This window comes from Schistocerca nitens, chromosome 6, assembly GCF_023898315.1.
Source record: "Schistocerca nitens isolate TAMUIC-IGC-003100 chromosome 6, iqSchNite1.1, whole genome shotgun sequence".
NCBI classification, from domain to species: Eukaryota; Metazoa; Arthropoda; class Insecta; order Orthoptera; family Acrididae; genus Schistocerca; species Schistocerca nitens.
The window spans coordinates 673,507,148-673,579,236 of NC_064619.1; positions in this window are offsets into that span (position 1 = coordinate 673,507,148).

The window sequence follows — 72,089 nt, forward strand, 5'->3', positions numbered from 1 at the left end:
CTTACTCTGGCCAGTTCACCTGAGCGATACGCCATTATTTGTTGACCTTAAGACTTTCACAGTACTCCTTCCGGGAGCTCCTCGAGTTTGCCGTTGGAATTCGCCTGTTGACGAGGCATTTGGCTACCTTAAGAGAGTCATAGTTACTCCTGCCACTTGCTCCCCATTTTACCACAGTCGCATCTACAAGCTTACTCTGGCCAGTTCACCAGAAGCGATACGCCATTATTTGTTGACCTTAAGACTTTCACAGTACTCCTGCCGGGAGCTCCTCGGGTTTGCCGATGTAATTCGCCTTTTGACGAGTTATTTGGCAACCCTAAGAGAGTCATAGTTACTCCTGCCACTTGCTCCCCATTTTACCACAGTCGCATCTACAAGCTTACTCTGGCCAGTTCACCAGGAGCGATACGCCATTATTTGTTGACCTTAAGGCTTTCACAGTACTCCTTCCGGGAGCTCCTCGAGTTTGCCGTTGGAATTCGCCTGTTGACGAGGCATTTGGCTACCTTAAGAGAGTCATAGTTACTCCTGCCACTTGCTCCTCGTTTTACCACAGTCGCATCTACAAGCTTACTCTGGCCAGTTCACCAGAAGCGATACGCCATTATTTGTTGACCTTAAGACTTTCACAGTACTCCTGCCGGGAGCTCCTCGAGTTTGCCGTTCGAATTCGCCTGTTGACGAGGCATTTGGCTACCTTAAGAGAGTCATAGTTACTCCTGCCACTTGCTCCTCGTTTTACCACAGTCGCATCTACAAGCTTACTCTGGCCAGTTCACCAGAGCGATACGCCATTATTTGTTGACCTTAAGACTTTCACAGTACTCCTGCTGGGAGCTCCTCGAGTTTGCCGTTGGAATTCGCCTGTTGACGAGGCATTTGGCTACCTTAAGAGAGTCATAGTTACTCCTGCCACTTGCTCCTCGTTTTACCACAGTCGCATCTACAAGCTTACTCTGGCTAGTTCACCAGAAGCGATACGCCATTATTTGTTGATCTTAAGACTTTCACAGTACTCCTTCCGGGAGCTCCTCGAGTTTGCCGATGTAATTCGCCTTTTGACGAGTTATTTGGCAACCCTAAGAGAGTCATAGTTACTCCTGCCACTTGCTCCCCATTTTACCACAGTCGCATCTACAAGCTTACTCTGGCCAGTTCACCAGGAGCGATACGCCATTATTTGTTGACCTTAAGGCTTTCACAGTACTCCTTCCGGGAGCTCCTCGAGTTTGCCGTTGGAATTCGCCTGTTGACGAGGCATTTGGCTACCTTAAGAGAGTCATAGTTACTCCTGCCACTTGCTCCTCGTTTTACCACAGTCGCATCTACAAGCTTACTCTGGCCAGTTCACCAGAAGCGATACGCCATTATTTGTTGACCTTAAGACTTTCACAGTACTCCTGCCGGGAGCTCCTCGAGTTTGCCGTTCGAATTCGCCTGTTGACGAGGCATTTGGCTACCTTAAGAGAGTCATAGTTACTCCTGCCACTTGCTCCTCGTTTTACCACAGTCGCATCTACAAGCTTACTCTGGCCAGTTCACCAGAGCGATACGCCATTATTTGTTGACCTTAAGACTTTCACAGTACTCCTTCCGGGAGCTCCTCGAGTTTGCCGATGTAATTCGCCTTTTGACGAGTTATTTGGCAACCCTAAGAGAGTCATAGTTACTCCTGCCACTTGCTCCCCATTTTACCACAGTCGCATCTACAAGCTTACTCTGGCCAGTTCACCAGAAGCGATACGCCATTATTTGTTGACCTTAAGACTTTCACAGTACTCCTGCCGGGAGCTCCTCGAGTTTGCCGTTGGAATTCGCCTGTTGACGAGGCATTTGGCTACCTTAAGAGAGTCATAGTTACTCCTGCCACTTGCTCCTCGTTTTACCACAGTCGCATCTACAAGCTTACTCTGGCCAGTTCACCAGAAGCGATACGCCATTATTTGTTGACCTTAAGACTTTCACAGTAGTCCTGCCGGGAGCTCCTCGAGTTTGCCGTTCGAATTCGCTTGTTGACGAGGCATTTGCCTACCTTAAGAGAGTCATAGTTACTCCTGCCACTTGCTCCTCGTTTTACCACAGTCGCATCTACAAGCTTACTCTGGCCAGTTCACCAGAGCGATACGCCATTATTTGTTGACCTTAAGACTTTCACAGTACTCCTGCTGGGAGCTCCTCGAGTTTGCCGTTGGAATTCGCCTGTTGACGAGTCATTTGGCAACCTTAAGGGAGTCATAGTTACTCCTGCCACTTGCTCCCCATTTTACCACAGTCACATCTACAAGCTTACTCTGGCTAGTTCAGCAGAAGCGATACGCCATTATTTGTTGACCTTAAGACTTTCACAGTACTCCTGCTGGGAGCTCCTCGAGTTTGCCGTTGGAATTCGCCTGTTGACGAGGCATTTGGCTACCTTAAGAGAGTCATAGTTACTCCTGCCACTTGCTCCTCGCTTTACCACAGTCGCATCTACAAGCTTACTCTGGCTAGTTCACCAGAAGCGATACGCCATTATTTGTTGTCCTTAAGACTTTCACAGTACTCCTGCCGGGAGCTCCTCGAGTTTGCCGTTGGAATTCACCTGTTGACGAGCCATTTGGCTACCTTAAGAGAGTCATAGTTACTCCTGCCACTTGCTCCTCGTTTTACCACAGTCGCATCTACAAGCTTACTCTGGCCAGTTCACCAGAAGCGATACGCCATTATTTGTTGACCTTAAGACTTTCACAGTACTCCTGCCGGTAGCTCCTCGAGTTTGCCGTTGGAATTCGCCTGTTGACGAGGCATTTGGCTACCTTAAGAGAGTCATAATTACTCCTGCCACTTGCTCCTCGTTTTACCACAGTCGCATCTACAAGCTTACTCTGGCCAGTTCACCTGAGCGATACGCCATTATTTGTTGACCTTAAGACTTTCACAGTACTCCTTCCGGGAGCTCCTCGAGTTTGCCGTTGGAATTCGCCTGTTGACGAGGCATTTGGCTACCTTAAGAGAGTCATAGTTACTCCTGCCACTTGCTCCCCATTTTACCACAGTCGCATCTACAAGCTTACTCTGGCCAGTTCACCAGAAGCGATACGCTATTATTTGTTGACCTTAAGACTTTCACAGTACTCCTGCCGGGAGCTCCTCGGGTTTGCCGATGTAATTCGCCTTTTGACGAGTTATTTGGCAACCCTAAGAGAGTCATAGTTACTCCTGCCACTTGCTCCCCATTTTACCACAGTCGCATCTACAAGCTTACTCTGGCCAGTTCACCAGGAGCGATACGCCATTATTTGTTGACCTTAAGGCTTTCACAGTACTCCTTCCGGGAGCTCCTCGAGTTTGCCGTTGGAATTCGCCTGTTGACGAGGCATTTGGCTACCTTAAGAGAGTCATAGTTACTCCTGCCACTTGCTCCTCGTTTTACCACAGTCGCATCTACAAGCTTACTCTGGCCAGTTCACCAGAAGCGATACGCCATTATTTGTTGACCTTAAGACTTTCACAGTACTCCTGCCGGGAGCTCCTCGAGTTTGCCGTTCGAATTCGCCTGTTGACGAGGCATTTGGCTACCTTAAGAGAGTCATAGTTACTCCTGCCACTTGCTCCTCGTTTTACCACAGTCGCATCTACAAGCTTACTCTGGCCAGTTCACCAGAGCGATACGCCATTATTTGTTGACCTTAAGACTTTCACAGTACTCCTTCCGGGAGCTCCTCGAGTTTGCCGATGTAATTCGCCTTTTGACGAGTTATTTGGCAACCCTAAGAGAGTCATAGTTACTCCTGCCACTTGCTCCCCATTTTACCACAGTCGCATCTACAAGCTTACTCTGGCCAGTTCACCAGAAGCGATACGCCATTATTTGTTGACCTTAAGACTTTCACAGTACTCCTGCCGGGAGCTCCTCGAGTTTGCCGTTGGAATTCGCCTGTTGACGAGGCATTTGGCTACCTTAAGAGAGTCATAGTTACTCCTGCCACTTGCTCCTCGTTTTACCACAGTCGCATCTACAAGCTTACTCTGGCCAGTTCACCAGAAGCGATACGCCATTATTTGTTGACCTTAAGACTTTCACAGTAGTCCTGCCGGGAGCTCCTCGAGTTTGCCGTTCGAATTCGCTTGTTGACGAGGCATTTGGCTACCTTAAGAGAGTCATAGTTACTCCTGCCACTTGCTCCTCGTTTTACCACAGTCGCATCTACAAGCTTACTCTGGCCAGTTCACCAGAGCGATACGCCATTATTTGTTGACCTTAAGACTTTCACAGTACTCCTGCTGGGAGCTCCTCGAGTTTGCCGTTGGAATTCGCCTGTTGACGAGGCATTTGGCTACCTTAAGAGAGTCATAGTTACTCCTGCCACTTGCTCCTCGTTTTACCACAGTCGCATCTACAAGCTTACTCTGGCTAGTTCACCAGAAGCGATACGCCATTATTTGTTGATCTTAAGACTTTCACAGTACTCCTTCCGGGAGCTCCTCGAGTTTGCCGATGTAATTCGCCTTTTGACGAGTTATTTGGCAACCCTAAGAGAGTCATAGTTACTCCTGCCACTTGCTCCCCATTTTACCACAGTCGCATCTACAAGCTTACTCTGGCCAGTTCACCAGAAGCGATACGCCATTATTTGTTGACCTTAAGACTTTCACAGTACTCCTGCCGGGAGCTCCTCGAGTTTGCCGTTGGAATTCGCCTGTTGACGAGGCATTTGGCTACCTTAAGAGAGTCATAGTTACTCCTGCCACTTGCTCCTAGTTTTACCACAGTCGCATCTACAAGCTTACTCTGGCTAGTTCACCAGAAGCGATACGCCATTATTTGTTGATCTTAAGACTTTCACAGTACTCCTGCCGGGAGCTCCTCGAGTTTGCCGTTCGAATTCGCCTGTTGACGAGGCATTTGGCTACCTTAAGAGAGTCATAGTTACTCCTGCCAATTGCTCCTCGTTTTACCACAGTCGCATCTACAAGCTTACTCTGGCTAGTTCACCAGAAGCGATACGCCATTATTTGTTGATCTTAAGACTTTCACAGTACTCCTTCCGGGAGCTCCTCGGGTTTGCCGATGTAATTCGCCTTTTGACGAGTTATTTGGCAACCCTAAGAGAGTCATAGTTACTCCTGCCACTTGCTCCCCATTTTACCACAGTCGCATCTACAAGCTTACTCTGGCCAGTTCACCAGAAGCGATACGCCATTATTTGTTGACCTTAAGACTTTCACAGTACTCCTGCCGGGAGCTCCTCGGGTTTGCCGATGTAATTCGCCTTTTGACGAGTTATTTGGCAACCCTAAGAGAGTCATAGTTACTCCTGCCACTTGCTCCCCATTTTACCACAGTCGCATCTACAAGCTTACTCTGGCCAGTTCACCAGGAGCGATACGCCATTATTTGTTGACCTTAAGGCTTTCACAGTACTCCTTCCGGAAGCTCCTCGAGTTTGCCGTTGGAATTCGCCTGTTGACGAGGCATTTGGCTACCTTAAGAGAGTCATAGTTACTCCTGCCACTTGCTCCTCGTTTTACCACAGTCGCATCTACAAGCTTACTCTGGCCAGTTCACCAGAAGCGATACGCCATTATTTGTTGACCTTAAGACTTTCACAGTACTCCTGCTGGGAGCTCCTCGAGTTTGCCGTTGGAATTCGCCTGTTGACGAGGCATTTGGCTACCTTAAGAGAGTCATAGTTACTCCTGCCACTTGCTCCTCGTTTTACCACAGTCACATCTACAAGCTTACTCTGGCTAGTTCACCAGAAGCGATACGCCATTATTTGTTGATCTTAAGACTTTCACAGTACTCCTTCCGGGAGCTCCTCGAGTTTGCCGTTGGAATTCGACTGTTGACGAGTCATTTGGCAACCTTAAGGGAGTCATAGTTACTCCTGCCACTTGCTCCCCATTTTACCACAGTCACATCTACAAGCTTACTCTGGCTAGTTCACCAGAAGCGATACGCCATTATTTGTTGACCTTAAGACTTTCACAGTACTCCTGCTGGGAGCTCCTCGAGTTTGCCGTTGGAATTCGCCTGTTGACGAGGCATTTGGCTACCTTAAGAGAGTCATAGCTACTCCTGCCACTTGCTCCTCGTTTTACCACAGTCGCATCTACAAGCTTACTCTGGCTAGTTCACCAGAAGCGATACGCCAATATTTGTGGATCTTAAGACTTTCACAGTACTCCTGCCGGGAACCCTCGAGTTTGCCGTTGGAATTCGCCTGTTGACGAGGCATTTGGCTTCCTTAAGAGAGTCATAGTTACTCCTGCCACTTGCTCCTCGTTTTACCACACTCGCATCTACAAGCTTACTCTGGCTAGTTCACCAGAAGCGATACGCCATTATTTGTTGATCTTAAGACTTTCACAGTACTCCTTCCGGGAGCTCCTCGAGTTTGCCGTTGGAATTCGCCTGTTGACGAGTCATTTGGCAACCTTAAGGGAGTCATAGTTACTCCTGCCACTTGCTCCCCATTTTACCACAGTCACATCTACAAGCTTACTCTGGCTAGTTCAGCAGAAGCGATACGCCATTATTTGTTGACCTTAAGACTTTCACAGTACTCCTGCTGGGAGCTCCTCGAGTTTGCCGTTGGAATTCGCCTGTTGACGAGGCATTTGGCTACCTTAAGAGAGTCATAGTTACTCCTGCCACTTGCTCCTCGCTTTACCACAGTCGCATCTACAAGCTTACTCTGGCTAGTTCACCAGAAGCGATACGCCATTATTTGTTGTCCTTAAGACTTTCACAGTACTCCTGCCGGGAGCTCCTCGAGTTTGCCGTTGGAATTCACCTGTTGACGAGCCATTTGGCTACCTTAAGAGAGTCATAGTTACTCCTGCCACTTGCTCCTCGTTTTACCACAGTCGCATCTACAAGCTTACTCTGGCCAGTTCACCAGAAGCGATACGCCATTATTTGTTGACCTTAAGACTTTCACAGTACTCCTGCCGGTAGCTCCTCGAGTTTGCCGTTGGAATTCGCCTGTTGACGAGGCATTTGGCTACCTTAAGAGAGTCATAATTACTCCTGCCACTTGCTCCTCGTTTTACCACAGTCGCATCTACAAGCTTACTCTGGCCAGTTCACCTGAGCGATACGCCATTATTTGTTGACCTTAAGACTTTCACAGTACTCCTTCCGGGAGCTCCTCGAGTTTGCCGTTGGAATTCGCCTGTTGACGAGGCATTTGGCTACCTTAAGAGAGTCATAGTTACTCCTGCCACTTGCTCCCCATTTTACCACAGTCGCATCTACAAGCTTACTCTGGCCAGTTCACCAGAAGCGATACGCCATTATTTGTTGACCTTAAGACTTTCACAGTACTCCTGCCGGGAGCTCCTCGGGTTTGCCGATGTAATTCGCCTTTTGACGAGTTATTTGGCAACCCTAAGAGAGTCATAGTTACTCCTGCCACTTGCTCCCCATTTTACCACAGTCGCATCTACAAGCTTACTCTGGCCAGTTCACCAGGAGCGATACGCCATTATTTGTTGACCTTAAGACTTTCACAGTACTCCTTCCGGGAGCTCCTCGAGTTTGCCGTTGGAATTCGCCTGTTGACGAGGCATTTGGCTACCTTAAGAGAGTCATAGTTACTCCTGCCACTTGCTCCTCGTTTTACCACAGTCGCATCTACAAGCTTACTCTGGCCAGTTCACCAGAAGCGATACGCCATTATTTGTTGACCTTAAGACTTTCACAGTACTCCTGCCGGGAGCTCCTCGAGTTTGCCGTTCGAATTCGCCTGTTGACGAGGCATTTGGCTACCTTAAGAGAGTCATAGTTACTCCTGCCACTTGCTCCTCGTTTTACCACAGTCGCATCTACAAGCTTACTCTGGCCAGTTCACCAGAGCGATACGCCATTATTTGTTGACCTTAAGACTTTCACAGTACTCCTTCCGGGAGCTCCTCGAGTTTGCCGATGTAATTCGCCTTTTGACGAGTTATTTGGCAACCCTAAGAGAGTCATAGTTACTCCTGCCACTTGCTCCCCATTTTACCACAGTCGCATCTACAAGCTTACTCTGGCCAGTTCACCAGAAGCGATACGCCATTATTTGTTGACCTTAAGACTTTCACAGTACTCCTGCCGGGAGCTCCTCGAGTTTGCCGTTGGAATTCGCCTGTTGACGAGGCATTTGGCTACCTTAAGAGAGTCATAGTTACTCCTGCCACTTGCTCCTCGTTTTACCACAGTCGCATCTACAAGCTTACTCTGGCCAGTTCACCAGAAGCGATACGCCATTATTTGTTGACCTTAAGACTTTCACAGTAGTCCTGCCGGGAGCTCCTCGAGTTTGCCGTTCGAATTCGCTTGTTGACGAGGCATTTGCCTACCTTAAGAGAGTCATAGTTACTCCTGCCACTTGCTCCTCGTTTTACCACAGTCGCATCTACAAGCTTACTCTGGCCAGTTCACCAGAGCGATACGCCATTATTTGTTGACCTTAAGACTTTCACAGTACTCCTGCTGGGAGCTCCTCGAGTTTGCCGTTGGAATTCGCCTGTTGACGAGGCATTTGGCTACCTTAAGAGAGTCATAGTTACTCCTGCCACTTGCTCCTCGTTTTACCACAGTCGCATCTACAAGCTTACTCTGGCTAGTTCACCAGAAGCGATACGCCATTATTTGTTGATCTTAAGACTTTCACAGTACTCCTTCCGGGAGCTCCTCGAGTTTGCCGATGTAATTCGCCTTTTGACGAGTTATTTGGCAACCCTAAGAGAGTCATAGTTACTCCTGCCACTTGCTCCCCATTTTACCACAGTCGCATCTACAAGCTTACTCTGGCCAGTTCACCAGGAGCGATACGCCATTATTTGTTGACCTTAAGGCTTTCACAGTACTCCTTCCGGGAGCTCCTCGAGTTTGCCGTTGGAATTCGCCTGTTGACGAGGCATTTGGCTACCTTAAGAGAGTCATAGTTACTCCTGCCACTTGCTCCTCGTTTTACCACAGTCGCATCTACAAGCTTACTCTGGCCAGTTCACCAGAAGCGATACGCCATTATTTGTTGACCTTAAGACTTTCACAGTACTCCTGCCGGGAGCTCCTCGAGTTTGCCGTTCGAATTCGCCTGTTGACGAGGCATTTGGCTACCTTAAGAGAGTCATAGTTACTCCTGCCACTTGCTCCTCGTTTTACCACAGTCGCATCTACAAGCTTACTCTGGCCAGTTCACCAGAGCGATACGCCATTATTTGTTGACCTTAAGACTTTCACAGTACTCCTTCCGGGAGCTCCTCGAGTTTGCCGATGTAATTCGCCTTTTGACGAGTTATTTGGCAACCCTAAGAGAGTCATAGTTACTCCTGCCACTTGCTCCCCATTTTACCACAGTCGCATCTACAAGCTTACTCTGGCCAGTTCACCAGAAGCGATACGCCATTATTTGTTGACCTTAAGACTTTCACAGTACTCCTGCCGGGAGCTCCTCGAGTTTGCCGTTGGAATTCGCCTGTTGACGAGGCATTTGGCTACCTTAAGAGAGTCATAGTTACTCCTGCCACTTGCTCCTCGTTTTACCACAGTCGCATCTACAAGCTTACTCTGGCCAGTTCACCAGAAGCGATACGCCATTATTTGTTGACCTTAAGACTTTCACAGTAGTCCTGCCGGGAGCTCCTCGAGTTTGCCGTTCGAATTCGCTTGTTGACGAGGCATTTGCCTACCTTAAGAGAGTCATAGTTACTCCTGCCACTTGCTCCTCGTTTTACCACAGTCGCATCTACAAGCTTACTCTGGCCAGTTCACCAGAGCGATACGCCATTATTTGTTGACCTTAAGACTTTCACAGTACTCCTGCTGGGAGCTCCTCGAGTTTGCCGTTGGAATTCGCCTGTTGACGAGGCATTTGGCTACCTTAAGAGAGTCATAGTTACTCCTGCCACTTGCTCCTCGTTTTACCACAGTCGCATCTACAAGCTTACTCTGGCTAGTTCACCAGAAGCGATACGCCATTATTTGTTGATCTTAAGACTTTCACAGTACTCCTTCCGGGAGCTCCTCGAGTTTGCCGATGTAATTCGCCTTTTGACGAGTTATTTGGCAACCCTAAGAGAGTCATAGTTACTCCTGCCACTTGCTCCCCATTTTACCACAGTCGCATCTACAAGCTTACTCTGGCCAGTTCACCAGAAGCGATACGCCATTATTTGTTGACCTTAAGACTTTCACAGTACTCCTGCCGGGAGCTCCTCGAGTTTGCCGTTGGAATTCGCCTGTTGACGAGGCATTTGGCTACCTTAAGAGAGTCATAGTTACTCCTGCCACTTGCTCCTCGTTTTACCACAGTCGCATCTACAAGCTTACTCTGGCCAGTTCACCAGAAGCGATACGCCATTATTTGTTGACCTTAAGACTTTCACAGTACTCCTGCCGGGAGCTCCTCGGGTTTGCCGATGTAATTCGCCTTTTGACGAGTTATTTGGCAACCCTAAGAGAGTCATAGTTACTCCTGCCACTTGCTCCCCATTTTACCACAGTCGCATCTACAAGCTTACTCTGGCCAGTTCACCAGGAGCGATACGCCATTATTTGTTGACCTTAAGGCTTTCACAGTACTCCTTCCGGGAGCTCCTCGAGTTTGCCGTTGGAATTCGCCTGTTGACGAGGCATTTGGCTACCTTAAGAGAGTCATAGTTACTCCTGCCACTTGCTCCTCGTTTTACCACAGTCGCATCTACAAGCTTACTCTGGCCAGTTCACCAGAAGCGATACGCCATTATTTGTTGACCTTAAGACTTTCACAGTACTCCTGCCGGGAGCTCCTCGAGTTTGCCGTTCGAATTCGCCTGTTGACGAGGCATTTGGCTACCTTAAGAGAGTCATAGTTACTCCTGCCACTTGCTCCTCGTTTTACCACAGTCGCATCTACAAGCTTACTCTGGCCAGTTCACCAGAGCGATACGCCATTATTTGTTGACCTTAAGACTTTCACAGTACTCCTTCCGGGAGCTCCTCGAGTTTGCCGATGTAATTCGCCTTTTGACGAGTTATTTGGCAACCCTAAGAGAGTCATAGTTACTCCTGCCACTTGCTCCCCATTTTACCACAGTCGCATCTACAAGCTTACTCTGGCCAGTTCACCAGAAGCGATACGCCATTATTTGTTGACCTTAAGACTTTCACAGTACTCCTGCCGGGAGCTCCTCGAGTTTGCCGTTGGAATTCGCCTGTTGACGAGGCATTTGGCTACCTTAAGAGAGTCATAGTTACTCCTGCCACTTGCTCCTCGTTTTACCACAGTCGCATCTACAAGCTTACTCTGGCCAGTTCACCAGAAGCGATACGCCATTATTTGTTGACCTTAAGACTTTCACAGTAGTCCTGCCGGGAGCTCCTCGAGTTTGCCGTTCGAATTCGCTTGTTGACGAGGCATTTGCCTACCTTAAGAGAGTCATAGTTACTCCTGCCACTTGCTCCTCGTTTTACCACAGTCGCATCTACAAGCTTACTCTGGCCAGTTCACCAGAGCGATACGCCATTATTTGTTGACCTTAAGACTTTCACAGTACTCCTGCTGGGAGCTCCTCGAGTTTGCCGTTGGAATTCGCCTGTTGACGAGGCATTTGGCTACCTTAAGAGAGTCATAGTTACTCCTGCCACTTGCTCCTCGTTTTACCACAGTCGCATCTACAAGCTTACTCTGGCCAGTTCACCAGAGCGATACGCCATTATTTGTTGACCTTAAGACTTTCACAGTACTCCTTCCGGGAGCTCCTCGAGTTTGCCGATGTAATTCGCCTTTTGACGAGTTATTTGGCAACCCTAAGAGAGTCATAGTTACTCCTGCCACTTGCTCCCCATTTTACCACAGTCGCATCTACAAGCTTACTCTGGCCAGTTCACCAGAAGCGATACGCCATTATTTGTTGACCTTAAGACTTTCACAGTACTCCTGCCGGGAGCTCCTCGAGTTTGCCGTTGGAATTCGCCTGTTGACGAGGCATTTGGCTACCTTAAGAGAGTCATAGTTACTCCTGCCACTTGCTCCTCGTTTTACCACAGTCGCATCTACAAGCTTACTCTGGCCAGTTCACCAGAAGCGATACGCCATTATTTGTTGACCTTAAGACTTTCACAGTAGTCCTGCCGGGAGCTCCTCGAGTTTGCCGTTCGAATTCGCTTGTTGACGAGGCATTTGGCTACCTTAAGAGAGTCATAGTTACTCCTGCCACTTGCTCCTCGTTTTACCACAGTCGCATCTACAAGCTTACTCTGGCCAGTTCACCAGAGCGATACGCCATTATTTGTTGACCTTAAGACTTTCACAGTACTCCTGCTGGGAGCTCCTCGAGTTTGCCGTTGGAATTCGCCTGTTGACGAGGCATTTGGCTACCTTAAGAGAGTCATAGTTACTCCTGCCACTTGCTCCTCGTTTTACCACAGTCGCATCTACAAGCTTACTCTGGCTAGTTCACCAGAAGCGATACGCCATTATTTGTTGATCTTAAGACTTTCACAGTACTCCTTCCGGGAGCTCCTCGAGTTTGCCGATGTAATTCGCCTTTTGACGAGTTATTTGGCAACCCTAAGAGAGTCATAGTTACTCCTGCCACTTGCTCCCCATTTTACCACAGTCGCATCTACAAGCTTACTCTGGCCAGTTCACCAGAAGCGATACGCCATTATTTGTTGACCTTAAGACTTTCACAGTACTCCTGCCGGGAGCTCCTCGAGTTTGCCGTTGGAATTCGCCTGTTGACGAGGCATTTGGCTACCTTAAGAGAGTCATAGTTACTCCTGCCACTTGCTCCTAGTTTTACCACAGTCGCATCTACAAGCTTACTCTGGCTAGTTCACCAGAAGCGATACGCCATTATTTGTTGATCTTAAGACTTTCACAGTACTCCTGCCGGGAGCTCCTCGAGTTTGCCGTTCGAATTCGCCTGTTGACGAGGCATTTGGCTACCTTAAGAGAGTCATAGTTACTCCTGCCAATTGCTCCTCGTTTTACCACAGTCGCATCTACAAGCTTACTCTGGCTAGTTCACCAGAAGCGATACGCCATTATTTGTTGATCTTAAGACTTTCACAGTACTCCTTCCGGGAGCTCCTCGGGTTTGCCGATGTAATTCGCCTTTTGACGAGTTATTTGGCAACCCTAAGAGAGTCATAGTTACTCCTGCCACTTGCTCCCCATTTTACCACAGTCGCATCTACAAGCTTACTCTGGCCAGTTCACCAGAAGCGATACGCCATTATTTGTTGACCTTAAGACTTTCACAGTACTCCTGCCGGGAGCTCCTCGGGTTTGCCGATGTAATTCGCCTTTTGACGAGTTATTTGGCAACCCTAAGAGAGTCATAGTTACTCCTGCCACTTGCTCCCCATTTTACCACAGTCGCATCTACAAGCTTACTCTGGCCAGTTCACCAGGAGCGATACGCCATTATTTGTTGACCTTAAGGCTTTCACAGTACTCCTTCCGGAAGCTCCTCGAGTTTGCCGTTGGAATTCGCCTGTTGACGAGGCATTTGGCTACCTTAAGAGAGTCATAGTTACTCCTGCCACTTGCTCCTCGTTTTACCACAGTCGCATCTACAAGCTTACTCTGGCCAGTTCACCAGAAGCGATACGCCATTATTTGTTGACCTTAAGACTTTCACAGTACTCCTGCTGGGAGCTCCTCGAGTTTGCCGTTGGAATTCGCCTGTTGACGAGGCATTTGGCTACCTTAAGAGAGTCATAGTTACTCCTGCCACTTGCTCCTCGTTTTACCACAGTCACATCTACAAGCTTACTCTGGCTAGTTCACCAGAAGCGATACGCCATTATTTGTTGATCTTAAGACTTTCACAGTACTCCTTCCGGGAGCTCCTCGAGTTTGCCGTTGGAATTCGACTGTTGACGAGTCATTTGGCAACCTTAAGGGAGTCATAGTTACTCCTGCCACTTGCTCCCCATTTTACCACAGTCACATCTACAAGCTTACTCTGGCTAGTTCACCAGAAGCGATACGCCATTATTTGTTGACCTTAAGACTTTCACAGTACTCCTGCTGGGAGCTCCTCGAGTTTGCCGTTGGAATTCGCCTGTTGACGAGGCATTTGGCTACCTTAAGAGAGTCATAGCTACTCCTGCCACTTGCTCCTCGTTTTACCACAGTCGCATCTACAAGCTTACTCTGGCTAGTTCACCAGAAGCGATACGCCAATATTTGTGGATCTTAAGACTTTCACAGTACTCCTGCCGGGAACCCTCGAGTTTGCCGTTGGAATTCGCCTGTTGACGAGGCATTTGGCTTCCTTAAGAGAGTCATAGTTACTCCTGCCACTTGCTCCTCGTTTTACCACACTCGCATCTACAAGCTTACTCTGGCTAGTTCACCAGAAGCGATACGCCATTATTTGTTGATCTTAAGACTTTCACAGTACTCCTTCCGGGAGCTCCTCGAGTTTGCCGTTGGAATTCGCCTGTTGACGAGTCATTTGGCAACCTTAAGGGAGTCATAGTTACTCCTGCCACTTGCTCCCCATTTTACCACAGTCACATCTACAAGCTTACTCTGGCTAGTTCAGCAGAAGCGATACGCCATTATTTGTTGACCTTAAGACTTTCACAGTACTCCTGCTGGGAGCTCCTCGAGTTTGCCGTTGGAATTCGCCTGTTGACGAGGCATTTGGCTACCTTAAGAGAGTCATAGTTACTCCTGCCACTTGCTCCTCGCTTTACCACAGTCGCATCTACAAGCTTACTCTGGCTAGTTCACCAGAAGCGATACGCCATTATTTGTTGTCCTTAAGACTTTCACAGTACTCCTGCCGGGAGCTCCTCGAGTTTGCCGTTGGAATTCACCTGTTGACGAGCCATTTGGCTACCTTAAGAGAGTCATAGTTACTCCTGCCACTTGCTCCTCGTTTTACCACAGTCGCATCTACAAGCTTACTCTGGCCAGTTCACCAGAAGCGATACGCCATTATTTGTTGACCTTAAGACTTTCACAGTACTCCTGCCGGGAGCTCCTCGGGTTTGCCGATGTAATTCGCCTTTTGACGAGTTATTTGGCAACCCTAAGAGAGTCATAGTTACTCCTGCCACTTGCTCCCCATTTTACCACAGTCGCATCTACAAGCTTACTCTGGCCAGTTCACCAGGAGCGATACGCCATTATTTGTTGACCTTAAGGCTTTCACAGTACTCCTTCCGGAAGCTCCTCGAGTTTGCCGTTGGAATTCGCCTGTTGACGAGGCATTTGGCTACCTTAAGAGAGTCATAGTTACTCCTGCCACTTGCTCCTCGTTTTACCACAGTCGCATCTACAAGCTTACTCTGGCCAGTTCACCAGAAGCGATACGCCATTATTTGTTGACCTTAAGACTTTCACAGTACTCCTGCTGGGAGCTCCTCGAGTTTGCCGTTGGAATTCGCCTGTTGACGAGGCATTTGGCTACCTTAAGAGAGTCATAGTTACTCCTGCCACTTGCTCCTCGTTTTACCACAGTCACATCTACAAGCTTACTCTGGCTAGTTCACCAGAAGCGATACGCCATTATTTGTTGATCTTAAGACTTTCACAGTACTCCTTCCGGGAGCTCCTCGAGTTTGCCGTTGGAATTCGACTGTTGACGAGTCATTTGGCAACCTTAAGGGAGTCATAGTTACTCCTGCCACTTGCTCCCCATTTTACCACAGTCACATCTACAAGCTTACTCTGGCTAGTTCACCAGAAGCGATACGCCATTATTTGTTGACCTTAAGACTTTCACAGTACTCCTGCTGGGAGCTCCTCGAGTTTGCCGTTGGAATTCGCCTGTTGACGAGGCATTTGGCTACCTTAAGAGAGTCATAGCTACTCCTGCCACTTGCTCCTCGTTTTACCACAGTCGCATCTACAAGCTTACTCTGGCTAGTTCACCAGAAGCGATACGCCAATATTTGTGGATCTTAAGACTTTCACAGTACTCCTGCCGGGAACCCTCGAGTTTGCCGTTGGAATTCGCCTGTTGACGAGGCATTTGGCTTCCTTAAGAGAGTCATAGTTACTCCTGCCACTTGCTCCTCGTTTTACCACACTCGCATCTACAAGCTTACTCTGGCTAGTTCACCAGAAGCGATACGCCATTATTTGTTGATCTTAAGACTTTCACAGTACTCCTTCCGGGAGCTCCTCGAGTTTGCCGTTGGAATTCGCCTTTTGACGAGTCATTTGGCAACCTTAAGGGAGTCATAGTTACTCCTGCCACTTGCTCCCCATTTTACCACAGTCACATCTACAAGCTTACTCTGGCTAGTTCAGCAGAAGCGATACGCCATTATTTGTTGACCTTAAGACTTTCACAGTACTCCTGCTGGGAGCTCCTCGAGTTTGCCGTTGGAATTCGCCTGTTGACGAGGCATTTGGCTACCTTAAGAGAGTCATAGTTACTCCTGCCACTTGCTCCTAGTTTTACCACAGTCGCATCTACAAGCTTACTCTGGCTAGTTCACCAGAAGCGATACGCCATTATTTGTTGATCTTAAGACTTTCACAGTACTCCTGCCGGGAGCTCCTCGAGTTTGCCGTTCGAATTCGCCTGTTGACGAGGCATTTGGCTACCTTAAGAGAGTCATAGTTACTCCTGCCAATTGCTCCTCGTTTTACCACAGTCGCATCTACAAGCTTACTCTGGCTAGTTCACCAGAAGCGATACGCCATTATTTGTTGATCTTAAGACTTTCACAGTACTCCTTCCGGGAGCTCCTCGGGTTTGCCGATGTAATTCGCCTTTTGACGAGTTATTTGGCAACCCTAAGAGAGTCATAGTTACTCCTGCCACTTGCTCCCCATTTTACCACAGTCGCATCTACAAGCTTACTCTGGCCAGTTCACCAGAAGCGATACGCCATTATTTGTTGACCTTAAGACTTTCACAGTACTCCTGCCGGGAGCTCCTCGGGTTTGCCGATGTAATTCGCCTTTTGACGAGTTATTTGGCAACCCTAAGAGAGTCATAGTTACTCCTGCCACTTGCTCCCCATTTTACCACAGTCGCATCTACAAGCTTACTCTGGCCAGTTCACCAGGAGCGATACGCCATTATTTGTTGACCTTAAGGCTTTCACAGTACTCCTTCCGGAAGCTCCTCGAGTTTGCCGTTGGAATTCGCCTGTTGACGAGGCATTTGGCTACCTTAAGAGAGTCATAGTTACTCCTGCCACTTGCTCCTCGTTTTACCACAGTCGCATCTACAAGCTTACTCTGGCCAGTTCACCAGAAGCGATACGCCATTATTTGTTGACCTTAAGACTTTCACAGTACTCCTGCTGGGAGCTCCTCGAGTTTGCCGTTGGAATTCGCCTGTTGACGAGGCATTTGGCTACCTTAAGAGAGTCATAGTTACTCCTGCCACTTGCTCCTCGTTTTACCACAGTCACATCTACAAGCTTACTCTGGCTAGTTCACCAGAAGCGATACGCCATTATTTGTTGATCTTAAGACTTTCACAGTACTCCTTCCGGGAGCTCCTCGAGTTTGCCGTTGGAATTCGACTGTTGACGAGTCATTTGGCAACCTTAAGGGAGTCATAGTTACTCCTGCCACTTGCTCCCCATTTTACCACAGTCACATCTACAAGCTTACTCTGGCTAGTTCACCAGAAGCGATACGCCATTATTTGTTGACCTTAAGACTTTCACAGTACTCCTGCTGGGAGCTCCTCGAGTTTGCCGTTGGAATTCGCCTGTTGACGAGGCATTTGGCTACCTTAAGAGAGTCATAGCTACTCCTGCCACTTGCTCCTCGTTTTACCACAGTCGCATCTACAAGCTTACTCTGGCTAGTTCACCAGAAGCGATACGCCAATATTTGTGGATCTTAAGACTTTCACAGTACTCCTGCCGGGAACCCTCGAGTTTGCCGTTGGAATTCGCCTGTTGACGAGGCATTTGGCTTCCTTAAGAGAGTCATAGTTACTCCTGCCACTTGCTCCTCGTTTTACCACACTCGCATCTACAAGCTTACTCTGGCTAGTTCACCAGAAGCGATACGCCATTATTTGTTGATCTTAAGACTTTCACAGTACTCCTTCCGGGAGCTCCTCGAGTTTGCCGTTGGAATTCGCCTGTTGACGAGTCATTTGGCAACCTTAAGGGAGTCATAGTTACTCCTGCCACTTGCTCCCCATTTTACCACAGTCACATCTACAAGCTTACTCTGGCTAGTTCAGCAGAAGCGATACGCCATTATTTGTTGACCTTAAGACTTTCACAGTACTCCTGCTGGGAGCTCCTCGAGTTTGCCGTTGGAATTCGCCTGTTGACGAGGCATTTGGCTACCTTAAGAGAGTCATAGTTACTCCTGCCACTTGCTCCTCGCTTTACCACAGTCGCATCTACAAGCTTACTCTGGCTAGTTCACCAGAAGCGATACGCCATTATTTGTTGTCCTTAAGACTTTCACAGTACTCCTGCCGGGAGCTCCTCGAGTTTGCCGTTGGAATTCACCTGTTGACGAGCCATTTGGCTACCTTAAGAGAGTCATAGTTACTCCTGCCACTTGCTCCTCGTTTTACCACAGTCGCATCTACAAGCTTACTCTGGCCAGTTCACCAGAAGCGATACGCCATTATTTGTTGACCTTAAGACTTTCACAGTACTCCTGCCGGTAGCTCCTCGAGTTTGCCGTTGGAATTCGCCTGTTGACGAGGCATTTGGCTACCTTAAGAGAGTCATAATTACTCCTGCCACTTGCTCCTCGTTTTACCACAGTCGCATCTACAAGCTTACTCTGGCCAGTTCACCTGAGCGATACGCCATTATTTGTTGACCTTAAGACTTTCACAGTACTCCTTCCGGGAGCTCCTCGAGTTTGCCGTTGGAATTCGCCTGTTGACGAGGCATTTGGCTACCTTAAGAGAGTCATAGTTACTCCTGCCACTTGCTCCCCATTTTACCACAGTCGCATCTACAAGCTTACTCTGGCCAGTTCACCAGAAGCGATACGCCATTATTTGTTGACCTTAAGACTTTCACAGTACTCCTGCCGGGAGCTCCTCGGGTTTGCCGATGTAATTCGCCTTTTGACGAGTTATTTGGCAACCCTAAGAGAGTCATAGTTACTCCTGCCACTTGCTCCCCATTTTACCACAGTCGCATCTACAAGCTTACTCTGGCCAGTTCACCAGGAGCGATACGCCATTATTTGTTGACCTTAAGGCTTTCACAGTACTCCTTCCGGGAGCTCCTCGAGTTTGCCGTTGGAATTCGCCTGTTGACGAGGCATTTGGCTACCTTAAGAGAGTCATAGTTACTCCTGCCACTTGCTCCTCGTTTTACCACAGTCGCATCTACAAGCTTACTCTGGCCAGTTCACCAGAAGCGATACGCCATTATTTGTTGACCTTAAGACTTTCACAGTACTCCTGCCGGGAGCTCCTCGAGTTTGCCGTTCGAATTCGCCTGTTGACGAGGCATTTGGCTACCTTAAGAGAGTCATAGTTACTCCTGCCACTTGCTCCTCGTTTTACCACAGTCGCATCTACAAGCTTACTCTGGCCAGTTCACCAGAGCGATACGCCATTATTTGTTGACCTTAAGACTTTCACAGTACTCCTTCCGGGAGCTCCTCGAGTTTGCCGATGTAATTCGCCTTTTGACGAGTTATTTGGCAACCCTAAGAGAGTCATAGTTACTCCTGCCACTTGCTCCCCATTTTACCACAGTCGCATCTACAAGCTTACTCTGGCCAGTTCACCAGAAGCGATACGCCATTATTTGTTGACCTTAAGACTTTCACAGTACTCCTGCCGGGAGCTCCTCGAGTTTGCCGTTGGAATTCGCCTGTTGACGAGGCATTTGGCTACCTTAAGAGAGTCATAGTTACTCCTGCCACTTGCTCCTCGTTTTACCACAGTCGCATCTACAAGCTTACTCTGGCCAGTTCACCAGAAGCGATACGCCATTATTTGTTGACCTTAAGACTTTCACAGTAGTCCTGCCGGGAGCTCCTCGAGTTTGCCGTTCGAATTCGCTTGTTGACGAGGCATTTGCCTACCTTAAGAGAGTCATAGTTACTCCTGCCACTTGCTCCTCGTTTTACCACAGTCGCATCTACAAGCTTACTCTGGCCAGTTCACCAGAGCGATACGCCATTATTTGTTGACCTTAAGACTTTCACAGTACTCCTGCTGGGAGCTCCTCGAGTTTGCCGTTGGAATTCGCCTGTTGACGAGGCATTTGGCTACCTTAAGAGAGTCATAGTTACTCCTGCCACTTGCTCCTCGTTTTACCACAGTCGCATCTACAAGCTTACTCTGGCTAGTTCACCAGAAGCGATACGCCATTATTTGTTGATCTTAAGACTTTCACAGTACTCCTTCCGGGAGCTCCTCGAGTTTGCCGATGTAATTCGCCTTTTGACGAGTTATTTGGCAACCCTAAGAGAGTCATAGTTACTCCTGCCACTTGCTCCCCATTTTACCACAGTCGCATCTACAAGCTTACTCTGGCCAGTTCACCAGGAGCGATACGCCATTATTTGTTGACCTTAAGGCTTTCACAGTACTCCTTCCGGGAGCTCCTCGAGTTTGCCGTTGGAATTCGCCTGTTGACGAGGCATTTGGCTACCTTAAGAGAGTCATAGATACTCCTGCCACTTGCTCCTCGTTTTACCACAGTCGCATCTACAAGCTTACTCTGGCCAGTTCACCAGAAGCGATACGCCATTATTTGTTGACCTTAAGACTTTCACAGTACTCCTGCCGGGAGCTCCTCGAGTTTGCCGTTCGAATTCGCCTGTTGACGAGGCATTTGGCTACCTTAAGAGAGTCATAGTTACTCCTGCCACTTGCTCCTCGTTTTACCACAGTCGCATCTACAAGCTTACTCTGGCCAGTTCACCAGAGCGATACGCCATTATTTGTTGACCTTAAGACTTTCACAGTACTCCTTCCGGGAGCTCCTCGAGTTTGCCGATGTAATTCGCCTTTTGACGAGTTATTTGGCAACCCTAAGAGAGTCATAGTTACTCCTGCCACTTGCTCCCCATTTTACCACAGTCGCATCTACAAGCTTACTCTGGCCAGTTCACCAGAAGCGATACGCCATTATTTGTTGACCTTAAGACTTTCACAGTACTCCTGCCGGGAGCTCCTCGAGTTTGCCGTTGGAATTCGCCTGTTGACGAGGCATTTGGCTACCTTAAGAGAGTCATAGTTACTCCTGCCACTTGCTCCTCGTTTTACCACAGTCGCATCTACAAGCTTACTCTGGCCAGTTCACCAGAAGCGATACGCCATTATTTGTTGACCTTAAGACTTTCACAGTAGTCCTGCCGGGAGCTCCTCGAGTTTGCCGTTCGAATTCGCTTGTTGACGAGGCATTTGCCTACCTTAAGAGAGTCATAGTTACTCCTGCCACTTGCTCCTCGTTTTACCACAGTCGCATCTACAAGCTTACTCTGGCCAGTTCACCAGAGCGATACGCCATTATTTGTTGACCTTAAGACTTTCACAGTACTCCTGCTGGGAGCTCCTCGAGTTTGCCGTTGGAATTCGCCTGTTGACGAGGCATTTGGCTACCTTAAGAGAGTCATAGTTACTCCTGCCACTTGCTCCTCGTTTTACCACAGTCGCATCTACAAGCTTACTCTGGCTAGTTCACCAGAAGCGATACGCCATTATTTGTTGATCTTAAGACTTTCACAGTACTCCTTCCGGGAGCTCCTCGAGTTTGCCGATGTAATTCGCCTTTTGACGAGTTATTTGGCAACCCTAAGAGAGTCATAGTTACTCCTGCCACTTGCTCCCCATTTTACCACAGTCGCATCTACAAGCTTACTCTGGCCAGTTCACCAGAAGCGATACGCCATTATTTGTTGACCTTAAGACTTTCACAGTACTCCTGCCGGGAGCTCCTCGAGTTTGCCGTTGGAATTCGCCTGTTGACGAGGCATTTGGCTACCTTAAGAGAGTCATAGTTACTCCTGCCACTTGCTCCTCGTTTTACCACAGTCGCATCTACAAGCTTACTCTGGCCAGTTCACCAGAAGCGATACGCCATTATTTGTTGACCTTAAGACTTTCACAGTACTCCTGCCGGGAGCTCCTCGGGTTTGCCGATGTAATTCGCCTTTTGACGAGTTATTTGGCAACCCTAAGAGAGTCATAGTTACTCCTGCCACTTGCTCCCCATTTTACCACAGTCGCATCTACAAGCTTACTCTGGCCAGTTCACCAGGAGCGATACGCCATTATTTGTTGACCTTAAGGCTTTCACAGTACTCCTTCCGGGAGCTCCTCGAGTTTGCCGTTGGAATTCGCCTGTTGACGAGGCATTTGGCTACCTTAAGAGAGTCATAGTTACTCCTGCCACTTGCTCCTCGTTTTACCACAGTCGCATCTACAAGCTTACTCTGGCCAGTTCACCAGAAGCGATACGCCATTATTTGTTGACCTTAAGACTTTCACAGTACTCCTGCCGGGAGCTCCTCGAGTTTGCCGTTCGAATTCGCCTGTTGACGAGGCATTTGGCTACCTTAAGAGAGTCATAGTTACTCCTGCCACTTGCTCCTCGTTTTACCACAGTCGCATCTACAAGCTTACTCTGGCCAGTTCACCAGAGCGATACGCCATTATTTGTTGACCTTAAGACTTTCACAGTACTCCTTCCGGGAGCTCCTCGAGTTTGCCGATGTAATTCGCCTTTTGACGAGTTATTTGGCAACCCTAAGAGAGTCATAGTTACTCCTGCCACTTGCTCCCCATTTTACCACAGTCGCATCTACAAGCTTACTCTGGCCAGTTCACCAGAAGCGATACGCCATTATTTGTTGACCTTAAGACTTTCACAGTACTCCTGCCGGGAGCTCCTCGAGTTTGCCGTTGGAATTCGCCTGTTGACGAGGCATTTGGCTACCTTAAGAGAGTCATAGTTACTCCTGCCACTTGCTCCTCGTTTTACCACAGTCGCATCTACAAGCTTACTCTGGCCAGTTCACCAGAAGCGATACGCCATTATTTGTTGACCTTAAGACTTTCACAGTAGTCCTGCCGGGAGCTCCTCGAGTTTGCCGTTCGAATTCGCTTGTTGACGAGGCATTTGCCTACCTTAAGAGAGTCATAGTTACTCCTGCCACTTGCTCCTCGTTTTACCACAGTCGCATCTACAAGCTTACTCTGGCCAGTTCACCAGAGCGATACGCCATTATTTGTTGACCTTAAGACTTTCACAGTACTCCTGCTGGGAGCTCCTCGAGTTTGCCGTTGGAATTCGCCTGTTGACGAGGCATTTGGCTACCTTAAGAGAGTCATAGTTACTCCTGCCACTTGCTCCTCGTTTTACCACAGTCGCATCTACAAGCTTACTCTGGCTAGTTCACCAGAAGCGATACGCCATTATTTGTTGATCTTAAGACTTTCACAGTACTCCTTCCGGGAGCTCCTCGAGTTTGCCGATGTAATTCGCCTTTTGACGAGTTATTTGGCAACCCTAAGAGAGTCATAGTTACTCCTGCCACTTGCTCCCCATTTTACCACAGTCGCATCTACAAGCTTACTCTGGCCAGTTCACCAGAAGCGATACGCCATTATTTGTTGACCTTAAGACTTTCACAGTACTCCTGCCGGGAGCTCCTCGAGTTTGCCGTTGGAATTCGCCTGTTGACGAGGCATTTGGCTACCTTAAGAGAGTCATAGTTACTCCTGCCACTTGCTCCTCGTTTTACCACAGTCGCATCTACAAGCTTACTCTGGCCAGTTCACCAGAAGCGATACGCCATTATTTGTTGACCTTAAGACTTTCACAGTACTCCTGCCGGGAGCTCCTCGGGTTTGCCGATGTAATTCGCCTTTTGACGAGTTATTTGGCAACCCTAAGAGAGTCATAGTTACTCCTGCCACTTGCTCCCCATTTTACCACAGTCGCATCTACAAGCTTACTCTGGCCAGTTCACCAGGAGCGATACGCCATTATTTGTTGACCTTAAGGCTTTCACAGTACTCCTTCCGGAAGCTCCTCGAGTTTGCCGTTGGAATTCGCCTGTTGACGAGGCATTTGGCTACCTTAAGAGAGTCATAGTTACTCCTGCCACTTGCTCCTCGTTTTACCACAGTCGCATCTACAAGCTTACTCTGGCCAGTTCACCAGAAGCGATACGCCATTATTTGTTGACCTTAAGACTTTCACAGTACTCCTGCCGGGAGCTCCTCGAGTTTGCCGTTCGAATTCGCCTGTTGACGAGGCTTTTGGCTACCTTAAGAGAGTCATAGTTACTCCTGCCACTTGCTCCTCGTTTTACCACAGTCGCATCTACAAGCTTACTCTGGCCAGTTCACCAGAGCGATACGCCATTATTTGTTGACCTTAAGACTTTCACAGTACTCCTTCCGGGAGCTCCTCGAGTTTGCCGATGTAATTCGCCTTTTGACGAGTTATTTGGCAACCCTAAGAGAGTCATAGTTACTCCTGCCACTTGCTCCCCATTTTACCACAGTCGCATCTACAAGCTTACTCTGGCCAGTTCACCAGAAGCGATACGCCATTATTTGTTGACCTTAAGACTTTCACAGTACTCCTGCCGGGAGCTCCTCGAGTTTGCCGTTGGAATTCGCCTGTTGACGAGGCATTTGGCTACCTTAAGAGAGTCATAGTTACTCCTGCCACTTGCTCCTCGTTTTACCACAGTCGCATCTACAAGCTTACTCTGGCTAGTTCACCAGAAGCGATACGCCATTATTTGTTGATCTTAAGACTTTCACAGTACTCCTGCCGGGAGCTCCTCGAGTTTGCCGTTGGAATTCGCCTGTTGACGAGGCATTTGGCTACCTTAAGAGAGTCATAGTTACTCCTGCCAATTGCTCCTCGTTTTACCACAGTCGCATCTACAAGCTTACTCTGGCTAGTTCACCAGAAGCGATACGCCATTATTTGTTGATCTTAAGACTTTCACAGTACTCCTTCCGGGAGCTCCTCGGGTTTGCCGATGTAACTCGCCTTTTGACGAGTTATTTGGCAACCCTAAGAGAGTCATAGTTACTCCTGCCACTTGCTCCCTATTTTACCACAGTCGCATCTACAAGCTTACTCTGGCCAGTTCACCAGAAGCGATACGCCATTATTTGTTGACCTTAAGACTTTCACAGTACTCCTGCCGGGAGCTCCTCGGGTTTGCCGATGTAATTCGCCTTTTGACGAGTTATTTGGCAACCCTAAGAGAGTCATAGTTACTCCTGCCACTTGCTCCCCATTTTACCACAGTCGCATCTACAAGCTTACTCTGGCCAGTTCACCAGGAGCGATACGCCATTATTTGTTGACCTTAAGGCTTTCACAGTACTCCTTCCGGGAGCTCCTCGAGTTTGCCGTTGGAATTCGCCTGTTGACGAGGCATTTGGCTACCTTAGAGAGTCATAGTTACTCCTGCCACTTGCTCCTCGTTTTACCACAGTCGCATCTACAAGCTTACTCTGGCCAGTTCACCAGAAGCGATACGCCATTATTTGTTGACCTTAAGACTTTCACAGTACTCCTGCCGGGAGCTCCTCGAGTTTGCCGTTCGAATTCGCCTGTTGACGAGGCATTTGGCTACCTTAAGAGAGTCATAGTTACTCCTGCCACTTGCTCCTCGTTTTACCACAGTCGCATCTACAAGCTTACTCTGGCCAGTTCACCAGAGCGATACGCCATTATTTGTTGATCTTAAGACTTTCACAGTACTCCTTCCGGGAGCTCCTCGAGTTTGCCGATGTAATTCGCCTTTTGACGAGTTATTTGGCAACCCTAAGAGAGTCATAGTTACTCCTGCCACTTGCTCCCCATTTTACCACAGTCGCATCTACAAGCTTACTCTGGCCAGTTCACCAGAAGCGATACGCCATTATTTGTTGACCTTAAGACTTTCACAGTACTCCTGCCGGGAGCTCCTCGAGTTTGCCGTTCGAATTCGCCTGTTGACGAGGCATTTGGCTACCTTAAGAGAGTCATAGTTACTCCTGCCACTTGCTCCTCGTTTTACCACAGTCGTATCTACAAGCTTACTCTGGCCAGTTCACCAGAGCGATACGCCATTATTTGTTGACCTTAAGACTTTCACAGTACTCCTTCCGGGAGCTCCTCGAGTTTGCCGATGTAATTCGCCTTTTGACGAGTTATTTGGCAACCCTAAGAGAGTCATAGTTACTCCTGCCACTTGCTCCCCATTTTACCACAGTCGCATCTACAAGCTTACTCTGGCCAGTTCACCAGAAGCGATACGCCATTATTTGTTGACCTTAAGACTTTCACAGTACTCCTGCCGGGAGCTCCTCGAGTTTGCCGTTGGAATTCGCCTGTTGACGAGGCATTTGGCTACCTTAAGAGAGTCATAGTTACTCCTGCCACTTGCTCCTCGTTTTACCACAGTCGCATCTACAAGCTTACTCTGGCCAGTTCACCAGAAGCGATACGCCATTATTTGTTGACCTTAAGACTTTCACAGTAGTCCTGCCGGGAGCTCCTCGAGTTTGCCGTTCGAATTCGCTTGTTGACGAGGCATTTGGCTACCTTAAGAGAGTCATAGTTACTCCTGCCACTTGCTCCTCGTTTTACCACAGTCGCATCTACAAGCTTACTCTGGCCAGTTCACCAGAGCGATACGCCATTATTTGTTGACCTTAAGACTTTCACAGTACTCCTTCCGGGAGCTCCTCGGGTTTGCCGATGTAATTCGCCTTTTGACGAGTCATTTGGCAACCCTAAGAGAGTCATAGTTACTCCTGCCACTTGCTCCCCATTTTACCACAGTCACATCTACAAGCTTACTCTGGCCAGTTCACCAGAAGCGATACGCCATTATTTGTTGACCTTAAGACTTTCACAGTACTCCTTCCGGGAGCTCCTCGAGTTTGCCGTTGGAATTCGCCTGTTGACGAGGCATTTGGCTACCTTAAGAGAGTCATAGTTACTCCTGCCACTTGCTCCTCGTTTTACCACAGTCGCATCTACAAGCTTACTCTGGCCAGTTCACCAGAAGCGATACGCCATTATTTGTTGACCTTAAGACTTTCACAGTACTCCTGCCGGGAGCTCCTCGAGTTTGCCGTTGGAATTCGCCTGTTGACGAGGCATTTGGCTACCTTAAGAGAGTCATAGTTACTCCTGCCACTTGCTCCTCGTTTTACCACAGTCGCATCTACAAGCTTACTCTGGCCAGTTCACCAGAGCAATACGCCATTATTTGTTGACCTTAAGACTTTCACAGTACTCCTTCCGGGAGCTCCTCGAGTTTGCCGATGTAATTCGCCTTTTGACGAGTTATTTGGCAACCCTAAGAGAGTCATAGTTACTCCTGCCACTTGCTCCCCATTTTACCACAGTCGCATCTACAAGCTTACTCTGGCCAGTTCACCAGAAGCGATACGCCATTATTTGTTGACCTTAAGACTTTCACAGTACTCCTGCCGGGAGCTCCTCGAATTTGCCGTTGGAATTCGCCTGTTGACGAGGCATTTGGCTACCTTAAGAGAGTCATAGTTACTCCTGCCACTTGCTCCTCGTTTTACCACAGTCGCATCTACAAGCTTACTCTGGCCAGTTCACCAGAAGCGATACGCCATTATTTGTTGACCTTAAGACTTTCACAGTAGTCCTGCCGGGAGCTCCTCGAGTTTGCCGTTCGAATTCGCTTGTTGACGAGGCATTTGGCTACCTTAAGAGAGTCATAGTTACTCCTGCCACTTGCTCCTCGTTTTACCACAGTCGCATCTACAAGCTTACTCTGGCCAGTTCACCAGAAGCGATACGCCATTATTTGTTGACCTTAAGACTTTCACAGTACTCCTGCCGGGAGCTCCTCGGGTTTGCCGATGTAATTCGCCTTTTGACGAGTTATTTGGCAACCCTAAGAGAGTCATAGTTACTCCTGCCACTTGCTCCCCATTTTACCACAGTCGCATCTACAAGCTTACTCTGGCCAGTTCACCAGGAGCGATACGCCATTATTTGTTGACCTTAAGGCTTTCACAGTACTCCTTCCGGAAGCTCCTCGAGTTTGCCGTTGGAATTCGCCTGTTGACGAGGCATTTGGCTACCTTAAGAGAGTCATAGTTACTCCTGCCACTTGCTCCTCGTTTTACCACAGTCGCATCTACAAGCTTACTCTGGCCAGTTCACCAGAAGCGATACGCCATTATTTGTTGACCTTAAGACTTTCACAGTACTCCTGCCGGGAGCTCCTCGAGTTTGCCGTTCGAATTCGCCTGTTGACGAGGCATTTGGCTACCTTAAGAGAGTCATAGTTACTCCTGCCACTTGCTCCTCGTTTTACCACAGTCGCATCTACAAGCTTACTCTGGCCAGTTCACCAGAGCGATACGCCATTATTTGTTGACCTTAAGACTTTCACAGTACTCCTTCCGGGAGCTCCTCGAGTTTGCCGATGTAATTCGCCTTTTGACGAGTTATTTGGCAACCCTAAGAGAGTCATAGTTACTCCTGCCACTTGCTCCCCATTTTACCACAGTCGCATCTACAAGCTTACTCTGGCCAGTTCACCAGAAGCGATACGCCATTATTTGTTGACCTTAAGACTTTCACAGTACTCCTGCCGGGAGCTCCTCGAGTTTGCCGTTGGAATTCGCCTGTTGACGAGGCATTTGGCTACCTTAAGAGAGTCATAGTTACTCCTGCCACTTGCTCCTCGTTTTACCACAGTCGCATCTACAAGCTTACTCTGGCTAGTTCACCAGAAGCGATACGCCATTATTTGTTGATCTTAAGACTTTCACAGTACTCCTGCCGGGAGCTCCTCGAGTTTGCCGTTGGAATTCGCCTGTTGACGAGGCATTTGGCTACCTTAAGAGAGTCATAGTTACTCCTGCCAATTGCTCCTCGTTTTACCACAGTCGCATCTACAAGCTTACTCTGGCTAGTTCACCAGAAGCGATACGCCATTATTTGTTGATCTTAAGACTTTCACAGTACTCCTTCCGGGAGCTCCTCGGGTTTGCCGATGTAACTCGCCTTTTGACGAGTTATTTGGCAACCCTAAGAGAGTCATAGTTACTCCTGCCACTTGCTCCCCATTTTACCACAGTCGCATCTACAAGCTTACTCTGGCCAGTTCACCAGAAGCGATACGCCATTATTTGTTGACCTTAAGACTTTCACAGTACTCCTGCCGGGAGCTCCTCGGGTTTGCCGATGTAATTCGCCTTTTGACGAGTTATTTGGCAACCCTAAGAGAGTCATAGTTACTCCTGCCACTTGCTCCCCATTTTACCACAGTCGCATCTACAAGCTTACTCTGGCCAGTTCACCAGGAGCGATACGCCATTATTTGTTGACCTTAAGGCTTTCACAGTACTCCTTCCGGGAGCTCCTCGAGTTTGCCGTTGGAATTCGCCTGTTGACGAGGCATTTGGCTACCTTAAGAGAGTCATAGTTACTCCTGCCACTTGCTCCTCGTTTTACCACAGTCGCATCTACAAGCTTACTCTGGCCAGTTCACCAGAGCGATACGCCATTATTTGTTGATCTTAAGACTTTCACAGTACTCCTTCCGGGAGCTCCTCGAGTTTGCCGATGTAATTCGCCTTTTGACGAGTTATTTGGCAACCATAAGAGAGTCATAGTTACTCCTGCCACTTGCTCCCCATTTTACCACAGTCGCATCTACAAGCTTACTCTGGCCAGTTCACCAGAAGCGATACGCCATTATTTGTTGACCTTAAGACTTTCACAGTACTCCTGCCGGGAGCTCCTCGAGTTTGCCGTTCGAATTCGCCTGTTGACGAGGCATTTGGCTACCTTAAGAGAGTCATAGTTACTCCTGCCACTTGCTCCTCGTTTTACCACAGTCGTATCTACAAGCTTACTCTGGCCAGTTCACCAGAGCGATACGCCATTATTTGTTGACCTTAAGACTTTCACAGTACTCCTTCCGGGAGCTCCTCGAGTTTGCCGATGTAATTCGCCTTTTGACGAGTTATTTGGCAACCCTAAGAGAGTCATAGTTACTCCTGCCACTTGCTCCCCATTTTACCACAGTCGCATCTACAAGCTTACTCTGGCCAGTTCACCAGAAGCGATACGCCATTATTTGTTGACCTTAAGACTTTCACAGTACTCCTGCCGGGAGCTCCTCGAGTTTGCCGTTGGAATTCGCCTGTTGACGAGGCATTTGGCTACCTTAAGAGAGTCATAGTTACTCCTGCCACTTGCTCCTCGTTTTACCACAGTCGCATCTACAAGCTTACTCTGGCCAGTTCACCAGAAGCGATACGCCATTATTTGTTGTCCTTAAGACTTTCACAGTACTCCTTCCGGGAGCTCCTCGAGTTTGCCGATGTAATTCGCCTTTTGACGAGTTATTTGGCAACCATAAGAGAGTCATAGTTACTCCTGCCACTTGCTCCCCATTTTACCACAGTCGCATCTACAAGCTTACTCTGGCCAGTTCACCAGAAGCGATACGCCATTATTTGTTGACCTTAAGACTTTCACAGTAGTCCTGCCGGGAGCTCCTCGAGTTTGCCGTTCGAATTCGCTTGTTGACGAGGCATTTGGCTACCTTAAGAGAGTCATAGTTACTCCTGCCACTTGCTCCTCGTTTTACCACAGTCGCATCTACAAGCTTACTCTGGCCAGTTCACCAGAGCGATACGCCATTATTTGTTGACCTTAAGACTTTCACAGTACTCCTTCCGGGAGCTCCTCGGGTTTGCCGATGTAATTCGCCTTTTGACGAGTCATTTGGCAACCCTAAGAGAGTCATAGTTACTCCTGCCACTTGCTCCCCATTTTACCACAGTCACATCTACAAGCTTACTCTGGCCAGTTCACCAGAAGCGATACGCCATTATTTGTTGACCTTAAGACTTTCACAGTACTCCTTCCGGGAGCTCCTCGAGTTTGCCGTTGGAATTCGCCTGTTGACGAGGCATTTGGCTACCTTAAGAGAGTCATAGTTACTCCTGCCACTTGCTCCTCGTTTTACCACAGTCGCATCTACAAGCTTACTCTGGCCAGTTCACCAGAAGCGATACGCCATTATTTGTTGACCTTAAGACTTTCACAGTACTCCTGCCGGGAGCTCCTCGAGTTTGCCGTTGGAATTCGCCTGTTGACGAGGCATTTGGCTACCTTAAGAGAGTCATAGTTACTCCTGCCACTTGCTCCTCGTTTTACCACAGTCGCATCTACAAGCTTACTCTGGCCAGTTCACCAGAGCGATACGCCATTATTTGTTGACCTTAAGACTTTCACAGTACTCCTTCCGGGAGCTCCTCGAGTTTGCCGATGTAATTCGCCTTTTGACGAGTTATTTGGCAACCCTAAGAGAGTCATAGTTACTCCTGCCACTTGCTCCCCATTTTACCACAGTCGCATCTACAAGCTTACTCTGGCCAGTTCACCAGAAGCGATACGCCATTATTTGTTGACCTTAAGACTTTCACAGTACTCCTGCCGGGAGCTCCTCGAATTTGCCGTTGGAATTCGCCTGTTGACGAGGCATTTGGCTACCTTAAGAGAGTCATAGTTACTCCTGCCACTTGCTCCTCGTTTTACCACAGTCGCATCTACAAGCTTACTCTGGCCAGTTCACCAGAAGCGATACGCCATTATTTGTTGACCTTAAGACTTTCACAGTAGTCCTGCCGGGAGCTCCTCGAGTTTGCCGTTCGAATTCGCTTGTTGACGAGGCATTTGGCTACCTTAAGAGAGTCATAGTTACTCCTGCCACTTGCTCCTCGTTTTACCACAGTCGCATCTACAAGCTTACTCTGGCCAGTTCCCCAGAAGCGATACGCCATTATTTGTTGACCTTAAGACTTTCACAGTACTCCTGCCGGGAGCTCCTCGGGTTTGCCGATGTAATTCGCCTTTTGACGAGTTATTTGGCAACCCTAAGAGAGTCATAGTTACTCCTGCCACTTGCTCCCCATTTTACCACAGTCGCATCTACAAGCTTACTCTGGCCAGTTCACCAGGAGCGATACGCCATTATTTGTTGACCTTAAGGCTTTCACAGTACTCCTTCCGGAAGCTCCTCGAGTTTGCCGTTGGAATTCGCCTGTTGACGAGGCATTTGGCTACCTTAAGAGAGTCATAGTTACTCCGGCCACTTGCTCCTCGTTTTACCACAGTCGCATCTACAAGCTTACTCTGGCCAGTTCACCAGAAGCGATACGCCATTATTTGTTGACCTTAAGACTTTCACAGTACTCCTGCCGGGAGCTCCTCGAGTTTGCCGTTCGAATTCGCCTGTTGACGAGGCATTTGGCTACCTTAAGAGAGTCATAGTTACTCCTGCCACTTGCTCCTCGTTTTACCACAGTCGCATCTACAAGCTTACTCTGGCCAGTTCACCAGAGCGATACGCCATTATTTGTTGACCTTAAGACTTTCACAGTACTCCTTCCGGGAGCTCCTCGAGTTTGCCGATGTAATTCGCCTTTTGACGAGTTATTTGGCAACCCTAAGAGAGTCATAGTTACTCCTGCCACTTGCTCCCCATTTTACCACAGTCGCATCTACAAGCTTACTCTGGCCAGTTCACCAGAAGCGATACGCCATTATTTGTTGACCTTAAGACTTTCACAGTACTCCTGCCGGGAGCTCCTCGAGTTTGCCGTTGGAATTCGCCTGTTGACGAGGCATTTGGCTACCTTAAGAGAGTCATAGTTACTCCTGCCACTTGCTCCTCGTTTTACCACAGTCGCATCTACAAGCTTACTCTGGCTAGTTCACCAGAAGCGATACGCCATTATTTGTTGATCTTAAGACTTTCACAGTACTCCTGCCGGGAGCTCCTCGAGTTTGCCGTTGGAATTCGCCTGTTGACGAGGCATTTGGCTACCTTAAGAGAGTCATAGTTACTCCTGCCAATTGCTCCTCGTTTTACCACAGTCGCATCTACAAGCTTACTCTGGCTAGTTCACCAGAAGCGATACGCCATTATTTGTTGATCTTAAGACTTTCACAGTACTCCTTCCGGGAGCTCCTCGGGTTTGCCGATGTAACTCGCCTTTTGACGAGTTATTTGGCAACCCTAAGAGAGTCATAGTTACTCCTGCCACTTGCTCCCCATTTTACCACAGTCGCATCTACAAGCTTACTCTGGCCAGTTCACCAGAAGCGATACGCCATTATTTGTTGACCTTAAGACTTTCACAGTACTCCTGCCGGGAGCTCCTCGGGTTTGCCGATGTAATTCGCCTTTTGACGAGTTATTTGGCAACCCTAAGAGAGTCATAGTTACTCCTGCCACTTGCTCCCCATTTTACCACAGTCGCATCTACAAGCTTACTCTGGCCAGTTCACCAGGAGCGATACGCCATTATTTGTTGACCTTAAGGCTTTCACAGTACTCCTTCCGGGAGCTCCTCGAGTTTGCCGTTGGAATTCGCCTGTTGACGAGGCATTTGGCTACCTTAAGAGAGTCATAGTTACTCCTGCCACTTGCTCCTCGTTTTACCACAGTCGCATCTACAAGCTTACTCTGGCCAGTTCACCAGAGCGATACGCCATTATTTGTTGATCTTAAGACTTTCACAATACTCCTTCCGGGAGCTCCTCGAGTTTGCCGATGTAATTCGCCTTTTGACGAGTTATTTGGCAACCATAAGAGAGTCATAGTTACTCCTGCCACTTGCTCCCCATTTTACCACAGTCGCATCTACAAGCTTACTCTGGCCAGTTCACCAGAAGCGATACGCCATTATTTGTTGACCTTAAGACTTTCACAGTACTCCTGCCGGGAGCTCCTCGAGTTTGCCGTTCGAATTCGCCTGTTGACGAGGCATTTGGCTACCTTAAGAGAGTCATAGTTACTCCTGCCACTTGCTCCTCGTTTTACCACAGTCGTATCTACAAGCTTACTCTGGCCAGTTCACCAGAGCGATACGCCATTATTTGTTGACCTTAAGACTTTCACAGTACTCCTTCCGGGAGCTCCTCGAGTTTGCCGATGTAATTCGCCTTTTGACGAGTTATTTGGCAACCCTAAGAGAGTCATAGTTACTCCTGCCACTTGCTCCCCATTTTACCACAGTCGCATCTACAAGCTTACTCTGGCCAGTTCACCAGAAGCGATACGCCATTATTTGTTGACCTTAAGACTTTCACAGTACTCCTGCCGGGAGCTCCTCGAGTTTGCCGTTGGAATTCGCCTGTTGACGAGGCATTTGGCTACCTTAAGAGAGTCATAGTTACTCCTGCCACTTGCTCCTCGTTTTACCACAGTCGCATCTACAAGCTTACTCTGGCCAGTTCACCAGAAGCGATACGCCATTATTTGTTGACCTTAAGACTTTCACAGTAGTCCTGCCGGGAGCTCCTCGAGTTTGCCGTTCGAATTCGCTTGTTGACGAGGCATTTGGCTACCTTAAGAGAGTCATAGTTACTCCTGCCACTTGCTCCTCGTTTTACCACAGTCGCATCTACAAGCTTACTCTGGCCAGTTCACCAGAGCGATACGCCATTATTTGTTGACCTTAAGACTTTCACAGTACTCCTTCCGGGAGCTCCTCGGGTTTGCCGATGTAATTCGCCTTTTGACGAGTCATTTGGCAACCCTAAGAGAGTCATAGTTACTCCTGCCACTTGCTCCCCATTTTACCACAGTCACATCTACAAGCTTACTCTGGCCAGTTCACCAGAAGCGATACGCCATTATTTGTTGACCTTAAGACTTTCACAGTACTCCTTCCGGGAGCTCCTCGAGTTTGCCGTTGGAATTCGCCTGTTGACGAGGCATTTGGCTATCTTAAGAGAGTCATAGTTACTCCTGCCACTTGCTCCTCGTTTTACCACAGTCGCATCTACAAGCTTACTCTGGCCAGTTCACCAGAAGCGATACGCCATTATTTGTTGACCTTAAGACTTTCACAGTACTCCTGCCGGGAGCTCCTCGAGTTTGCCGTTGGAATTCGCCTGTTGACGAGGCATTTGGCTACCTTAAGAGAGTCATAGTTACTCCTGCCACTTGCTCCTCGTTTTACCACAGTCGCATCTACAAGCTTACTCTGGCCAGTTCACCAGAGCGATACGCCATTATTTGTTGACCTTAAGACTTTCACAGTACTCCTTCCGGGAGCTCCTCGAGTTTGCCGATGTAATTCGCCTTTTGACGAGTTATTTGGCAACCCTAAGAGAGTCATAGTTACTCCTGCCACTTGCTCCCCATTTTACCACAGTCGCATCTACAAGCTTACTCTGGCCAGTTCACCAGAAGCGATACGCCATTATTTGTTGACCTTAAGACTTTCACAGTACTCCTGCCGGGAGCTCCTCGAATTTGCCGTTGGAATTCGCCTGTTGACGAGGCATTTGGCTACCTTAAGAGAGTCATAGTTACTCCTGCCACTTGCTCCTCGTTTTACCACAGTCGCATCTACAAGCTTACTCTGGCCAGTTCACCAGAAGCGATACGCCATTATTTGTTGACCTTAAGACTTTCACAGTACTCCTGCCGGGAGCTCCTCGAGTTTGCCGTTGGAATTCGCCTGTTGACGAGGCATTTGGCTACCTTAAGAGAGTCATAGTTACTCCTGCCACTTGCTCCTCGTTTTACCACAGTCGCATCTACAAGCTTACTCTGGCCAGTTCACCAGGAGCGATACGCCATTATTTGTTGACCTTAAGGCTTTCACAGTACTCCTTCCGGAAGCTCCTCGAGTTTGCCGTTGGAATTCGCCTGTTGACGAGGCATTTGGCTACCTTAAGAGAGTCATAGTTACTCCTGCCACTTGCTCCTCGTTTTACCACAGTCGCATCTACAAGCTTACTCTGGCCAGTTCACCAGAAGCGATACGCCATTATTTGTTGACCTTAAGACTTTCACAGTACTCCTGCCGGGAGCTCCTCGAGTTTGCCGTTCGAATTCGCCTGTTGACGAGGCATTTGGCTACCTTAAGAGAGTCATAGTTACTCCTGCCACTTGCTCCTCGTTTTACCACAGTCGCATCTACAAGCTTACTCTGGCCAGTTCACCAGAGCGATACGCCATTATTTGTTGACCTTAAGACTTTCACAGTACTCCTGCCGGGAGCTCCTCGAGTTTGCCGATGTAATTCGCCTTTTGACGAGTTATTTGGCAACCCTAAGAGAGTCATAGTTACTCCTGCCACTTGCTCCCCATTTTACCACAGTCGCATCTACAAGCTTACTCTGGCCAGTTCACCAGAAGCGATACGCCATTATTTGTTGACCTTAAGACTTTCACAGTACTCCTGCCGGGAGCTCCTCGAGTTTGCCGTTGGAATTCGCCTGTTGACGAGGCATTTGGCTACCTTAAGAGAGTCATAGTTACTCCTGCCACTTGCTCCTCGTTTTACCACAGTCGCATCTACAAGCTTACTCTGGCTAGTTCACCAGAAGCGATACGCCATTATTTGTTGATCTTAAGACTTTCACAGTACTCCTGCCGGGAGCTCCTCGAGTTTGCCGTTGGAATTCGCCTGTTGACGAGGCATTTGGCTACCTTAAGAGAGTCATAGTTACTCCTGCCACTTGCTCCTCGTTTTACCACAGTCGCATCTACAAGCTTACTCTGGCCAGTTCACCAGAGCGATACGCCATTATTTGTTGACCTTAAGACTTTCACAGTACTCCTTCCGGGAGCTCCTCGGGTTTGCCGATGTAATTCGCCTTTTGACGAGTCATTTGGCAACCCTAAGAGAGTCATAGTTACTCCTGCCACTTGCTCCCCATTTTACCACAGTCACATCTACAAGCTTACTCTGGCCAGTTCACCAGAAGCGATACGCCATTATTTGTTGACCTTAAGACTTTCACAGTACTCCTGCTGGGAGCTCCTCGAGTTTGCCGTTGGAATTCGCCTGTTGACGAGGCATTTGGCTACCTTAAGAGAGTCATAGTTACTCCTGCCACTTGCTCCTCGTTTTACCACAGTCGCATCTACAAGCTTACTCTGGCTAGTTCACCAGAAGCGATACGCCATTATTTGTTGATCTTAAGACTTTCACAGTACTCCTTCCGGGAGCTCCTCGAGTTTGCCGATGTAATTCGCCTTTTGACGAGTTATTTGGCAACCCTAAGAGAGTCATAGTTACTCCTGCCACTTGCTCCCCATTTTACCACAGTCGCATCTACAAGCTTACTCTGGCCAGTTCACCAGAAGCGATACGCCATTATTTGTTGACCTTAAGACTTTCACAGTACTCCTGCCGGGAGCTCCTCGAGTTTGCCGTTGGAATTCGCCTGTTGACGAGGCATTTGGCTACCTTAAGAGAGTCATAGTTACTCCTGCCACTTGCTCCTCGTTTTACCACAGTCGCATCTACAAGCTTACTCTGGCCAGTTCACCAGGAGCGATACGCCATTATTTGTTGACCTTAAGGCTTTCACAGTACTCCTTCCGGAAGCTCCTCGAGTTTGCCGTTGGAATTCGCCTGTTGACGAGGCATTTGGCTACCTTAAGAGAGTCATAGTTACTCCTGCCACTTGCTCCTCGTTTTACCACAGTCGCATCTACAAGCTTACTCTGGCCAGTTCACCAGAAGCGATACGCCATTATTTGTTGACCTTAAGACTTTCACAGTACTCCTGCCGGGAGCTCCTCGAGTTTGCCGTTCGAATTCGCCTGTTGACGAGGCATTTGGCTACCTTAAGAGAGTCATAGTTACTCCTGCCACTTGCTCCTCGTTTTACCACAGTCGCATCTACAAGCTTACTCTGGCCAGTTCACCAGAGCGATACGCCATTATTTGTTGACCTTAAGACTTTCACAGTACTCCTGCCGGGAGCTCCTCGAGTTTGCCGATGTAATTCGCCTTTTGACGAGTTATTTGGCAACCCTAAGAGAGTCATAGTTACTCCTGCCACTTGCTCCCCATTTTACCACAGTCGCATCTACAAGCTTACTCTGGCCAGTTCACCAGAAGCGATACGCCATTATTTGTTGACCTTAAGACTTTCACAGTACTCCTGCCGGGAGCTCCTCGAGTTTGCCGTTGGAATTCGCCTGTTGACGAGGCATTTGGCTACCTTAAGAGAGTCATAGTTACTCCTGCCACTTGCTCCTCGTTTTACCACAGTCGCATCTACAAGCTTACTCTGGCTAGTTCACCAGAAGCGATACGCCATTATTTGTTGATCTTAAGACTTTCACAGTACTCCTGCCGGGAGCTCCTCGAGTTTGCCGTTGGAATTCGCCTGTTGACGAGGCATTTGGCTACCTTAAGAGAGTCATAGTTACTCCTGCCACTTGCTCCTCGTTTTACCACAGTCGCATCTACAAGCTTACTCTGGCCAGTTCACCAGAGCGATACGCCATTATTTGTTGACCTTAAGACTTTCACAGTACTCCTTCCGGGAGCTCCTCGGGTTTGCCGATGTAATTCGCCTTTTGACGAGTCATTTGGCAACCCTAAGAGAGTCATAGTTACTCCTGCCACTTGCTCCCCATTTTACCACAGTCACATCTACAAGCTTACTCTGGCCAGTTCACCAGAAGCGATACGCCATTATTTGTTGACCTTAAGACTTTCACAGTACTCCTGCTGGGAGCTCCTCGAGTTTGCCGTTGGAATTCGCCTGTTGACGAGGCATTTGGCTACCTTAAGAGAGTCATAGTTACTCCTGCCACTTGCTCCTCGTTTTACCACAGTCGCATCTACAAGCTTACTCTGGCCAGTTCACCAGAGCGATACGCCATTATTTGTTGACCTTAAGACTTTCACAGTACTCCTTCCGGGAGCTCCTCGGGTTTGCCGATGTAATTCGCCTTTTGACGAGTCATTTGGCAACCCTAAGAGAGTCATAGTTACTCCTGCCACTTGCTCCCCATTTTACCACAGTCACATCTACAAGCTTACTCTGGCCAGTTCACCAGAAGCGATACGCCATTATTTGTTGACCTTAAGACTTTCACAGTACTCCTGCTGGGAGCTCCTCGAGTTTGCCGTTGGAATTCGCCTGTTGACGAGGCATTTGGCTACCTTAAGAGAGTCATAGTTACTCCTGCCACTTGCTCCTCGTTTTACCACAGTCGCATCTACAAGCTTACTCTGGCTAGTTCACCAGAAGCGATACGCCATTATTTGTTGATCTTAAGACTTTCACAGTACTCCTTCCGGGAGCTCCTCGAGTTTGCCGATGTAATTCGCCTTTTGACGAGTTATTTGGCAACCCTAAGAGAGTCATAGTTACTCCTGCCACTTGCTCCCCATTTTACCACAGTCGCATCTACAAGCTTACTCTGGCCAGTTCACCAGAAGCGATACGCCATTATTTGTTGACCTTAAGACTTTCACAGTACTCCTGCCGGGAGCTCCTCGAGTTTGCCGTTGGAATTCGCCTGTTGACGAGGCATTTGGCTACCTTAAGAGAGTCATAGTTACTCCTGCCACTTGCTCCTCGTTTTACCACAGTCGCATCTACAAGCTTACTCTGGCCAGTTCACCAGGAGCGATACGCCATTATTTGTTGACCTTAAGGCTTTCACAGTACTCCTTCCGGAAGCTCCTCGAGTTTGCCGTTGGAATTCGCCTGTTGACGAGGCATTTGGCTACCTTAAGAGAGTCATAGTTACTCCTGCCACTTGCTCCTCGTTTTACCACAGTCGCATCTACAAGCTTACTCTGGCCAGTTCACCAGAAGCGATACGCCATTATTTGTTGACCTTAAGACTTTCACAGTACTCCTGCCGGGAGCTCCTCGAGTTTGCCGTTCGAATTCGCCTGTTGACGAGGCATTTGGCTACCTTAAGAGAGTCATAGTTACTCCTGCCACTTGCTCCTCGTTTTACCACAGTCGCATCTACAAGCTTACTCTGGCCAGTTCACCAGAGCGATACGCCATTATTTGTTGACCTTAAGACTTTCACAGTACTCCTGCCGGGAGCTCCTCGAGTTTGCCGATGTAATTCGCCTTTTGACGAGTTATTTGGCAACCCTAAGAGAGTCATAGTTACTCCTGCCACTTGCTCCCCATTTTACCACAGTCGCATCTACAAGCTTACTCTGGCCAGTTCACCAGAAGCGATACGCCATTATTTGTTGACCTTAAGACTTTCACAGTACTCCTGCCGGGAGCTCCTCGAGTTTGCCGTTGGAATTCGCCTGTTGACGAGGCATTTGGCTACCTTAAGAGAGTCATAGTTACTCCTGCCACTTGCTCCTCGTTTTACCACAGTCGCATCTACAAGCTTACTCTGGCTAGTTCACCAGAAGCGATACGCCATTATTTGTTGATCTTAAGACTTTCACAGTACTCCTGCCGGGAGCTCCTCGAGTTTGCCGTTGGAATTCGCCTGTTGACGAGGCATTTGGCTACCTTAAGAGAGTCATAGTTACTCCTGCCACTTGCTCCTCGTTTTACCACAGTCGCATCTACAAGCTTACTCTGGCCAGTTCACCAGAGCGATACGCCATTATTTGTTGACCTTAAGACTTTCACAGTACTCCTTCCGGGAGCTCCTCGGGTTTGCCGATGTAATTCGCCTTTTGACGAGTCATTTGGCAACCCTAAGAGAGTCATAGTTACTCCTGCCACTTGCTCCCCATTTTACCACAGTCACATCTACAAGCTTACTCTGGCCAGTTCACCAGAAGCGATACGCCATTATTTGTTGACCTTAAGACTTTCACAGTACTCCTGCTGGGAGCTCCTCGAGTTTGCCGTTGGAATTCGCCTGTTGACGAGGCATTTGGCTACCTTAAGAGAGTCATAGTTACTCCTGCCACTTGCTCCTCGTTTTACCACAGTCGCATCTACAAGCTTACTCTGGCTAGTTCACCAGAAGCGATACGCCATTATTTGTTGATCTTAAGACTTTCACAGTACTCCTTCCGGGAGCTCCTCGAGTTTGCCGATGTAATTCGCCTTTTGACGAGTTATTTGGCAACCCTAAGAGAGTCATAGTTACTCCTGCCACTTGCTCCCCATTTTACCACAGTCGCATCTACAAGCTTACTCTGGCCAGTTCACCAGAAGCGATACGCCATTATTTGTTGACCTTAAGACTTTCACAGTACTCCTGCCGGGAGCTCCTCGAGTTTGCCGTTGGAATTCGCCTGTTGACGAGGCATTTGGCTACCTTAAGAGAGTCATAGTTACTCCTGCCACTTGCTCCTCGTTTTACCACAGTCGCATCTACAAGCTTACTCTGGCCAGTTCACCAGGAGCGATACGCCATTATTTGTTGACCTTAAGGCTTTCACAGTACTCCTTCCGGAAGCTCCTCGAGTTTGCCGTTGGAATTCGCCTGTTGACGAGGCATTTGGCTACCTTAAGAGAGTCATAGTTACTCCTGCCACTTGCTCCTCGTTTTACCACAGTCGCATCTACAAGCTTACTCTGGCCAGTTCACCAGAAGCGATACGCCATTATTTGTTGACCTTAAGACTTTCACAGTACTCCTGCCGGGAGCTCCTCGAGTTTGCCGTTCGAATTCGCCTGTTGACGAGGCATTTGGCTACCTTAAGAGAGTCATAGTTACTCCTGCCACTTGCTCCTCGTTTTACCACAGTCGCATCTACAAGCTTACTCTGGCCAGTTCACCAGAGCGATACGCCATTATTTGTTGACCTTAAGACTTTCACAGTACTCCTTCCGGGAGCTCCTCGAGTTTGCCGATGTAATTCGCCTTTTGACGAGTTATTTGGCAACCCTAAGAGAGTCATAGTTACTCCTGCCACTTGCTCCCCATTTTACCACAGTCGCATCTACAAGCTTACTCTGGCCAGTTCACCAGAAGCGATACGCCATTATTTGTTGACCTTAAGACTTTCACAGTACTCCTGCCGGGAGCTCCTCGAGTTTGCCGTTGGAATTCGCCTGTTGACGAGGCATTTGGCTACCTTAAGAGAGTCATAGTTACTCCTGCCACTTGCTCCTCGTTTTACCACAGTCGCATCTACAAGCTTACTCTGGCTAGTTCACCAGAAGCGATACGCCATTATTTGTTGATCTTAAGACTTTCACAGTACTCCTGCCGGGAGCTCCTCGAGTTTGCCGTTGGAATTCGCCTGTTGACGAGGCATTTGGCTACCTTAAGAGAGTCATAGTTACTCCTGCCAATTGCTCCTCGTTTTACCACAGTCGCATCTACAAGCTTACTCTGGCTAGTTCACCAGAAGCGATACGCCATTATTTGTTGATCTTAAGACTTTCACAGTACTCCTTCCGGGAGCTCCTCGGGTTTGCCGATGTAACTCGCCTTTTGACGAGTTATTTGGCAACCCTAAGAGAGTCATAGTTACTCCTGCCACTTGCTCCCCATTTTACCACAGTCGCATCTACAAGCTTACTCTGGCCAGTTCACCAGAAGCGATACGCCATTATTTGTTGACCTTAAGACTTTCACAGTACTCCTGCCGGGAGCTCCTCGGGTTTGCCGATGTAATTCGCCTTTTGACGAGTTATTTGGCAACCCTAAGAGAGTCATAGTTACTCCTGCCACTTGCTCCCCATTTTACCACAGTCGCATCTACAAGCTTACTCTGGCCAGTTCACCAGGAGCGATACGCCATTATTTGTTGACCTTAAGGCTTTCACAGTACTCCTTCCGGGAGCTCCTCGAGTTTGCCGTTGGAATTCGCCTGTTGACGAGGCATTTGGCTACCTTAAGAGAGTCATAGTTACTCCTGCCACTTGCTCCTCGTTTTACCACAGTCGCATCTACAAGCTTACTCTGGCCAGTTCACCAGAAGCGATACGCCATTATTTGTTGACCTTAAGACTTTCACAGTACTCCTGCCGGGAGCTCCTCGAGTTTGCCGTTGGAATTCGCCTGTTGACGAGGCATTTGGCTACCTTAAGAGAGTCATAGTTACTCCTGCCACTTGCTCCTCGTTTTACCACAGTCGCATCTACAAGCTTACTCTGGCTAGTTCACCAGAAGCGATACGCCATTATTTGTTGATCTTAAGACTTTCACAGTACTCCTGCCGGGAGCTCCTCGAGTTTGCCGTTGGAATTCGCCTGTTGACGAGGCATTTGGCTACCTTAAGAGAGTCATAGTTACTCCTGCCAATTGCTCCTCGTTTTACCACAGTCGCATCTACAAGCTTACTCTGGCTAGTTCACCAGAAGCGATACGCCATTATTTGTTGATCTTAAGACTTTCACAGTACTCCTTCCGGGAGCTCCTCGGCTTTGCCGATGTAACTCGCCTTTTGACGAGTTATTTGGCAACCCTAAGAGAGTCATAGTTACTCCTGCCACTTGCTCCCCATTTTACCACAGTCGCATCTACAAGCTTACTCTGGCCAGTTCACCAGAAGCGATACGCCATTATTTGTTGACCTTAAGACTTTCACAGTACTCCTGCCGGGAGCTCCTCGGGTTTGCCGATGTAATTCGCCTTTTGACGAGTTATTTGGCAACCCTAAGAGAGTCATAGTTACTCCTGCCACTTGCTCCCCATTTTACCACAGTCGCATCTACAAGCTTACTCTGGCCAGTTCACCAGGAGCGATACGCCATTATTTGTTGACCTTAAGGCTTTCACAGTACTCCTTCCGGGAGCTCCTCGAGTTTGCCGTTGGAATTCGCCTGTTGACGAGGCATTTGGCTACCTTAAGAGAGTCATAGTTACTCCTGCCACTTGCTCCTCGTTTTACCACAGTCGCATCTACAAGCTTACTCTGGCCAGTTCACCAGAAGCGATACGCCATTATTTGTTGACCTTAAGACTTTCACAGTACTCCTGCCGGGAGCTCCTCGAGTTTGCCGTTCGAATTCGCCTGTTGACGAGGCATTTGGCTACCTTAAGAGAGTCATAGTTACTCCTGCCACTTGCTCCTCGTTTTACCACAGTCGCATCTACAAGCTTACTCTGGCCAGTTCACCAGAGCGATACGCCATTATTTGTTGACCTTAAGACTTTCACAGTACTCCTTCCGGGAGCTCCTCGAGTTTGCCGATGTAATTCGCCTTTTGACGAGTTATTTGGCAACCCTAAGAGAGTCATAGTTACTCCTGCCACTTGCTCCCCATTTTACCACAGTCGCATTACAAGCTTACTCTGGCCAGTTCACCAGAAGCGATACGCCATTATTTGTTGACCTTAAGACTTTCACAGTACTCCTGCCGGGAGCTCCTCGAGTTTGCCGTTGGAATTCGCCTGTTGACGAGGCATTTGGCTACCTTAAGAGAGTCATAGTTACTCCTGCCACTTGCTCCTCGTTTTACCACAGTCGCATCTACAAGCTTACTCTGGCCAGTTCACCAGAAGCGATACGCCATTATTTGTTGACCTTAAGACTTTCACAGTAGTCCTGCCGGGAGCTCCTCGAGTTTGCCGTTCGAATTCGCTTGTTGACGAGGCATTTGGCTACCTTAAGAGAGTCATAGTTACTCCTGCCACTTGCTCCTCGTTTTACCACAGTCGCATCTACAAGCTTACTCTGGCCAGTTCACCAGTGCGATACGCCATTATTTGTTGACCTTAAGACTTTCACAGTACTCCTTCCGGGAGCTCCTCGGGTTTGCCGATGTAATTCGCCTTTTGACGAGTCATTTGGCAACCCTAAGAGAGTCATAGTATCTCCTGCCACTTGCTCCCCATTTTACCACAGTCACATCTACAAGCTTACTCTGGCCAGTTCACCAGAAGCGATACGCCATTATTTGTTGACCTTAAGACTTTCACAGTACTCCTGCTGGGAGCTCCTCGAGTTTGCCGTTGGAATTCGCCTGTTGACGAGGCATTTGGCTACCTTAAGAGAGTCATAGTTACTCCTGCCACTTGCTCCTCGTTTTACCACAGTCGCATCTACAAGCTTACTCTGGCTAGTTCACCAGAAGCGATACGCCATTATTTGTTGATCTTAAGACTTTCACAGTACTCCTTCCGGGAGCTCCTCGAGTTTGCCGATGTAATTCGCCTTTTGACGAGTTATTTGGCAACCCTAAGAGAGTCATAGTTACTCCTGCCACTTGCTCCCCATTTTACCACAGTCGCATCTACAAGCTTACTCTGGCCAGTTCACCAGAAGCGATACGCCATTATTTGTTGACCTTAAGACTTTCACAGTACTCCTGCCGGGAGCTCCTCGAGTTTGCCGTTGGAATTCGCCTGTTGACGAGGCATTTGGCTACCTTAAGAGAGTCATAGTTACTCCTGCCACTTGCTCCTCGTTTTACCACAGTCGCATCTACAAGCTTACTCTGGCTAGTTCACCAGAAGCGATACGCCATTATTTGTTGATCTTAAGACTTTCACAGTACTCCTGCCGGGAGCTCCTCGAGTTTGCCGTTGGAATTCGCCTGTTGACGAGGCATTTGGCTACCTTAAGAGAGTCATAGTTACTCCTGCCAATTGCTCCTCGTTTTACCACAGTCGCATCTACAAGCTTACTCTGGCTAGTTCACCAGAAGCGATACGCCATTATTTGTTGATCTTAAGACTTTCACAGTACTCCTTCCGGGAGCTCCTCGGGTTTGCCGATGTAATTCGCCTTTTGACGAGTTATTTGGCAACCCTAAGAGAGTCATAGTTACTCCTGCCACTTGCTCCCCATTTTACCACAGTCGCATCTACAAGCTTACTCTGGCTAGTTCACCAGAAGCGATACGCCATTATTTGTTGATCTTAAGACTTTCACAGTACTCCTTCCGGGAGCTCCTCGAGTTTGCCGATGTAATTCGCCTTTTGACGAGTTATTTGGCAACCCTAAGAGAGTCATAGTTACTCCTGCCACTTGCTCCCCATTTTACCACAGTCGCATCTACAAGCTTACTCTGGCCAGTTCACCAGAAGCGATACGCCATTATTTGTTGACCTTAAGACTTTCACAGTACTCCTGCCGGGAGCTCCTCGAGTTTGCCGTTGGAATTCGCCTGTTGACGAGGCATTTGGCTACCTTAAGAGAGTCATAGTTACTCCTGCCACTTGCTCCTCGTTTTACCACAGTCGCATCTACAAGCTTACTCTGGCTAGTTCACCAGAAGCGATACGCCATTATTTGTTGATCTTAAGACTTTCACAGTACTCCTGCCGGGAGCTCCTCGAGTTTGCCGTTGGAATTCGCCTGTTGACGAGGCATTTGGCTACCTTAAGAGAGTCATAGTTACTCCTGCCAATTGCTCCTCGTTTTACCACAGTCGCATCTACAAGCTTACTCTGGCTAGTTCACCAGAAGCGATACGCCATTATTTGTTGATCTTAAGACTTTCACAGTACTCCTTCCGGGAGCTCCTCGGGTTTGCCGATGTAATTCGCCTTTTGACGAGTTATTTGGCAACCCTAAGAGAGTCATAGTTACTCCTGCCACTTGCTCCCCATTTTACCACAGTCGCATCTACAAGCTTACTCTGGCCAGTTCACCAGAAGCGATACGCCATTATTTGTTGACCTTAAGACTTTCACAGTACTCCTGCCGGGAGCTCCTCGGGTTTGCCGATGTAATTCGCCTTTTGACGAGTTATTTGGCAACCCTAAGAGAGTCATAGTTACTCCTGCCACTTGCTCCCCATTTTACCACAGTCGCATCTACAAGCTTACTCTGGCCAGTTCACCAGGAGAGATACGCCATTATTTGTTGACCTTAAGGCTTTCACAGTACTCCTTCCGGAAGCTCCTCGAGTTTGCCGTTGGAATTCGCCTGTTGACGAGGCATTTGGCTACCTTAAGAGAGTCATAGTTACTCCTGCCACTTGCTCCTCGTTTTACCACAGTCGCATCTACAAGCTTACTCTGGCCAGTTCACCAGAAGCGATACGCCATTATTTGTTGACCTTAAGACTTTCACAGTACTCCTTCCGGGAGCTCCTCGAGTTTGCCGATGTAATTCGCCTTTTGACGAGTTATTTGGCAACCCTAAGAGAGTCATAGTTACTCCTGCCACTTGCTCCCCATTTTACCACAGTCGCATCTACAAGCTTACTCTGGCCAGTTCACCAGAAGCGATACGCCATTATTTGTTGACCTTAAGACTTTCACAGTACTCCTGCCGGGAGCTCCTCGAGTTTGCCGTTGGAATTCGCCTGTTGACGAGGCATTTGGCTACCTTAAGAGAGTCATAGTTACTCCTGCCACTTGCTCCTCGTTTTACCACAGTCGCATCTACAAGCTTACTCTGGCTAGTTCACCAGAAGCGATACGCCATTATTTGTTGATCTTAAGACTTTCACAGTACTCCTGCCGGGAGCTCCTCGAGTTTGCCGTTGGAATTCGCCTGTTGACGAGGCATTTGGCTACCTTAAGAGAGTCATAGTTACTCCTGCCAATTGCTCCTCGTTTTACCACAGTCGCATCTACAAGCTTACTCTGGCTAGTTCACCAGAAGCGATACGCCATTATTTGTTGATCTTAAGACTTTCACAGTACTCCTTCCGGGAGTTCCTCGGGTTTGCCGATGTAACTCGCCTTTTGACGAGTTATTTGGCAACCCTAAGAGAGTCATAGTTACTCCTGCCACTTGCTCCCCATTTTACCACAGTCGCATCTACAAGCTTACTCTGGCCAGTTCACCAGAAGCGATACGCCATTATTTGTTGACCTTAAGACTTTCACAGTACTCCTGCCGGGAGCTCCTCGGGTTTGCCGATGTAATTCGCCTTTTGACGAGTTATTTGGCAACCCTAAGAGAGTCATAGTTACTCCTGCCACTTGCTCCCCATTTTACCACAGTCGCATCTACAAGCTTACTCTGGCCAGTTCACCAGGAGCGATACGCCATTATTTGTTGACCTTAAGGCTTTCACAGTACTCCTTCCGGGAGCTCCTCGAGTTTGCCGTTGGAATTCGCCTGTTGACGAGGCATTTGGCTACCTTAAGAGAGTCATAGTTACTCCTGCCACTTGCTCCTCGTTTTACCACAGTCGCATCTACAAGCTTACTCTGGCCAGTTCACCAGAAGCGATACGCCATTATTTGTTGACCTTAAGACTTTCACAGTACTCCTGCCGGGAGCTCCTCGAGTTTGCCGTTCGAATTCGCCTGTTGACGAGGCATTTGGCTACCTTAAGAGAGTCATAGTTACTCCTGCCACTTGCTCCTCGTTTTACCACAGTCGCATCTACAAGCTTACTCTGGCCAGTTCACCAGAGCGATACGCCATTATTTGTTGATCTTAAGACTTTCACAGTACTCCTTCCGGGAGCTCCTCGAGTTTGCCGATGTAATTCGCCTTTTGACGAGTTATTTGGCAACCCTAAGAGAGTCATAGTTACTCCTGCCACTTGCTCCCCATTTTACCACAGTCGCATCTACAAGCTTACTCTGGCCAGTTCACCAGAAGCGATACGCCATTATTTGTTGACCTTAAGACTTTCACAGTACTCCTGCCGGGAGCTCCTCGAGTTTGCCGTTGGAATTCGCCTGTTGACGAGGCATTTGGCTACCTTAAGAGAGTCATAGTTACTCCTGCCACTTGCTCCTCGTTTTACCACAGTCGCATCTACAAGCTTACTCTGGCTAGTTCACCAGAAGCGATACGCCATTATTTGTTGATCTTAAGACTTTCACAGTACTCCTGCCGGGAGCTCTTCGAGTTTGCCGTTGGAATTCGCCTGTTGACGAGGCATTTGGCTACCTTAAGAGAGTCATAGTTACTCCTGCCAATTGCTCCTCGTTTTACCACAGTCGCATCTACAAGCTTACTCTGGCTAGTTCACCAGAAGCGATACGCCATTATTTGTTGATCTTAAGACTTTCACAGTACTCCTTCCGGGAGCTCCTCGGGTTTGCCGATGTAATTCGCCTTTTGACGAGTTATTTGGCAACCCTAAGAGAGTCATAGTTACTCCTGCCACTTGCTCCCCATTTTACCACAGTCGCATCTACAAGCTTACTCTGGCCAGTTCACCAGAAGCGATACGCCATTATTTGTTGACCTTAAGACTTTCACAGTACTCCTGCCGGGAGCTCCTCGAGTTTGCCGTTGGAATTCGCCTGTTGACGAGGCATTTGGCTACCTTAAGAGAGTCATAGTTACTCCTGCCACTTGCTCCTCGTTTTACCACAGTCGCATCTACAAGCTTACTCTGGCTAGTTCACCAGAAGCGATACGCCATTATTTGTTGATCTTAAGACTTTCACAGTACTCCTGCCGGGAGCTCCTCGAGTTTGCCGTTGGAATTCGCCTGTTGACGAGGCATTTGGCTACCTTAAGAGAGTCATAGTTACTCCTGCCAATTGCTCCTCGTTTTACCACAGTCGCATCTACAAGCTTACTCTGGCTAGTTCACCAGAAGCGATACGCCATTATTTGTTGATCTTAAGACTTTCACAGTACTCCTTCCGGGAGCTCCTCGGGTTTGCCGATGTAATTCGCCTTTTGACGAGTTATTTGGCAACCCTAAGAGAGTCATAGTTACTCCTGCCACTTGCTCCCCATTTTACCACAGTCGCATCTACAAGCTTACTCTGGCCAGTTCACCAGAAGCGATACGCCATTATTTGTTGACCTTAAGACTTTCACAGTACTCCTGCCGGGAGCTCCTCGAGTTTGCCGTTGGAATTCGCCTGTTGACGAGGCATTTGGCTACCTTAAGAGAGTCATAGTTACTCCTGCCAATTGCTCCTCGTTTTACCACAGTCGCATCTACAAGCTTACTCTGGCTAGTTCACCAGAAGCGATACGCCATTATTTGTTGATCTTAAGACTTTCACAGTACTCCTTCCGGGAGCTCCTCGGGTTTGCCGATGTAATTCGCCTTTTGACGAGTTATTTGGCAACCCTAAGAGAGTCATAGTTACTCCTGCCACTTGCTCCCCATTTTACCACAGTCGCATCTACAAGCTTACTCTGGCTAGTTCACCAGAAGCGATACGCCATTATTTGTTGATCTTAAGACTTTCACAGTACTCCTTCCGGGAGCTCCTCGGGTTTGCCGATGTAATTCGCCTTTTGACGAGTTATTTGGCAACCCTAAGAGAGTCATAGTTACTCCTGCCACTTGCTCCCCATTTTACCACAGTCGCATCTACAAGCTTACTCTGGCCAGTTCACCAGAAGCGATACGCCATTATTTGTTGACCTTAAGACTTTCACAGTACTCCTGCCGGGAGCTCCTCGAGTTTGCCGTTGGAATTCGCCTGTTGACGAGGCATTTGGCTACCTTAAGAGAGTCATAGTTACTCCTGCCAATTGCTCCTCGTTTTACCACAGTCGCATCTACAAGCTTACTCTGGCTAGTTCACCAGAAGCGATACGCCATTATTTGTTGATCTTAAGACTTTCACAGTACTCCTTCCGGGAGCTCCTCGGGTTTGCCGATGTAATTCGCCTTTTGACGAGTTATTTGGCAACCCTAAGAGAGTCATAGTTACTCCTGCCACTTGCTCCCCATTTTACCACAGTCGCATCTACAAGCTTACTCTGGCTAGTTCACCAGAAGCGATACGCCATTATTTGTTGATCTTAAGACTTTCACAGTACTCCTTCCGGGAGCTCCTCGGGTTTGCCGATGTAATTCGCCTTTTGACGAGTTATTTGGCAACCCTAAGAGAGTCATAGTTACTCCTGCCACTTGCTCCCCATTTTACCACAGTCGCATCTACAAGCTTACTCTGGCCAGTTCACCAGAAGCGATACGCCATTATTTGTTGACCTTAAGACTTTCACAGTACTCCTGCCGGGAGCTCCTCGAGTTTGCCGTTGGAATTCGCCTGTTGACGAGGCATTTGGCTACCTTAAGAGAGTCATAGTTACTCCTGCCAATTGCTCCTCGTTTTACCACAGTCGCATCTACAAGCTTACTCTGGCTAGTTCACCAGAAGCGATACGCCATTATTTGTTGATCTTAAGACTTTCACAGTACTCCTTCCGGGAGCTCCTCGGGTTTGCCGATGTAATTCGCCTTTTGACGAGTTATTTGGCAACCCTAAGAGAGTCATAGTTACTCCTGCCACTTGCTCCCCATTTTACCACAGTCGCATCTACAAGCTTACTCTGCCTAGTTCACCAGAAGCGATACGCCATTATTTGTTGATCTTAAGACTTTCACAGTACTCCTTCCGGGAGCTCCTCGGGTTTGCCGATGTAATTCGCCTTTTGACGAGTTATTTGGCAACCCTAAGAGAGTCATAGTTACTCCTGCCACTTGCTCCCCATTTTACCACAGTCGCATCTACAAGCTTACTCTGGCCAGTTCACCAGAAGCGATACGCCATTATTTGTTGACCTTAAGACTTTCACAGTACTCCTGCCGGGAGCTCCTCGGGTTTGCCGATGTAATTCGCCTTTTGACGAGTTATTTGGCAACCCTAAGAGAGTCATAGTTACTCCTGCCACTTGCTCCCCATTTTACCACAGTCGCATCTACAAGCTTACTCTGGCCAGTTCACCAGAAGCGATACGCCATTATTTGTTGACCTTAAGACTTTCACAGTACTCCTGCCGGGAGCTCCTCGAGTTTGCCGTTCGAATTCGCCTGTTGACGAGGCATTTGGCTACCTTAAGAGAGTCATAGTTACTCCTGCCACTTGCTCCTCGTTTTACCACAGTCGCATCTACAAGCTTACTCTGGCCAGTTCACCAGAGCGATACGCCATTATTTGTTGATCTTAAGACTTTCACAGTACTCCTTCCGGGAGCTCCTCGAGTTTGCCGATGTAATTCGCCTTTTGACGAGTTATTTGGCAACCCTAAGAGAGTCATAGTTACTCCTGCCACTTGCTCCCCATTTTACCACAGTCGCATCTACAAGCTTACTCTGGCCAGTTCACCAGAAGCGATACGCCATTATTTGTTGACCTTAAGACTTTCACAGTACTCCTGCCGGGAGCTCCTCGAGTTTGCCGTTGGAATTCGCCTGTTGACGAGGCATTTGGCTACCTTAAGAGAGTCATAGTTACTCCTGCCACTTGCTCCTCGTTTTACCACAGTCGCATCTACAAGCTTACTCTGGCTAGTTCACCAGAAGCGATACGCCATTATTTGTTGATCTTAAGACTTTCACAGTACTCCTGCCGGGAGCTCCTCGAGTTTGCCGTTGGAATTCGCCTGTTGACGAGGCATTTGGCTACCTTAAGAGAGTCATAGTTACTCCTGCCAATTGCTCCTCGTTTTACCACAGTCGCATCTACAAGCTTACTCTGGCTAGTTCACCAGAAGCGATACGCCATTATTTGTTGATCTTAAGACTTTCACAGTACTCCTTCCGGGAGCTCCTCGGGTTTGCCGATGTAATTCGCCTTTTGACGAGTTATTTGGCAACCCTAAGAGAGTCATAGTTACTCCTGCCACTTGCTCCCCATTTTACCACAGTCGCATCTACAAGCTTACTCTGGCCAGTTCACCAGAAGCGATACGCCATTATTTGTTGACCTTAAGACTTTCACAGTACTCCTGCCGGGAGCTCCTCGAGTTTGCCGTTGGAATTCGCCTGTTGACGAGGCATTTGGCTACCTTAAGAGAGTCATAGTTACTCCTGCCACTTGCTCCTCGTTTTACCACAGTCGCATCTACAAGCTTACTCTGGCTAGTTCACCAGAAGCGATACGCCATTATTTGTTGATCTTAAGACTTTCACAGTACTCCTGCCGGGAGCTCCTCGAGTTTGCCGTTGGAATTCGCCTGTTGACGAGGCATTTGGCTACCTTAAGAGAGTCATAGTTACTCCTGCCAATTGCTCCTCGTTTTACCACAGTCGCATCTACAAGCTTACTCTGGCTAGTTCACCAGAAGCGATACGCCATTATTTGTTGATCTTAAGACTTTCACAGTACTCCTTCCGGGAGCTCCTCGGGTTTGCCGATGTAATTCGCCTTTTGACGAGTTATTTGGCAACCCTAAGAGAGTCATAGTTACTCCTGCCACTTGCTCCCCATTTTACCACAGTCGCATCTACAAGCTTACTCTGGCCAGTTCACCAGAAGCGATACGCCATTATTTGTTGACCTTAAGACTTTCACAGTACTCCTGCCGGGAGCTCCTCGGGTTTGCCGATGTAATTCGCCTTTTGACGAGTTATTTGGCAACCCTAAGAGAGTCATAGTTACTCCTGCCACTTGCTCCCCATTTTACCACAGTCGCATCTACAAGCTTACTCTGGCCAGTTCACCAGAAGCGATACGCCATTATTTGTTGACCTTAAGACTTTCACAGTACTCCTGCCGGGAGCTCCTCGAGTTTGCCGTTGGAATTCGCCTGTTGACGAGGCATTTGGCTACCTTAAGAGAGTCATAGTTACTCCTGCCACTTGCTCCTCGTTTTACCACAGTCGCATCTACAAGCTTACTCTGGCTAGTTCACCAGAAGCGATACGCCATTATTTGTTGATCTTAAGACTTTCACAGTACTCCTGCCGGGAGCTCCTCGAGTTTGCCGTTGGAATTCGCCTGTTGACGAGGCATTTGGCTACCTTAAGAGAGTCATAGTTACTCCTGCCAATTGCTCCTCGTTTTACCACAGTCGCATCTACAAGCTTACTCTGGCTAGTTCACCAGAAGCGATACGCCATTATTTGTTGATCTTAAGACTTTCACAGTACTCCTTCCGGGAGCTCCTCGGGTTTGCCGATGTAATTCGCCTTTTGACGAGTTATTTGGCAACCCTAAGAGAGTCATAGTTACTCCTGCCACTTGCTCCCCATTTTACCACAGTCGCATCTACAAGCTTACTCTGGCCAGTTCACCAGAAGCGATACGCCATTATTTGTTGACCTTAAGACTTTCACAGTACTCCTGCCGGGAGCTCCTCGAGTTTGCCGTTGGAATTCGCCTGTTGACGAGGCATTTGGCTACCTTAAGAGAGTCATAGTTACTCCTGCCAATTGCTCCTCGTTTTACCACAGTCGCATCTACAAGCTTACTCTGGCTAGTTCACCAGAAGCGATACGCCATTATTTGTTGATCTTAAGACTTTCACAGTACTCCTTCCGGGAGCTCCTCGGGTTTGCCGATGTAATTCGCCTTTTGACGAGTTATTTGGCAACCCTAAGAGAGTCATAGTTACTCCTGCCACTTGCTCCCCATTTTACCACAGTCGCATCTACAAGCTTACTCTGGCTAGTTCACCAGAAGCGATACGCCATTATTTGTTGATCTTAAGACTTTCACAGTACTCCTTCCGGGAGCTCCTCGGGTTTGCCGATGTAATTCGCCTTTTGACGAGTTATTTGGCAACCCTAAGAGAGTCATAGTTACTCCTGCCACTTGCTCCCCATTTTACCACAGTCGCATCTACAAGCTTACTCTGGCCAGTTCACCAGAAGCGATACGCCATTATTTGTTGACCTTAAGACTTTCACAGTACTCCTGCCGGGAGCTCCTCGAGTTTGCCGTTGGAATTCGCCTGTTGACGAGGCATTTGGCTACCTTAAGAGAGTCATAGTTACTCCTGCCAATTGCTCCTCGTTTTACCACAGTCGCATCTACAAGCTTACTCTGGCTAGTTCACCAGAAGCGATACGCCATTATTTGTTGATCTTAAGACTTTCACAGTACTCCTTCCGGGAGCTCCTCGGGTTTGCCGATGTAATTCGCCTTTTGACGAGTTATTTGGCAACCCTAAGAGAGTCATAGTTACTCCTGCCACTTGCTCCCCATTTTACCACAGTCGCATCTACAAGCTTACTCTGGCTAGTTCACCAGAAGCGATACGCCATTATTTGTTGATCTTAAGACTTTCACAGTACTCCTTCCGGGAGCTCCTCGGGTTTGCCGATGTAATTCGCCTTTTGACGAGTTATTTGGCAACCCTAAGAGAGTCATAGTTACTCCTGCCACTTGCTCCCCATTTTACCACAGTCGCATCTACAAGCTTACTCTGGCCAGTTCACCAGAAGCGATACGCCATTATTTGTTGACCTTAAGACTTTCACAGTACTCCTGCCGGGAGCTCCTCGAGTTTGCCGTTGGAATTCGCCTGTTGACGAGGCATTTGGCTACCTTAAGAGAGTCATAGTTACTCCTGCCAATTGCTCCTCGTTTTACCACAGTCGCATCTACAAGCTTACTCTGGCTAGTTCACCAGAAGCGATACGCCATTATTTGTTGATCTTAAGACTTTCACAGTACTCCTTCCGGGAGCTCCTCGGGTTTGCCGATGTAATTCGCCTTTTGACGAGTTATTTGGCAACCCTAAGAGAGTCATAGTTACTCCTGCCACTTGCTCCCCATTTTACCACAGTCGCATCTACAAGCTTACTCTGCCTAGTTCACCAGAAGCGATACGCCATTATTTGTTGATCTTAAGACTTTCACAGTACTCCTTCCGGGAGCTCCTCGGGTTTGCCGATGTAATTCGCCTTTTGACGAGTTATTTGGCAACCCTAAGAGAGTCATAGTTACTCCTGCCACTTGCTCCCCATTTTACCACAGTCGCATCTACAAGCTTACTCTGGCCAGTTCACCAGAAGCGATACGCCATTATTTGTTGACCTTAAGACTTTCACAGTACTCCTGCCGGGAGCTCCTCGGGTTTGCCGATGTAATTCGCCTTTTGACGAGTTATTTGGCAACCCTAAGAGAGTCATAGTTACTCCTGCCACTTGCTCCCCATTTTACCACAGTCGCATCTACAAGCTTACTCTGGCCAGTTCACCAGAAGCGATACGCCATTATTTGTTGACCTTAAGACTTTCACAGTACTCCTGCCGGGAGCTCCTCGAGTTTGCCGTTCGAATTCGCCTGTTGACGAGGCATTTGGCTACCTTAAGAGAGTCATAGTTACTCCTGCCACTTGCTCCTCGTTTTACCACAGTCGCATCTACAAGCTTACTCTGGCCAGTTCACCAGAGCGATACGCCATTATTTGTTGATCTTAAGACTTTCACAGTACTCCTTCCGGGAGCTCCTCGAGTTTGCCGATGTAATTCGCCTTTTGACGAGTTATTTGGCAACCCTAAGAGAGTCATAGTTACTCCTGCCACTTGCTCCCCATTTTACCACAGTCGCATCTACAAGCTTACTCTGGCCAGTTCACCAGAAGCGATACGCCATTATTTGTTGACCTTAAGACTTTCACAGTACTCCTGCCGGGAGCTCCTCGAGTTTGCCGTTGGAATTCGCCTGTTGACGAGGCATTTGGCTACCTTAAGAGAGTCATAGTTACTCCTGCCACTTGCTCCTCGTTTTACCACAGTCGCATCTACAAGCTTACTCTGGCTAGTTCACCAGAAGCGATACGCCATTATTTGTTGATCTTAAGACTTTCACAGTACTCCTGCCGGGAGCTCCTCGAGTTTGCCGTTGGAATTCGCCTGTTGACGAGGCATTTGGCTACCTTAAGAGAGTCATAGTTACTCCTGCCAATTGCTCCTCGTTTTACCACAGTCGCATCTACAAGCTTACTCTGGCTAGTTCACCAGAAGCGATACGCCATTATTTGTTGATCTTAAGACTTTCACAGTACTCCTTCCGGGAGCTCCTCGGGTTTGCCGATGTAATTCGCCTTTTGACGAGTTATTTGGCAACCCTAAGAGAGTCATAGTTACTCCTGCCACTTGCTCCCCATTTTACCACAGTCGCATCTACAAGCTTACTCTGGCCAGTTCACCAGAAGCGATACGCCATTATTTGTTGACCTTAAGACTTTCACAGTACTCCTGCCGGGAGCTCCTCGAGTTTGCCGTTGGAATTCGCCTGTTGACGAGGCATTTGGCTACCTTAAGAGAGTCATAGTTACTCCTGCCACTTGCTCCTCGTTTTACCACAGTCGCATCTACAAGCTTACTCTGGCTAGTTCACCAGAAGCGATACGCCATTATTTGTTGATCTTAAGACTTTCACAGTACTCCTGCCGGGAGCTCCTCGAGTTTGCCGTTGGAATTCGCCTGTTGACGAGGCATTTGGCTACCTTAAGAGAGTCATAGTTACTCCTGCCAATTGCTCCTCGTTTTACCACAGTCGCATCTACAAGCTTACTCTGGCTAGTTCACCAGAAGCGATACGCCATTATTTGTTGATCTTAAGACTTTCACAGTACTCCTTCCGGGAGCTCCTCGGGTTTGCCGATGTAATTCGCCTTTTGACGAGTTATTTGGCAACCCTAAGAGAGTCATAGTTACTCCTGCCACTTGCTCCCCATTTTACCACAGTCGCATCTACAAGCTTACTCTGGCCAGTTCACCAGAAGCGATACGCCATTATTTGTTGACCTTAAGACTTTCACAGTACTCCTGCCGGGAGCTCCTCGGGTTTGCCGATGTAATTCGCCTTTTGACGAGTTATTTGGCAACCCTAAGAGAGTCATAGTTACTCCTGCCACTTGCTCCCCATTTTACCACAGTCGCATCTACAAGCTTACTCTGGCCAGTTCACCAGGAGCGATACGCCATTATTTGTTGACCTTAAGACTTTCACAGTACTCCTGCCGGGAGCTCCTCGAGTTTGCCGTTCGAATTCGCCTGTTGACGAGGCATTTGGCTACCTTAAGAGAGTCATAGTTACTCCTGCCACTTGCTCCTCGTTTTACCACAGTCGCATCTACAAGCTTACTCTGGCCAGTTCACCAGAGCGATACGCCATTATTTGTTGATCTTAAGACTTTCACAGTACTCCTTCCGGGAGCTCCTCGAGTTTGCCGATGTAATTCGCCTTTTGACGAGTTATTTGGCAACCCTAAGAGAGTCATAGTTACTCCTGCCACTTGCTCCCCATTTTACCACAGTCGCATCTACAAGCTTACTCTGGCCAGTTCACCAGAAGCGATACGCCATTATTTGTTGACCTTAAGACTTTCACAGTACTCCTGCCGGGAGCTCCTCGGGTTTGCCGATGTAATTCGCCTTTTGACGAGTTATTTGGCAACCCTAAGAGAGTCATAGTTACTCCTGCCACTTGCTCCCCATTTTACCACAGTCGCATCTACAAGCTTACTCTGGCCAGTTCACCAGGAGCGATACGCCATTATTTGTTGACCTTAAGGCTTTCACAGTACTCCTTCCGGGAGCTCCTCGAGTTTGCCGTTGGAATTCGCCTGTTGACGAGGCATTTGGCTACCTTAAGAGAGTCATAGTTACTCCTGCCACTTGCTCCTCGTTTTACCACAGTCGCATCTACAAGCTTACTCTGGCCAGTTCACCAGAAGCGATACGCCATTATTTGTTGACCTTAAGACTTTCACAGTACTCCTGCCGGGAGCTCCTCGAGTTTGCCGTTCGAATTCGCCTGTTGACGAGGCATTTGGCTACCTTAAGAGAGTCATAGTTACTCCTGCCACTTGCTCCTCGTTTTACCACAGTCGCATCTACAAGCTTACTCTGGCCAGTTCACCAGAGCGATACGCCATTATTTGTTGATCTTAAGACTTTCACAGTACTCCTTCCGGGAGCTCCTCGAGTTTGCCGATGTAATTCGCCTTTTGACGAGTTATTTGGCAACCCTAAGAGAGTCATAGTTACTCCTGCCACTTGCTCCCCATTTTACCACAGTCGCATCTACAAGCTTACTCTGGCCAGTTCACCAGAAGCGATACGCCATTATTTGTTGACCTTAAGACTTTCACAGTACTCCTGCCGGGAGCTCCTCGAGTTTGCCGTTGGAATTCGCCTGTTGACGAGGCATTTGGCTACCTTAAGAGAGTCATAGTTACTCCTGCCACTTGCTCCTCGTTTTACCACAGTCGCATCTACAAGCTTACTCTGGCTAGTTCACCAGAAGCGATACGCCATTATTTGTTGACCTTAAGACTTTCACAGTACTCCTGCCGGGAGCTCCTCGGGTTTGCCGATGTAATTCGCCTTTTGACGAGTTATTTGGCAACCCTAAGAGAGTCATAGTTACTCCTGCCACTTGCTCCCCATTTTACCACAGTCGCATCTACAAGCTTACTCTGGCCAGTTCACCAGGAGCGATACGCCATTATTTGTTGACCTTAAGACTTTCACAGTACTCCTGCCGGGAGCTCCTCGGGTTTGCCGATGTAATTCGCCTTTTGACGAGTTATTTGGCAACCCTAAGAGAGTCATAGTTACTCCTGCCACTTGCTCCCCACTTTACCACAGTCGCATCTACAAGCTTACTCTGGCCAGTTCACCAGGAGCGATACGCCATTATTTGTTGACCTTAAGGCTTTCACAGTACTCCTTCCGGGAGCTCCTCGAGTTTGCCGTTGGAATTCGCCTGTTGACGAGGCATTTGGCTACCTTAAGAGAGTCATAGTTACTCCTGCCACTTGCTCCTCGTTTTACCACAGTCGCATCTACAAGCTTACTCTGGCCAGTTCACCAGAAGCGATACGCCATTATTTGTTGACCTTAAGACTTTCACAGTACTCCTGCCGGGAGCTCCTCGAGTTTGCCGTTCGAATTCGCCTGTTGACGAGGCATTTGGCTACCTTAAGAGAGTCATAGTTACTCCTGCCACTTGCTCCTCGTTTTACCACAGTCGCATCTACAAGCTTACTCTGGCCAGTTCACCAGAGCGATACGCCATTATTTGTTGATCTTAAGACTTTCACAGTACTCCTTCCGGGAGCTCCTCGAGTTTGCCGATGTAATTCGCCTTTTGACGAGTTATTTGGCAACCCTAAGAGAGTCATAGTTACTCCTGCCACTTGCTCCCCATTTTACCACAGTCGCATCTACAAGCTTACTCTGGCCAGTTCACCAGAAGCGATACGCCATTATTTGTTGACCTTAAGACTTTCACAGTACTCCTGCCGGGAGCTCCTCGGGTTTGCCGATGTAATTCGCCTTTTGACGAGTTATTTGGCAACCCTAAGAGAGTCATAGTTACTCCTGCCACTTGCTCCCCATTTTACCACAGTCGCATCTACAAGCTTACTCTGGCCAGTTCACCAGGAGCGATACGCCATTATTTGTTGACCTTAAGGCTTTCACAGTACTCCTTCCGGGAGCTCCTCGAGTTTGCCGTTGGAATTCGCCTGTTGACGAGGCATTTGGCTACCTTAAGAGAGTCATAGTTACTCCTGCCACTTGCTCCTCGTTTTACCACAGTCGCATCTACAAGCTTACTCTGGCCAGTTCACCAGAAGCGATACGCCATTATTTGTTGACCTTAAGACTTTCACAGTACTCCTGCCGGGAGCTCCTCGAGTTTGCCGTTCGAATTCGCCTGTTGACGAGGCATTTGGCTACCTTAAGAGAGTCATAGTTACTCCTGCCACTTGCTCCTCGTTTTACCACAGTCGCATCTACAAGCTTACTCTGGCCAGTTCACCAGAGCGATACGCCATTATTTGTTGATCTTAAGACTTTCACAGTACTCCTTCCGGGAGCTCCTCGAGTTTGCCGATGTAATTCGCCTTTTGACGAGTTATTTGGCAACCCTAAGAGAGTCATAGTTACTCCTGCCACTTGCTCCCCATTTTACCACAGTCGCATCTACAAGCTTACTCTGGCCAGTTCACCAGAAGCGATACGCCATTATTTGTTGACCTTAAGACTTTCACAGTACTCCTGCCGGGAGCTCCTCGAGTTTGCCGTTGGAATTCGCCTGTTGACGAGGCATTTGGCTACCTTAAGAGAGTCATAGTTACTCCTGCCACTTGCTCCTCGTTTTACCACAGTCGCATCTACAAGCTTACTCTGGCTAGTTCACCAGAAGCGATACGCCATTATTTGTTGATCTTAAGACTTTCACAGTACTCCTGCCGGGAGCTCCTCGAGTTTGCCGTTGGAATTCGCCTGTTGACGAGGCATTTGGCTACCTTAAGAGAGTCATAGTTACTCCTGCCAATTGCTCCTCGTTTTACCACAGTCGCATCTACAAGCTTACTCTGGCTAGTTCACCAGAAGCGATACGCCATTATTTGTTGATCTTAAGACTTTCACAGTACTCCTTCCGGGAGCTCCTCGGGTTTGCCGATGTAATTCGCCTTTTGACGAGTTATTTGGCAACCCTAAGAGAGTCATAGTTACTCCTGCCACTTGCTCCCCATTTTACCACAGTCGCATCTACAAGCTTACTCTGGCCAGTTCACCAGAAGCGATACGCCATTATTTGTTGACCTTAAGACTTTCACAGTACTCCTGCCGGGAGCTCCTCGAGTTTGCCGTTGGAATTCGCCTGTTGACGAGGCATTTGGCTACCTTAAGAGAGTCATAGTTACTCCTGCCACTTGCTCCTCGTTTTACCACAGTCGCATCTACAAGCTTACTCTGGCTAGTTCACCAGAAGCGATACGCCATTATTTGTTGATCTTAAGACTTTCACAGTACTCCTGCCGGGAGCTCCTCGAGTTTGCCGTTGGAATTCGCCTGTTGACGAGGCATTTGGCTACCTTAAGAGAGTCATAGTTACTCCTGCCAATTGCTCCTCGTTTTACCACAGTCGCATCTACAAGCTTACTCTGGCTAGTTCACCAGAAGCGATACGCCATTATTTGTTGACCTTAAGACTTTCACAGTACTCCTGCCGGGAGCTCCTCGGGTTTGCCGATGTAATTCGCCTTTTGACGAGTTATTTGGCAACCCTAAGAGAGTCATAGTTACTCCTGCCACTTGCTCCCCATTTTACCACAGTCGCATCTACAAGCTTACTCTGGCCAGTTCACCAGGAGCGATACGCCATTATTTGTTGACCTTAAGACTTTCACAGTACTCCTGCCGGGAGCTCCTCGGGTTTGCCGATGTAATTCGCCTTTTGACGAGTTATTTGGCAACCCTAAGAGAGTCATAGTTACTCCTGCCACTTGCTCCCCATTTTACCACAGTCGCATCTACAAGCTTACTCTGGCCAGTTCACCAGAAGCGATACGCCATTATTTGTTGACCTTAAGACTTTCACAGTACTCCTGCCGGGAGCTCCTCGAGTTTGCCGTTCGAATTCGCCTGTTGACGAGGCATTTGGCTACCTTAAGAGAGTCATAGTTACTCCTGCCACTTGCTCCTCGTTTTACCACAGTCGCATCTACAAGCTTACTCTGGCCAGTTCACCAGAGCGATACGCCATTATTTGTTGATCTTAAGACTTTCACAGTACTCCTTCCGGGAGCTCCTCGAGTTTGCCGATGTAATTCGCCTTTTGACGAGTTATTTGGCAACCCTAAGAGAGTTATAGTTACTCCTGCCACTTGCTCCCCATTTTACCACAGTCGCATCTACAAGCTTACTCTGGCCAGTTCACCAGAAGCGATACGCCATTATTTGTTGACCTTAAGACTTTCACAGTACTCCTGCCGGGAGCTCCTCGGGTTTGCCGATGTAATTCGCCTTTTGACGAGTTATTTGGCAACCCTAAGAGAGTCATAGTTACTCCTGCCACTTGCTCCCCATTTTACCACAGTCGCATCTACAAGCTTACTCTGGCCAGTTCACCAGGAGCGATACGCCATTATTTGTTGACCTTAAGGCTTTCACAGTACTCCTTCCGGGAGCTCCTCGAGTTTGCCGTTGGAATTCGCCTGTTGACGAGGCATTTGGCTACCTTAAGAGAGTCATAGTTACTCCTGCCACTTGCTCCTCGTTTTACCACAGTCGCATCTACAAGCTTACTCTGGCCAGTTCACCAGAAGCGATACGCCATTATTTGTTGACCTTAAGACTTTCACAGTACTCCTGCCGGGAGCTCCTCGAGTTTGCCGTTCGAATTCGCCTGTTGACGAGGCATTTGGCTACCTTAAGAGAGTCATAGTTACTCCTGCCACTTGCTCCTCGTTTTACCACAGTCGCATCTACAAGCTTACTCTGGCCAGTTCACCAGAGCGATACGCCATTATTTGTTGATCTTAAGACTTTCACAGTACTCCTTCCGGGAGCTCCTCGAGTTTGCCGATGTAATTCGCCTTTTGACGAGTTATTTGGCAACCCTAAGAGAGTCATAGTTACTCCTGCCACTTGCTCCCCATTTTACCACAGTCGCATCTACAAGCTTACTCTGGCCAGTTCACCAGAAGCGATACGCCATTATTTGTTGACCTTAAGACTTTCACAGTACTCCTGCCGGGAGCTCCTCGAGTTTGCCGTTGGAATTCGCCTGTTGACGAGGCATTTGGCTACCTTAAGAGAGTCATAGTTACTCCTGCCACTTGCTCCTCGTTTTACCACAGTCGCATCTACAAGCTTACTCTGGCTAGTTCACCAGAAGCGATACGCCATTATTTGTTGATCTTAAGACTTTCACAGTACTCCTGCCGGGAGCTCCTCGAGTTTGCCGTTGGAATTCGCCTGTTGACGAGGCATTTGGCTACCTTAAGAGAGTCATAGTTACTCCTGCCAATTGCTCCTCGTTTTACCACAGTCGCATCTACAAGCTTACTCTGGCTAGTTCACCAGAAGCGATACGCCATTATTTGTTGATCTTAAGACTTTCACAGTACTCCTTCCGGGAGCTCCTCGGGTTTGCCGATGTAATTCGCCTTTTGACGAGTTATTTGGCAACCCTAAGAGAGTCATAGTTACTCCTGCCACTTGCTCCCCATTTTACCACAGTCGCATCTACAAGCTTACTCTGGCCAGTTCACCAGAAGCGATACGCCATTATTTGTTGACCTTAAGACTTTCACAGTACTCCTGCCGGGAGCTCCTCGAGTTTGCCGTTCGAATTCGCCTGTTGACGAGGCATTTGGCTACCTTAAGAGAGTCATAGTTACTCCTGCCACTTGCTCCTCGTTTTACCACAGTCGCATCTACAAGCTTACTCTGGCCAGTTCACCAGAGCGATACGCCATTATTTGTTGATCTTAAGACTTTCACAGTACTCCTTCCGGGAGCTCCTCGAGTTTGCCGATGTAATTCGCCTTTTGACGAGTTATTTGGCAACCCTAAGAGAGTCATAGTTACTCCTGCCACTTGCTCCCCATTTTACCACAGTCGCATCTACAAGCTTACTCTGGCCAGTTCACCAGAAGCGATACGCCATTATTTGTTGACCTTAAGACTTTCACAGTACTCCTGCCGGGAGCTCCTCGGGTTTGCCGATGTAATTCGCCTTTTGACGAGTTATTTGGCAACCCTAAGAGAGTCATAGTTACTCCTGCCACTTGCTCCCCATTTTACCACAGTCGCATCTACAAGCTTACTCTGGCCAGTTCACCAGGAGCGATACGCCATTATTTGTTGACCTTAAGGCTTTCACAGTACTCCTTCCGGGAGCTCCTCGAGTTTGCCGTTGGAATTCGCCTGTTGACGAGGCATTTGGCTACCTTAAGAGAGTCATAGTTACTCCTGCCACTTGCTCCTCGTTTTACCACAGTCGCATCTACAAGCTTACTCTGGCCAGTTCACCAGAAGCGATACGCCATTATTTGTTGACCTTAAGACTTTCACAGTACTCCTGCCGGGAGCTCCTCGAGTTTGCCGTTCGAATTCGCCTGTTGACGAGGCATTTGGCTACCTTAAGAGAGTCATAGTTACTCCTGCCACTTGCTCCTCGTTTTACCACAGTCGCATCTACAAGCTTACTCTGGCCAGTTCACCAGAGCGATACGCCATTATTTGTTGATCTTAAGACTTTCACAGTACTCCTTCCGGGAGCTCCTCGAGTTTGCCGATGTAATTCGCCTTTTGACGAGTTATTTGGCAACCCTAAGAGAGTCATAGTTACTCCTGCCACTTGCTCCCCATTTTACCACAGTCGCATCTACAAGCTTACTCTGGCCAGTTCACCAGAAGCGATACGCCATTATTTGTTGACCTTAAGACTTTCACAGTACTCCTGCCGGGAGCTCCTCGAGTTTGCCGTTGGAATTCGCCTGTTGACGAGGCATTTGGCTACCTTAAGAGAGTCATAGTTACTCCTGCCACTTGCTCCTCGTTTTACCACAGTCGCATCTACAAGCTTACTCTGGCTAGTTCACCAGAAGCGATACGCCATTATTTGTTGATCTTAAGACTTTCACAGTACTCCTGCCGGGAGCTCCTCGAGTTTGCCGTTGGAATTCGCCTGTTGACGAGGCATTTGGCTACCTTAAGAGAGTCATAGTTACTCCTGCCAATTGCTCCTCGTTTTACCACAGTCGCATCTACAAGCTTACTCTGGCTAGTTCACCAGAAGCGATACGCCATTATTTGTTGATCTTAAGACTTTCACAGTACTCCTTCCGGGAGCTCCTCGGGTTTGCCGATGTAATTCGCCTTTTGACGAGTTATTTGGCAACCCTAAGAGAGTCATAGTTACTCCTGCCACTTGCTCCCCATTTTACCACAGTCGCATCTACAAGCTTACTCTGGCCAGTTCACCAGAAGCGATACGCCATTATTTGTTGACCTTAAGACTTTCACAGTACTCCTGCCGGGAGCTCCTCGAGTTTGCCGTTGGAATTCGCCTGTTGACGAGGCATTTGGCTACCTTAAGAGAGTCATAGTTACTCCTGCCACTTGCTCCTCGTTTTACCACAGTCGCATCTACAAGCTTACTCTGGCTAGTTCACCAGAAGCGATACGCCATTATTTGTTGATCTTAAGACTTTCACAGTACTCCTGCCGGGAGCTCCTCGAGTTTGCCGTTGGAATTCGCCTGTTGACGAGGCATTTGGCTACCTTAAGAGAGTCATAGTTACTCCTGCCAATTGCTCCTCGTTTTACCACAGTCGCATCTACAAGCTTACTCTGGCTAGTTCACCAGAAGCGATACGCCATTATTTGTTGATCTTAAGACTTTCACAGTACTCCTTCCGGGAGCTCCTCGGGTTTGCCGATGTAATTCGCCTTTTGACGAGTCATTTGGCAACCCTAAGAGAGTCATAGTTACTCCTGCCACTTGCTCCCCATTTTACCACAGTCGCATCTACAAGCTTACTCTGGCCAGTTCACCAGAAGCGATACGCCATTATTTGTTGACCTTAAGACTTTCACAGTACTCCTGCCGGGAGCTCCTCGAGTTTGCCGTTGGAATTCGCCTGTTGACGAGGCATTTGGCTACCTTAAGAGAGTCATAGTTACTCCTGCCAATTGCTCCTCGTTTTACCACAGTCGCATCTACAAGCTTACTCTGGCTAGTTCACCAGAAGCGATACGCCATTATTTGTTGATCTTAAGACTTTCACAGTACTCCTTCCGGGAGCTCCTCGGGTTTGCCGATGTAATTCGCCTTTTGACGAGTTATTTGGCAACCCTAAGAGAGTCATAGTTACTCCTGCCACTTGCTCCCCATTTTACCACAGTCGCATCTACAAGCTTACTCTGGCTAGTTCACCAGAAGCGATACGCCATTATTTGTTGATCTTAAGACTTTCACAGTACTCCTTCCGGGAGCTCCTCGGGTTTGCCGATGTAATTCGCCTTTTGACGAGTTATTTGGCAACCCTAAGAGAGTCATAGTTACTCCTGCCACTTGCTCCCCATTTTACCACAGTCGCATCTACAAGCTTACTCTGGCCAGTTCACCAGAAGCGATACGCCATTATTTGTTGACCTTAAGACTTTCACAGTACTCCTGCCGGGAGCTCCTCGGGTTTGCCGATGTAATTCGCCTTTTGACGAGTTATTTGGCAACCCTAAGAGAGTCATAGTTACTCCTGCCACTTGCTCCCCATTTTACCACAGTCGCATCTACAAGCTTACTCTGGCCAGTTCACCAGAAGCGATACGCCATTATTTGTTGACCTTAAGACTTTCACAGTACTCCTGCCGGGAGCTCCTCGAGTTTGCCGTTCGAATTCGCCTGTTGACGAGGCATTTGGCTACCTTAAGAGAGTCATAGTTACTCCTGCCACTTGCTCCTCGTTTTACCACAGTCGCATCTACAAGCTTACTCTGGCCAGTTCACCAGAGCGATACGCCATTATTTGTTGATCTTAAGACTTTCACAGTACTCCTTCCGGGAGCTCCTCGAGTTTGCCGATGTAATTCGCCTTTTGACGAGTTATTTGGCAACCCTAAGAGAGTCATAGTTACTCCTGCCACTTGCTCCCCATTTTACCACAGTCGCATCTACAAGCTTACTCTGGCCAGTTCACCAGAAGCGATACGCCATTATTTGTTGACCTTAAGACTTTCACAGTACTCCTGCCGGGAGCTCCTCGAGTTTGCCGTTGGAATTCGCCTGTTGACGAGGCATTTGGCTACCTTAAGAGAGTCATAGTTACTCCTGCCACTTGCTCCTCGTTTTACCACAGTCGCATCTACAAGCTTACTCTGGCTAGTTCACCAGAAGCGATACGCCATTATTTGTTGATCTTAAGACTTTCACAGTACTCCTGCCGGGAGCTCCTCGAGTTTGCCGTTGGAATTCGCCTGTTGACGAGGCATTTGGCTACCTTAAGAGAGTCATAGTTACTCCTGCCAATTGCTCCTCCTTTTACCACAGTCGCATCTACAAGCTTACTCTGGCTAGTTCACCAGAAGCGATACGCCATTATTTGTTGATCTTAAGACTTTCACAGTACTCCTTCCGGGAGCTCCTCGGGTTTGCCGATGTAATTCGCCTTTTGACGAGTTATTTGGCAACCCTAAGAGAGTCATAGTTACTCCTGCCACTTGCTCCCCATTTTACCACAGTCGCATCTACAAGCTTACTCTGGCCAGTTCACCAGAAGCGATACGCCATTATTTGTTGACCTTAAGACTTTCACAGTACTCCTGCCGGGAGCTCCTCGAGTTTGCCGTTGGAATTCGCCTGTTGACGAGGCATTTGGCTACCTTAAGAGAGTCATAGTTACTCCTGCCACTTGCTCCTCGTTTTACCACAGTCGCATCTACAAGCTTACTCTGGCTAGTTCACCAGAAGCGATACGCCATTATTTGTTGATCTTAAGACTTTCACAGTACTCCTGCCGGGAGCTCCTCGAGTTTGCCGTTGGAATTCGCCTGTTGACGAGGCATTTGGCTACCTTAAGAGAGTCATAGTTACTCCTGCCAATTGCTCCTCGTTTTACCACAGTCGCATCTACAAGCTTACTCTGGCTAGTTCACCAGAAGCGATACGCCATTATTTGTTGATCTTAAGACTTTCACAGTACTCCTTCCGGGAGCTCCTCGGGTTTGCCGATGTAATTCGCCTTTTGACGAGTTATTTGGCAACCCTAAGAGAGTCATAGTTACTCCTGCCACTTGCTCCCCATTTTACCACAGTCGCATCTACAAGCTTACTCTGGCTAGTTCACCAGAAGCGATACGCCATTATTTGTTGATCTTAAGACTTTCACAGTACTCCTTCCGGGAGCTCCTCGGGTTTGCCGATGTAATTCGCCTTTTGACGAGTTATTTGGCAACCCTAAGAGAGTCATAGTTACTCCTGCCACTTGCTCCCCATTTTACCACAGTCGCATCTACAAGCTTACTCTGGCCAGTTCACCAGAAGCGATACGCCATTATTTGTTGACCTTAAGACTTTCACAGTACTCCTGCCGGGAGCTCCTCGGGTTTGCCGATGTAATTCGCCTTTTGACGAGTTATTTGGCAACCCTAAGAGAGTCATAGTTACTCCTGCCACTTGCTCCCCATTTTACCACAGTCGCATCTACAAGCTTACTCTGGCCAGTTCACCAGAAGCGATACGCCATTATTTGTTGACCTTAAGACTTTCACAGTACTCCTGCCGGGAGCTCCTCGAGTTTGCCGTTCGAATTCGCCTGTTGACGAGGCATTTGGCTACCTTAAGAGAGTCATAGTTACTCCTGCCACTTGCTCCTCGTTTTACCACAGTCGCATCTACAAGCTTACTCTGGCCAGTTCACCAGAGCGATACGCCATTATTTGTTGATCTTAAGACTTTCACAGTACTCCTTCCGGGAGCTCCTCGAGTTTGCCGATGTAATTCGCCTTTTGACGAGTTATTTGGCAACCCTAAGAGAGTCATAGTTACTCCTGCCACTTGCTCCCCATTTTACCACAGTCGCATCTACAAGCTTACTCTGGCCAGTTCACCAGAAGCGATACGCCATTATTTGTTGACCTTAAGACTTTCACAGTACTCCTGCCGGGAGCTCCTCGAGTTTGCCGTTGGAATTCGCCTGTTGACGAGGCATTTGGCTACCTTAAGAGAGTCATAGTTACTCCTGCCACTTGCTCCTCGTTTTACCACAGTCGCATCTACAAGCTTACTCTGGCTAGTTCACCAGAAGCGATACGCCATTATTTGTTGATCTTAAGACTTTCACAGTACTCCTGCCGGGAGCTCCTCGAGTTTGCCGTTGGAATTCGCCTGTTGACGAGGCATTTGGCTACCTTAAGAGAGTCATAGTTACTCCTGCCAATTGCTCCTCCTTTTACCACAGTCGCATCTACAAGCTTACTCTGGCTAGTTCACCAGAAGCGATACGCCATTATTTGTTGATCTTAAGACTTTCACAGTACTCCTTCCGGGAGCTCCTCGGGTTTGCCGATGTAATTCGCCTTTTGACGAGTTATTTGGCAACCCTAAGAGAGTCATAGTTACTCCTGCCACTTGCTCCCCATTTTACCACAGTCGCATCTACAAGCTTACTCTGGCCAGTTCACCAGAAGCGATACGCCATTATTTGTTGACCTTAAGACTTTCACAGTACTCCTGCCGGGAGCTCCTCGAGTTTGCCGTTGGAATTCGCCTGTTGACGAGGCATTTGGCTACCTTAAGAGAGTCATAGTTACTCCTGCCACTTGCTCCTCGTTTTACCACAGTCGCATCTACAAGCTTACTCTGGCTAGTTCACCAGAAGCGATACGCCATTATTTGTTGATCTTAAGACTTTCACAGTACTCCTGCCGGGAGCTCCTCGAGTTTGCCGTTGGAATTCGCCTGTTGACGAGGCATTTGGCTACCTTAAGAGAGTCATAGTTACTCCTGCCAATTGCTCCTCGTTTTACCACAGTCGCATCTACAAGCTTACTCTGGCTAGTTCACCAGAAGCGATACGCCATTATTTGTTGATCTTAAGACTTTCACAGTACTCCTTCCGGGAGCTCCTCGGGTTTGCCGATGTAATTCGCCTTTTGACGAGTTATTTGGCAACCCTAAGAGAGTCATAGTTACTCCTGCCACTTGCTCCCCATTTTACCACAGTCGCATCTACAAGCTTACTCTGGCCAGTTCACCAGAAGCGATACGCCATTATTTGTTGACCTTAAGACTTTCACAGTACTCCTGCCGGGAGCTCCTCGGGTTTGCCGATGTAATTCGCCTTTTGACGAGTTATTTGGCAACCCTAAGAGATTCATAGTTACTCCTGCCACTTGCTCCCCATTTTACCACAGTCGCATCTACAAGCTTACTCTGGCCAGTTCACCAGGAGCGATACGCCATTATTTGTTGACCTTAAGGCTTTCACAGTACTCCTTCCGGGAGCTCCTCGAGTTTGCCGTTCGAATTCGCCTGTTGACGAGGCATTTGGCTACCTTAAGAGAGTCATAGTTACTCCTGCCACTTGCTCCTCGTTTTACCACAGTCGCATCTACAAGCTTACTCTGGCCAGTTCACCAGAGCGATACGCCATTATTTGTTGACCTTAAGACTTTCACAGTACTCCTTCCGGGAGCTCCTCGAGTTTGCCGATGTAATTCGCCTATTGACGAGTTATTTGGCAACCCTAAGAGAGTCATAGTTACTCCTGCCACTTGCTCCCCATTTTACCACAGTCGCATCTACAAGCTTACTCTGGCCAGTTCACCAGAAGCGATACGCCATTATTTGTTGACCTTAAGACTTTCACAGTACTCCTGCCGGGAGCTCCTCGAGTTTGCCGTTGGAATTCGCCTGTTGACGAGGCATTTGGCTACCTTAAGAGAGTCCTAGTTACTCCTGCCACTTGCTCCTCGTTTTACCACAGTCGCATCTACAAGCTTACTCTGGCTAGTTCACCAGAAGCGATACGCCATTGTTTGTTGATCTTAAGACTTTCACAGTACTCCTGCCGGGAGCTCCTCGAGTTTGCCGTTGGAATTCGCCTGTTGACGAGGCATTTGGCTACCTTAAGAGAGTCATAGTTACTCCTGCCAATTGCTCCTCGTTTTACCACAGTCGCATCTACAAGCTTACTCTGGCTAGTTCACCAGAAGCGATACGCCATTATTTGTTGATCTTAAGACTTTCACAGTACTCCTTCCGGGAGCTCCTCGGGTTTGCCGATGTAACTCGCCTTTTGACGAGTTATTTGGCAACCCTAAGAGAGTCATAGTTACTCCTGCCACTTGCTCCCCATTTTACCACAGTCGCATCTACAAGCTTACTCTGGCCAGTTCACCAGAAGCGATACGCCATTATTTGTTGACCTTAAGACTTTCACAGTACTCCTGCCGGGAGCTCCTCGGGTTTGCCGATGTAATTCGCCTTTTGACGAGTTATTTGGCAACCCTAAGAGAGTCATAGTTACTCCTGCCACTTGCTCCCCATTTTACCACAGTCGCATCTACAAGCTTACTCTGGCCAGTTCACCAGGAGCGATACGCCATTATTTGTTGACCTTAAGGCTTTCACAGTACTCCTTCCGGGAGCTCCTCGAGTTTGCCGTTGGAATTCGCCTGTTGACGAGGCATTTGGCTACCTTAAGAGAGTCATAGTTACTCCTGCCACTTGCTCCTCGTTTTACCACAGTCGCATCTACAAGCTTACTCTGGCCAGTTCACCAGAAGCGATACGCCATTATTTGTTGATCTTAAGACTTTCACAGTACTCCTGCCGGGAGCTCCTCGAGTTTGCCGTTGGAATTCGCCTGTTGACGAGGCATTTGGCTACCTTAAGAGAGTCATAGTTACTCCTGCCAATTGCTCCTCGTTTTACCACAGTCGCATCTACAAGCTTACTCTGGCTAGTTCACCAGAAGCGATACGCCATTATTTGTTGATCTTAAGACTTTCACAGTACTCCTTCCGGGAGCTCCTCGGGTTTGCCGATGTAATTCGCCTTTTGACGAGTTATTTGGCAACCCTAAGAGAGTCATAGTTACTCCTGCCACTTGCTCCCCATTTTACCACAGTCGCATCTACAAGCTTACTCTGGCCAGTTCACCAGAAGCGATACGCCATTATTTGTTGACCTTAAGACTTTCACAGTACTCCTGCCGGGAGCTCCTCGAGTTTGCCGTTGGAATTCGCCTGTTGACGAGGCATTTGTCTACCTTAAGAGAGTCATAGTTACTCCTGCCACTTGCTCCTCGTTTTACCACAGTCGCATCTACAAGCTTACTCTGGCTAGTTCACCAGAAGCGATACGCCATTATTTGTTGATCTTAAGACTTTCACAGTACTCCTGCCGGGAGCTCCTCGAGTTTGCCGTTGGAATTCGCCTGTTGACGAGGCATTTGGCTACCTTAAGAGAGTCATAGTTACTCCTGCCAATTGCTCCTCGTTTTACCACAGTCGCATCTACAAGCTTACTCTGGCTAGTTCACCAGAAGCGATACGCCATTATTTGTTGATCTTAAGACTTTCACAGTACTCCTTCCGGGAGCTCCTCGGGTTTGCCGATGTAATTCGCCTTTTGACGAGTTATTTGGCAACCCTAAGAGAGTCATAGTTACTC